Source organism: Rhinichthys klamathensis, unplaced genomic scaffold, assembly GCF_029890125.1.
Source record: "Rhinichthys klamathensis goyatoka isolate OS25496 unplaced genomic scaffold, OSU_Roscu_1.1 h1tg000020l_1, whole genome shotgun sequence".
In the NCBI taxonomy this organism is placed as follows: domain Eukaryota; kingdom Metazoa; phylum Chordata; class Actinopteri; order Cypriniformes; family Leuciscidae; genus Rhinichthys; species Rhinichthys klamathensis.
The window spans coordinates 4,193,210-4,252,354 of record NW_026606571.1 but is presented as its reverse complement, the minus strand read 5'-3'; the positions used below and the strand labels follow the sequence as shown (position 1 = coordinate 4,252,354).

At 37.2% G+C, this 59,145-nt stretch overlaps 1 protein-coding gene across 1 annotated transcript; it reads left to right on the top strand.

Moving 5' to 3' along the window:
• The first annotated feature begins 34,094 nt into the window (after positions 1-34,094).
• cd34 (CD34 molecule) lies at positions 34,095-50,086 on the top strand. The gene is made up of 5 exons (XM_056240538.1): positions 34,095-34,324; positions 46,331-46,534; positions 46,623-46,768; positions 48,677-48,829; positions 49,688-50,086. Exons 1-5 carry the CDS (start codon positions 34,249-34,251, stop codon positions 49,877-49,879), a joined length of 771 nt encoding a protein of 256 aa, XP_056096513.1. The 5' UTR covers positions 34,095-34,248; the 3' UTR covers positions 49,880-50,086.
• The last annotated feature ends 9,059 nt before the right edge of the window (positions 50,087-59,145 follow it).

Here is a 59,145-nt window from a genome sequence, read left to right as displayed (position 1 = left end):
TTTAATAATAACAACACTGATTTAGAATGACACAATGGTAAAGGTGAGGTCACACTACACTTTTCGTTCCATTGACTTCCATACGCATGCGAAATGCATCAGACCGCAAAGGCAATCTCATGCGAAAAGTTTTGAATTTCACTGCGTCCAAAGTTCAAGTTTGGTGAACTCTGACCTGGTGAACGCCAGTAGAAGTTGTATAGGCCTACGTCACGATGTAACATCTTGGCTGAATTAAAATAATTATATTTTTTGCAGTAAAGTTAAGTAAATTGTAGATTTTTACATTTTGAATGTATTACTATTTGTTATATGCTGAATTCATGTTTTTTTTTGTTTTTGTTTTTTTGAAGAAATGTTTTACAGTAGTGCGAATATACATTTCTTAGAAATATAGAACATTTCCAAAAAAGCATCTATTATACATAGTCAAATTTGCACAATCATAGGATACAGAACGAAAAAAAATAAACAAAAGAATAGAAAAAATATTAATCAAAATAAAACGGCATATTCGCCTTCTCTAATGCTTCTGGACTCAAACTTAATTTATCCAAGTGTGAAATTATGTGCTTATTTGCTGAATTCATGTTTATAAAAAAGACGCTGCAGAGTGTGACGTCATATCATGACCTTTGCAGTGTCTGAAGAAATGTTGCATGCTTGAAGTCTAGTGTGACCGCGGCTTAAAGGGATAGTTCACCCCAAAATAAAAAAAGTGCTGTTAATTTACTCACGCTCAGGCCATCCAATATGTAGGTGACTTTTTTTCTTCAGTATAGGCTAACAGTAATACGATTTTTAGCTGAAACAGTGGTCATAAGGGTAAATTTTTTGATATATTTACATAGGAAATTTTCTAAATATCTTCATGGAACATGATCTTTACTTAGGCTAATATCCTAATGATTTTTGACATAAAAGAAATATCGATAATTTTGACCCACACAATGTATTGTTGGCTATTGCCACAAATATACCCGTGCGACTTATGACTGGTTTTGTGGTCCAGGGTCACATATAATGGAAGTCAATGGGTGCTGGCACTTTTGAGATTTGAGAAAACATACTGGCAAAACAAAATTAATACCCGTGACGTAATGATCGATCTGTGCAAGAAACTAAACATTATTTTCAACATTATTACCTGTAATCCACATGATGACGGAACCCAGTGAACTGTCCCTTTAAGAAGCCTGGTGGGGACCTCAGCAGCATAGCAGCCCATGCTAAATAAAATAAAAAACTAGCAACCTCAACACAACATATGCTGGTTAGCTATGCAGTGTTTTTCAGCAGGGACTTCCCACGGGTTGCTGGAGAACATTGGGATATGTGGTTTGGCTCTGTTTCTTACCTGCAGGGCTGCAGCAGCTAACGGTTAGCTAAACGACCTGTGAGAAAATAGCTGCTGGTCGATTTAGTTTTTCGACCGCCATCCATCTGTCATTGATGGTTATGCATCTAGTCAATATTAGCTAGTGTGGTGAGGCCTGTCGCTAATTAGCTGGCCAAATAGATAGAGGTCCGGTGCAGTCCGCGCGGCTCAAAGGGTGCCGTCAACCGCACCCATCAATAATGAAAGAGGCTGCGTGTAATAGCTGGTCATAAATATTTTAGCGTGTGCTTTGCCGAGACCTCTGATCGCCATTGAGGTGCTGCCCAAGGCAGTGGAGCGGGTTTTAGTGCAACTTCATTAGCCCTGATGCTTCACTGTGAATGCTGATGGTTTGTCGATGTGTTTTGATGTGGGAATGTGAGAAGCTTTCAATACCAAGTTAAGAATGTTCATTAAAAGAGGTGCTAGTTTAAGCTTAATTGGCAATGATGTCATTTTGAAATGGCTATTCTATAGCAGACTAATGTACATGTGCATGTGTAATAGTCTCACAAATAATATGGATTTTTGACCAGCGTAGTTATCAAAAAAAAAAAATCCTTTATAAAACACATACATAGTTTAAATCATACAAGTTGTTTTTTCATATACCAATCAGAAGGAAAAAATCCACATTGTATTGGTTGGTTGGTGTATTTATCTACCAAAGGCTATAAGTGTGCTAACTGTACTGACTTAGCACAATTTGTACTTTTATTCACTAAAATGACTTGTCTACGGCGTACATCTCCTTGGGCCCTGACGTGCGCTAAGCACTTTTTCCATGTCAAAGACTGTTTTTATAAATATGAACTGTGGCATGGATATATATATACATTATAAGTTCAAATCTGTGCGTACGCACGTTTTATAAATGAGGACTCTTAACTCTGTAGTCTGAGTTTGAACAAAATGAACAGATCTTTTGCGGCGGACGAGTGTGCTGCAGGAATGATGTACTTTTGTAGGCCAATAAGAAGTTATTACCCTAGTTCCCTTGACAAAAAACAATAGGATTTTCCCATTGGCTTTTAAATTATTGCAGAAAATAAGCTCTGAGACCAAAGAGTCGGAGTACTGCAGGTATTTGGAAATCTAAGCAATTCTTGCCGCGCACCATTCTCAAGTAAAGGATTTGGACGTTGACTGATGCTCTTTAATATGGTGTTTAAATTAAATGACATTAATAAGGCGGCATTTACAAGGCAGAGTAAACTGAGTTAAATCTAAAACTATTCAGCTGCGCACAATTCCAAGATAATTTGCGATTTATAAATTTCACATCTGGAAGAGAGTCTTTTTCGTGCGTAGGCCTATATTCGTTCTCTGAATCACGCACATTTGAGAAATGATCGCAAGATTAAAAGTAGGACGGTTTATACACAACATTTTATAAATGAGGCGCTCTCACGAACGGCATGGCATGAAAAGTTGCAATAGTCTTTTCTATAGACCTTATTCACAGCAGCAACATATTTTTAGCGTGAATGAGAGCGAGGCTGTGAGAGATAGCCATACATCTCTTCAGTGGGTTGTCCTGTTATTTAATGTGTTTTTTGGATTGTTCTGCTCACAAAATACAGCAAAAATGTCTTTCCAAGAAATTTCGGTAAAAAACTCCAGACAACATGAGGTGTTGAAAATTATAAGTGATCTAGGAGCTTCATACAGCTTTTTACAGTGGATGCCATTGAAAACACGGTAAGTCTATCCCTCACAGCCTCGCTTTCATATGGCGCAGGTCTATTGGGATGTATATCTTAGTGTAACGGCTTCTCGAACAAGAAAAAATGTAGGATGGGACTTGATTTTGTCCATTGGGCATTGAAGAAAATAGATGTCGCAGCAAAAGGGAGGGGAAGTTATTTCGATTATAGATTATGAGGGAACATGAATACAAAAAAAATTAAAAGTGCATAGACAATTTATTATAAATATGCAATATTCCCTAAAAAATAGGAATTGTTCATTTTGATTCCACTGTACAACAGAAAATACTTACCAGATAGTAGATTAGCAGATTATTAAATACTATTTAATACATTTTTTTTTTTATAAAATTAATCAATTTTATTTTATTTAAATATTTCTTTTATTTAAAGAAAAAAAACAATTTATAGACCATTTGCAGGTCTTCAATGACCACCAGAAAACCACTGGTATAGAACATGCATTAAAATTATGTTTATATCAAAGTAACCATAATGAATCCGTAACAAGATACAGAAGCTTTGATCAATAATTTGGTTTTATCTGGTGTTCACCTTGATGGTGTTCCTCCAGCGATGCCAATGGTGAAGAGATGGGCACCGCTGTCATCCGCAAGCCTCGAGCAGACGGCCTAATCCTGGATACTCTGACAGCGGCTAGTCACCGCTTCCCCCGAGGCTAGTTACAGAACTAAAGCCTCAAAAAGCTGTCCACACAGGGTACCTGTCAGACGGAGAGAGAGGGGGAGGAAATGATGAGGAGATGTGAGAGTTGAACGTGTGAAGGCTGGAGAGACAAAAGCAGAATGAGCAGCGTGGCTAACACAGAAGAGAACAATAAGGGAGGGAATAATGAATAAAGGATGAAATAATAACTGGAGAAGGGACTTCACATGACACAAGGCCGAACTAAGAGAGCACAAAAGAGCACAATAATCAGACTTTGTGAAAACAGAAGTGAGGTTCTGATCGACAGAGCAAGAGATTAAAGGAGGAATAGAGATGGAGATATAAGTCAGAACAGCTGTGTGTTACTGAGGAGAGAGGTGTGCAGGAAGAGTGGAATTTCTAAAGACCGATTTTAAGGAAAAATGGTGGGGGAGAGAAAACGCCAGGGTGAAATCATCCTCCATGTGTCAAAGTAGAGTTATTTATAGAATGATGGCCTGTTCACCTGATCTATCTGTCACTTTCCTCCCTTTCTATCTCTTTCCCCCTCTTTCTCTTCATGTAAAGGCCAAATTTGCAGGTTTAAAGAGTATGTTTCATTTCAAGGTAAAAGGAAGTGTCATTTCTGCAGTATTAGCATCACCAAAAGTAAGTGCAAATTAAAAAGTGTAATTAAAAGAATTATTTATAAATGATTTTAAAAATGACTGGAATTAAGAATTATTATGGAAAGGCATAGCCAGAAGTTTTAGCTTGAATAGTCAATTTAGACATGTTTGTGATTAAAACTAAAAATATGAGCTGCAGTGCACATTTATCCTTTTAACACTCCAACACATCAAAGCATTATATGGACTAGTGTCTGTGAATATTAAACGCAAAGAAAGAATACTATTTGAAGTCTGCATGCACATACTGACGCTCGAGTGACATTCATGGTGTTTTCAATGTCTGCAGTCTCATTATTTGAGAAGGACATGAACACATGAGCTGTTTCTCAATTCCAAGAACGCAAATAATGGGAAACAGAACAAATCTTTGTGAGAATTGAGGTGCGTTGTGATCTTCTTGCTCAACTATGGAAGCCTGTTTTCACCACTGAATTAAAAATAAAAAAGGTCATTTATCTCGCAATTCTGACATTTATTCTCAGAATTGTATGATATAAACTCGCAATTGCGAGTTTAAAAGTCAGAATTGTGATATATAATCACATAATTCCAATACTCAAGAACGCAAGTACTGTTCTAGATATCAATGCATCCTCAATATCTAGAACACATCCAGTACCTTTTGTGTCCCCTGTACTTGTGTTCTTGAGTATTAGAATTGAACTAGTTGATGATGGCGTAGTACTAGACAACACATTCTCATCCTTTGGCGTCATATAGGTGACGCCATATGACATTTCGGCGAAATCTTACGCACATGGCATCCTTTAGCGTCAATATAACACGCACTGTTATGGGTAGGTTTAGGTCTGAGGTAGGGTTACGGTTATGGCCGCTTGGGATCTGCGTCTCATATTCACGCTAAACGATGCCTTGTGCGTCGGATTTAGACGAGCGTCACCTGTATGACGCCTTGGGTTCTGAGTCTCATATTGACGCTAAAGGATGCCATGTGCGTAAGATTTCGACGAAATGTCAAAAGCGTCACATGTATGACGCCTTGGAATGAGAACGGGCTGTACTAGAACACAAGGACGCAAGATTCCTTAAGAATGCATTCTGAGAAAAAGCCATGAACTCCATGCAACTCAAAAGGTTTTCATTACAACCCACCAAAATAAAAGGTTTAACTTGAAATTATGACAGAAATATATTATACTGTCCAATGTACTTATCAAAGTAATAATAATAATACAACTTGTTATAATTTTATTTTTAAGAAATATAACAACATCACACAATTTTTCGTCAGTGTTTTAATAGTGCAAACCTCTGCTGTGCAGCACTTTGTCAAAAAATAAAAGGAAATTAGGAAATTAATTAAATTGTTAAAGTTTTATGTATTTATTTGATTACAATAGTTTTGTACTAAAACGTTAAATACAGAATTTTACTACAGAATTTCTGAAAAAAAAATATTGTTACCATTTTAATACATTAAATTGTGAAAGATTTACATAGTCATTTGTTTAGACATCCTGATTCTTCTTCTTCTTGGTAGTCCATCGATGTCGATAATGACGATACTTTGCCCAGCTCATCTATTGTGGACTCGTAGGTGGCTGTGGAGTCCAATCCTTGAACATCACAGCCGTTCACAGTAGGGACATGGGAACTGTCCTAGTTCAGCAGGTGCAGATGCAACAATCTTCCTCCTTGCTCGGACCTCAGTGATGTGTGCGCGGCGTCTCACCTCAAAGGTGCCTTGTGCCTGCCTTGAGAGAGTACACCAGCCACTCCTGTCTTGTGCACGGTGCTCTAGCTCTTTTGGGGCAATCTCAGCAAGTGTCATGTTGGACTTTACACAGCCTGTGAACCTTTTGCGTGGTCTGCCTTGCTTGCGTTTGCCTGAGCAAAGCTCACCATATAGGAGCTGTTTTGGCAATCTGCTGTCATCCATGCGGATGACATGCCCTGTCCATCGAAGCTGAGATGTCAAGATCATGCCTTCGATGCTGGTTGTATCGGCTCTGTCCAGTACCTTGAGGTTCGTTTTGCGGTCTTGCCAGCAGATGCAGAGAAGGGGTACCTCAGGCTGTGTATGTGGAACTGTTCCAGCTGTTTCAGATGTCTTCTGTAAAAGGTCCATGTTTCACATCCATACAGGAGGCCGGTGAGAACAATAGCCTTGTACAGTTTTACTTTTGTGGTTAGTCTGATGTTGTGCTGGTTCAATACACGTGTTTTCAGGCGGCCAAGGGCTTGACTTGCTTTGCATTTACGGGCACTGATCTCCTTGTCTATTGTTCCATCGCAGGAGATAACACTACTCAAATACTTGAAGTCTTTGACTGTCTTCAGTTATCCCCATCAATGGTGATAGAAGGAGGAAGGGCATTATAAACGGGGGCTCGTTGTAACAGGACCTCTATCCTGCCCAGGCTGATGGTCAGACCAAAGAGACGGGAGGCTTCCGCAAACTTGTTGACAATGCACTGGAGATCAGGCTCTGTGTGTGCCATGAGAGCACAGTCATCTGCAAAGAGTGCTTCAATTATTTTCCTCTCCACTGTTTTGGTCCAGGCGTTAAAGATTGAAGAGCGATCCATCCAACCTGTACCTCAAAAATACCCCATGTTCAAGGTCTCTGACTGCATGGCTCAGCACACATGTAAAGAAGAGGTTGAAGAGGACAGGAGCCAGGACACAGCCTTGTTTTGCTGAACGGTTCTGATGTTTCACCACCGGAGAGTACCTGGCCAGTCATGTCATCATGGAACAGTCTGATTAAGTTCACGAACCTGTCTGGGCATCCAAGTCTTGCCAGAATCATCCAGAGGGCCTCTCTATTGAGTGTCAAACGCCTTGGTCAAATCTACAAAGACACTGTAGAGGTGTCTGTTCTGCTCAATCCATTTTTCCTGTAACTGCCTGACTGTGAAGATCATGTCAATGGTGCTACGACCTGGGCGGAATCCACACTGAGACTCTGGTAGGTTGACCTCTGCTATGTTGGAGATTAGGCGGTTGAGAATTACCCTAACCAAGATCTTTGAGTGGCAGATGTCATCCTAATGGCTTTCGGCTTGTTGCAGTGTGTGGGGACAATGTAGAGTGACAGGATGGTCCTGACCAAACGGTGGTCCGTCCAGCATTCTGCCCCATGCATAGCCTTTGTGATTTTTACATCACGGATGTCTCTCTTACGACAGATGGCATGGTCTATCATGTGCCATTGCTTGGCTCTTGGGTGAATCCATGTTGTTTTGTATTTGTCCGCTTGCCTGAAGAGAGTGTTGGTGACTGTGAGGTTGTTCTCTGCACACATACTCAGTAGCCTTAATCCATTGGAGTTCATTTTACCAATGCCATGCTGACCAAGTACTCCCTTCCAGTTCATGTGATTCTGGCATTGAAGTCTCCCAGCAGGAGTAACTTGTCATTTGTGGGAGTGGCTTTCACATGACTGTCCAAAAGGCTCTTAAAGCTGTCCTTGGTGTCCTCACAACTTGTCAGGGTAGGTGCATAGGCACAGATGATAGTGATGTTATGGTTGTGGTTGAGAGGAAAACGAAGTTTGATCATTCGCTCACTGATGCAAACAGGAAGGTCCGGGAATTGGCGCAAGAGGTTGGTTCTGATTGCAAAGCCAACTCCGTATATTCGGTCTTCGTCTGCTTCTTTGCCTCTCCAGAAGAAAGTACAGCCACCTTTGAGTTCTGCAACTGATATATATATATACCTTTATTTAACCAGAAGAAAACTCGTTGAGATTAAAAATCTCTTTTCCAAGAGTGTCCTGGCCAAGACAGGCAGCAGCACAAATAACAAAGTTGCAGACATAAAAAACATACATATATATAACATATAATAACATAGATAACATATAGCATAAACATAAAACATAGAAGCAAGGATCATCCAAATAATTAATCATAACAACTACAGCCAGTATGTGTAGCCTCCATTTAAAAGTTATTTAAAAGCAGCCAGTGAAACTGGTTCCTGAAGCTTTAAGACATTTTGCAGTTGATTCCATGCGCTGGGGACCGCATACATAAACGACCCTTTTCCCATTTCAGTCCGGACATGACGGACGGACAACAACAATAAGTCCTCAGAACGAAGACAATATTGTCCTGTGCCTTTCTTTTTAATATAAGATTGAAGGTATGGGGGAAGCAGACCAAGAATACCTTTATAAATAAGAATATGCCAGTGATTATGCCTACGGGTGGACAATGCCGACCAACCAACACGATCATACAGAGAGCAATGATGGGTAAGTGCTCTAAAGTTTGTGATGAACCTAAGGGCTCCATGGTAAACAGTATCCAACAATTTCAAGCATTGAATGGATGCATGCATGTATATAACATCACCGTAGTCCAGCACTGACATGAAAGTGGCAGCAACAAGCCTTCTTTTTGCCTCAAAGGAGAAACATGACTTGTTTCTAAAATAAAAACCCAGTCTTAACTTCAGTTTTTTCACCAACTGCTGGATGTGAGGTTTAAAAGAGAGAGAATCATCAATTAGAATACCAAGGTATTTGTATTGGGATACAGTCTCAATCTCGAAGCCCTGAGAAGTCGTAATGGATGGAAGGTTTTGTAGCTTAGATTTCGCATTGGAAAACAACATAAGTTTAGTTTTGTCGTCATTCAAAACAAGTTTTAAGTCAGACAAGGTAAATTGTATAGTATCAAAAGCAAGTCCTTCTTGATCCTTCTCCTGCAGGTCGATTTTCAGTTAAGGCAGCGATGTCAATGTGGTAGCGTGCCAGTTCTCTTGCAACAAGGGCCGTTCTCCTCTCTGGTCTCATGGTGCTCTCTCTATCCATGAGGGTTCGGACATTCCATGCTCCGAGAATTAATTTTCTTTTTGATGTATTTCGACCGCTAAAGGGGGTAAAACTGCCAGCTGTGGTATGCTGGCCAGTTCAGTTAGGACAAGCAATGTTTGGGACACCTTTTCTAGTCTCCTCCTTCATGCGAAGGTGAGCAGTGCAGATCCTAAAAAGGACTGCTCAGTCGCCCGGGAGGCTGCCGAACATAGCCTGGTCCACCGGAGATGTCTTCGCATGCTAGGGCAGGCATATCCCTGTCTCACCGGGGGTTTGAAACCCGTCGGCTACCCTCACCTAGTTCAGCCGGCCCGTAAAAAAGCCCTTGCCCAGGGGGTGTGTTCTGGCGCATGCAAGCAGCTTCTAGGACCCATAGGTGAGAGCTGGGCGCAGGTGGGGACCATTAGAGGATAAGCCACCCCTCAAGAGGAGTGTGACGAGCCTTTCCTCTAGAGGTACTACCCCTACCGTACAACCCCCATCCTGATTATTAATATTTAACTAAACCAACAGAATAAAAAAAAATATTTAAAAAAGGATTCGGGGGGAAATGGATTTCATAGGGCTGTACACAAGCATTAGTCTTGGCATCTTACTTTGTGTGAGTCACTATTCAGACTGTCAACATAGTATACACTTGTTTTCTGTCAGAACCGTTGAGCATCATAAGAAAGCAGAGGAGTTTTCCTGGTTCTATGTTCTTCTCAATGTTCTTCCTGTCTCATTAGACTTGTAATTCATCCAGTATCACTGAACTACATGATTCACTAGGCTCGACTGCCCTGACGGTCTGTTATGAGTGCCTCTCCTTTTTTCCCCGACAGCAGCAGGAAGAGTGTGGTAAACAAATGCAGAGCACTTTTCTGGCCCTCAGTGGCCCCTCACACTCCCACACCATCTGGGTTGAGCTGTAGAGGCAGTGGTGAAGGCTTCCAGTGTGGGGAGATCATGTGCTTATGTGTCCATTAGTGCTCATTCTCATATATAGTTCATGTCCATGTATTGTTGATGGAAACATCTAGCTCTTGCATTCATTTGAGAGCATACCAAATTCAGTGTCACTCACACCCTGACTTTATGCATAGTTGGACATCTGCATGCCAAGAGTGTTCTGATGGCATGTTTATTAACATTTGCAGATGAATCTCGGAGGGTCAGTCGCTAATAAATACACCTCACACCTCCTTACACTTCCTTAGCTAAATCCGTCAGGAGATGACAGAGTTTACAGAAAATTATGGGCACACACTTGAAAGTTGGATTCCATACAGTCGTAGGATTTCAAACATGTTTAATATATCAGGGCCATTTTTAGAACACGTTGTTTTCATGTGTCATGCGTCTCCTAGCAATGAGTTGTTTTGTTCGGGAATGACGGTAAAGTCTGTTTGTGATTCTTAAATGTTTAGTGTATGATGCCCAGTTTTTGTCTGTAAGCATTGACAAAGTCAGCAAGTGTATGATTCCTAGTTTGTTTTTGTTTGTTTTTAAACCAGTGTTTTAAAATATTTTAAAAGCCATGTATTCCGGCCTTATTTTGCAAGAATACAGTCCAGTCTTGATCAACTAATGTTCAACTATAATTTCAGTGAAAATGAAGCTGCATTACAAAAGCAAATGACTGTTCTGCCTAGACAATAGCAAAAAATCATTACCAATAATAATTCATAATTATTGAGCATATTATCAGCATATTAGAATGATTTCTAAAGGATCATGTGACACTGTAGACTGGAGTAATGATGCTGAAAATTCATCTTTGCCATCACAGAAATAAATTACATTTTACAATATATTGATAATTTCACAGTACTCCTTTTACTGTATTTTTGACTAAATAATTGCAGCCTTGGTGAGCAAGAGACTTAAGTATTCCAATAGGGTATGCATTGAATATGCATTGTGTAACATGCATTGCAAGTTTGAATTTAGATTTGAGATCTATGGGAATTAAACTTTATTTACCCAAGGTGATCATATGGATTTAGAATACTTTGATAATTCGATTATAGTACACGCCTCATATCACTTTTGTGGTGCTTTTTGTTATTTTTTAAGCCTGACAGTCCCTGATTATTATATGCGTTCTCTTTATCTGAAAGAGCAGCGTGAACAATCTGCAAAGTATCTGGTTTTGTGTTCCACAAAACAACAAGGTCAATCCATTAAGCATGAAAGATTTAGAAGTTTATTAACTTTGCCAAAAGCATGTAAGAGAAGTGTTGAACCTAAAGCGTGTGCTACCTGGAGAGTTTAGTTTAGCTATGATGCTAAAGTTTAGCTAAACAATGCGTGTACGTCTCTCAGTTCATGTCAGTTCTGGGTTTTTCCCTAATATTCGTTGTTGTTTTACGTTTTACACTTTTTTTGGTCAGTCTGTCTCTCCTCTGTTCCCTTGAATCCATTGTCCATGTTGAAGCGTGTCTGGGTTTGTAAGGGCTTGCTTTTGCCGCAGTTCTTTGAGAATTATTTAAGGCATCAGAGTTACTGCGGGATAAATATTTGATGCCTTGAACCTGTGAGTCTGTACTCAAGCCCAGAGCAAATACATCAGAGGCAAACAATACACAAACACACACACACACACACACTAAAACAAGACTATAAACTCTTTGTACATTTGTTTTCTAGTAAATTAGACTTTAACATAGAGCTCAGATAGAGATAATTTATGGAGGTTTTAGTGTCCGTTTACCGTCTCAGTCTAGCTCAACACTTTCAAAGGTTCTCATGCATATCTAAAGCACATTTAAAACAGCCACTTATTGTGCACTGTGAGAAACAAAGATCAAGTTGAATACAATATTTTGTATTTTACTGAACGTATCAAATTGGCAGATGCAGCTTAGTGATGCATTTGGAGATGATGAATGTGGGTTTAATGTTTTCTCAGTAGCTTTTGCTTTTTCTAGACTATGCTGTCTTATGAAATATGAGGTGAATTATTAGAACCTTCACAGACTGTACTATGTTTGACCATTAGAGGGCATCGTTGTAACATGGTACAGCTTCACTGTCTCTTGTAACAGTTCAAAGGGTTTAAAGGGTCTTATGTTGCCATCAAGTGGAGAAAGCTGGATTACTAATATAATAGACTTGAACCATACTCAAATCTAGACAAAATTATAACCAGGTTTGCATATCCTGAAAGGACAATTATGGCTTGCAAGGAAGCAAAAGAATATTTTTTAAGTAAGCTTGTAATGAAATGATATCACAGCTTGTAAAGTCAATTTACTGTAGATGGTGGTCACAATTCAGTATGCAAATAATTCCAACAAAGAAGACCTATCTTAAATCATATGTAAATTTAAAATGGTTGAACTGCGAGCATAAGTCTATGGAAGATTTAAAATTGTATTAATTTTTTTTTTACCTTCAGAGACCCAAGCACTGATATTCATGTTGTATTATTTTTCAACTCTTAAAAATGTCTTTAGGAAGATATTTGTTTTGCATCAATGTCTAATTTGAGACATTGTCTCTTGTCAGGTGTTCTCCAAACTCATCAGGCATTATAGGAGAAGACTCTCCTATGTAAGAGCTGTTATCTTGGCAAAAGGAGGTTACAAAAAGTATGTGGTTAGATTTTTGCAATTTTTTTTAATAAAATATCAAAAGCATAAACAATGCAAATTCATTTTTTACAGCCATCTTTGATCATATTTACCAAGGGGGCAAATAATTCTGACCAGCGCTAGATGCAAGATGGCAAAAAAATAGACAATTTAATATACACATAAATGCAAGACGACAAATATTTGCGTACTGAATTTGTGATCAGTGACCTCACTGCTGTTGATGGTGAACACTCTTAAGTCAATGGGAGAATTCAATCTTTATTTCTTTGAACACATAGTTTCGATATGAGATTATGAACTATTTATCAGATCACTGTGTTGAATAACAGTAAAGTATCTATCACAGGCAAAATGCTTACATGAGAAATCCGTCAAATGAAAACATGACAGTCCAACAGTATGACCTCAGTTCAGATATGATTCTGATAGCAAATATAATAAGAAGCATGTGTGTGCCTTCCGTAATGGATCAATCTCACAAGCATTTGCTGGAAATACCGATTTCACTCTGTTCCAGCTTTCTCCAACACACACACACACACACACACACACACACACACACACTTCTAAAGATTTACAATAAAAATAGACCCCATAACCCAGACATGCTTTACAACTGCATGTCATTTCAGGTTTGCACAAAAATGATTGAATTTACAATGCAAAATCCCTGTTTGCTTTCTCTCAGCTCTCTTCCAAGTACTGTCTCGCACTCATTTTGCAGTCAGGCCTCAGTCTGATTTATTGTAAAAGACCATACAGGGAGAGAGAGAATGAGAGAGATCGGAGTGAAAACCACATAGACGGAGAACAACATCCACGGCATTGTGGGAAGTGGGTTTGGGAGAGAAGTAATATGCTATGAAATGACTGCACTTAAAGGGTTAGGAATTATGCTTTATTTTTCTTGATATCTGCCCTAGGTCTCACTTTAAGAGTTACATTAATGTTTGAAGGTTTTGAGAATTTCATAAAGAATTAAACGTCCACAATAAATTACTTATATGAGCTGCCAAGTCGCCCAATCAGCACCAATTAGGACTGGTCATGTGGTGAGTTCTGTCCTCTTCAGTCAGCTAAAGGCAGTGAGACTCAGTTGAACCAGCAGAGAAAGAGAGATGATAAGATGATGAAATGAAGGATGTGGTTAAAGCCACATCAGAGCCAGAACATGACAGATAAAGGAATGCTTTTCTCCCAGAATCGCACCAGTACAGAGAGTACTGGCATCACTGATGAGAGTTGAGCAAACTGTTGTATGACGTGTTTGTCTTTTAATCTGCAGGTTTTTTTTATTCAACTATCAGATTAAGCTCCTCTCTCATGTGTAAATGTATCATGAAAATAGTCCATATGACTATTGCACTGTATTCCAAGACTTCTAATGCCATAGTTATTTACTATGAGCTGTTATTTTGACAACAACTGACGGGATCATTGAGTCAGTGAGTTGAATTTGAGAACCAGATCAGCTGTGAACAAATCATTCTTTTGAACCAGTTCTCTTTTTAACAAATCATTCTTTTCAACCTGTTCTGCTTTGAACAAATCATTATTTTGTACCTGTTTATTTAATATATATATATATATATATATATAATATATATATATATATATATATTATTTTGAACCTGTTCTCTTTTGAATCAGACTTTTTTGTACAAATTGCTATTTTGAATAATTTCTTTTAATAAACTAATTGTTCTTCTGAATTTCTCTCTCTCTCTATCTATCTTTCTCTTTTTTTTTGTTACAAATAGTTTTTCTACAAACCATTATTTGTAACTGTTTTTTAACAAATATTTATTATGAACTGATCAAATTCTTTTTTGTTTTTCTTATTTCTTTTTTGATCAAATCATTCTTTTGAGGGTTTTTTTGTATTTTTTACAAATCATACTTTTGCACCAGTTTATTTCTGAACAAATTGTTCATTTAAATCAGAATTGATTCATTTATTAATGTTACAAATTGCTCCTTTGAATCAGTTCTTATAAAAAAGTTTTTGTTTAACTGTTCTTTTTTTGACTAGATCATTCTTTTGAACAAGTTATTTTCTGATCAAATCTTCTTGTCTATTGTACGAATTGGTCTTTTTTATAATTTTTAACCATTTTTAACTGGGTTGGTGTTTTTTTTACCAGATAAAAAGTTAACAAACTAATTACTTTTTTTAATCAGTTATTAAAAAAAAATCTTTTTCTTTTTTTACAAATTGTTCTTTGACAAATCGTGTTAACGGTCTGTAAAATAAATGCCACTTGGTTTAATATTTGGTTTTAATGCTATAAAGTTCCCCTGCAGATATACAAACACAGTATGTGTGTGGTGTTTTTTTTTTCACATTCTTGTTTCTTTACTCCATTGAATGTCAGTTGTATGTTTTGTTTCCCATATTGTTGAGGTTACGTTTTCTGTTGGGTGTGGTGAGGATGTTTTATTAGCGCATGGAGAGTCCTTCCTCCTGAGAGCTGCTAAAGAACTGCTAAAGTCAAACATCTGCACACGCTCAGCTTAGACAACAACAGGCTATAAAGAAAGAAAAGGAGAGAAGAAATGAGGGAGGAGTTTAAAACAAATGGATGGGATTTTGGACAGAGACCAAGAAACACAGAGCTTTGTGTTCTGAAGTTTTCACTGCATTTCATGAACAATTTAGCCCGATCACTTAAAAATCATTAGAGACAAACCAACCAGCTATTCATTACGTCTGTAAGTGGTCTGTGTTCTCTATTGGTAGCTAGAGACAATTTCAGTTTCAACCACAATAGCTATAAAAATCAGTTTAGGCTGAGTTCTTGTTGTCAAGAGAGATTAATTAAAAAGGCACAAGAGTTGTTACGCATAGCACCATTTCCTCACAGAGCAGCACTGGCCTGAAGTGATTTAATTGGCCCAGACAAAAACTGAACCTCGGTTTCCTTCATATTTGGTATTTTGCACAAATTGTAAGACTTCTCATAAAGTATAGTATATCATCAAATATTTATAGAGCAGGCATGCATGAAAATAATGGTCAGTACAGTAAAAATTTCAGCACATGAATTTTGAATATTACAAAAAGCTTGTAAATGGCCACAACCCTGCCATTTACAAGCTTTTGATTATATAATGATATGTCACAATTTAAAAGAAATTAGTTTTCATATTAAAAGACACTACTGTACGTTTTAAAAAGTTTAGGGTTAATAAAATGTTTCTTAAAATATATTATGCTCACCAAGGCTGCATTTATTTGATCAAAAATACAGTAAAAACAGTAATATTTTGAAATATCTATCTATAAATTACAGGAACGTCTGTCTGTCTGTGTGTCTGTCTGTTAATCGAATATCTCTCGAACCGTTAGTCCGATGGATTTCAAACTCGACAGGTGTCTTGCTTCGGGTACGAGTAAGTGCACTGACGAGTTTGACATTGTTTGGATTAGAAATGCAAAAGATATCGTTAAATATATCTGTAAAAGAAGCACACATTGAGGTTGTGGTTTAAAAATAAACATTCTGACATTAGAGAGAGTTGTGGTTTAAAAATAAACATTCTGTCAGCTAAACATTAAGTCATCTACACTGTTTACTTCTGAAGTAAAAAAGTAGCGATTCTTTTCGAGAAATGTAGCGATTCTTTTCAAGGTTGTTATTATACATTGATTCTTTTAAAAAAAGTAGCGATTTTTTTTTTTAAAGTAGCGATTCTTTTTGAAAAAGTATCGATTCACTTTAGAAAAAGTATCGATTTCGAAAAAGTAGCGATTCTATTTGAAAAAAGTAGCAATTCTTTTTGAAAAAGTATCGATTCTTTTTGAAAAAGTATCGATTCTTTTTTGAAAAAGTAGTGATTCAATTTGAAAAAGTAGCGATTCTTTTTTTGAAAAAGTATCGATTCACTTAAAAAAGTAGCATTTCGTTTTTGAAAAAGTAGCGATTCACTTTCGAAAAACTATCGATTATTTTTTGAAAAAGTAGCGATTCTTTTTGAAAAAGTAGCGATTATTTTTGAAAAAGTAGCAATTCTTTTTGAAAAAGTATCGATACTTTTTCAAAAAAGAATCGATACTTTTTCAAGTGAATCGATTACAGGAACGTCTGTCTGTCTGTCTGTTAATCGAATATCTCTCGAACTGTAAGTCCGATGGATTTCAAACTTGACAGGTGTACGAGTAAGTGCAGTGCCGAGTTTGACATTGTTAGGATTTGAAATGCAAAATATATCGTTAAATATATCTGTAAAAGAAGCAAACATTGAAGTTGTGGTTTAAAGGTTAACATTCTGAGATTAGAGAGGGTTGTGGTTTAAAAATTGTGGTTTAAAAATAAACATTCTGTCAGCTAAACATTAAGTCAGCTACACTGTTTACTTCTGGATTCTTTTCAAGGTTGTTATTATACATTTATTACAATGTAATTGACCGTTCGCAAAAGCCACGCCCCCTAGTTATTGTTACTACGCCCGTCAAACAAATGGTCAAACACGACCAGCGCGACAGATTCCCATGACGGGAAGAGGTATAAGTTAACGTCACCCATGCGTGTCAGTGACCTTTTTTGGAGCAATACCTCAGCGATATCCTCCAGATCGAGGCAAAAGGGGTTACAGTATGCAGTGGAGGGATATAACAGTTATTCAAAATATAAAAATACGCAATGATGGAGACACGACTACTATCGAGGCGAATGCTTATACCGGTCTCAAGCTAAATCTGAGAAACCCCATGACCTGTACCTCAAATGCAACCAGCACAGCCTTGAAGAAGATTTTATAAGCTGGTTCAGTGGCTAATTTGGAGTTAGAAATATATAGCTCGCGCTGCATATTTAGTAATTTTGCCTCAGATACAGGATTATACATTCGCTTTAACAAGCAGGTTGTTAATTACCACGGCTACCGCTTGCGTGTCATGCTGAATGCGATTTTCGTGTTTAAAAAGTAACTATAAATAAGAGACGGAAAGATGCAGATAACCATACATTATTTAAGGTTATTTCTATTCGTTACGATATTGATATATGAACTGATGTTGTCAAGTAAGCTTCATGCTTTCCCCGTTGCAAGCGTGCACTCCTCTAAACTGTAGCAACAGGTGCTGCACTGTTGACTGCTGCTTATTTTCCCAGAGAATATCATGTTAACAACAACCCTTTAGAAAACGTAATTCCTTTGTGGATCCTCTTGATCTGCTTTCTCCATGTTTCTTTGACCAATCTCAGTGTCTCAGTCTCACGCACGCTGCACGCGAGTTAACCATGTTCGACACATTTAACTGGGAGTGGGGCCGTCCGAACTGTTTTATCCATTGTAGGCACCGCTCACGTTGTGTTTTCGGCTTTGGAAACGGAAAGAATACAACTCCTCCAGACAATCTCTTGGGCTACCTAGTGTCCGATTTACAAACGCTGTGGGCGCACCGCTTCACCATCTTGCTTGGAGTCAATGTTTGACGGACCTGCTCACATAGTAACGGTTGCTATGATGTGTGATTGGACAATAGAGCTTCACAGTCCCGCCCACAGCCCGAGAGAGCTTTGGTGCCGGAAGTAAATTTCCCATTCATTTCTCCCATTGACGTTTTGGAAAATCCGTATCTAAAGCGTTTTAGAGCATGTCTGAGGATAATTAGCTACGGCTGAACTCATAAGCATACAACATATCATTTCGAGTGAAAAAACGAAGAGAAAATCCAAAAAAAGTCAAAGGTACAAGACTGTGTACATATTTTCATTTCCGAGCGAAGGAACTACTCATCCCATAAACCACCGCGCCTCACTGAAGTCGACTAAAGCCACAACCGCGAAAGAGCCTTTTGAGCGACTTCCAAATCTGACGACGGCCACATGAATTATATAGTAAATGTGCAGTCGATTTACTGAAGCTTATATGTAAAACGCATTTGCAGCTGCACAGCTAACACATTGAGCATCTGGCTCGCTCATAGGCTGTGCTGCGGCAACTGCACATCCAATGGCGCGGGCGCCTCTGACGTGCGACCAATGACCTAGACCAAAGTCCTTTTAGGCAAGTCATGCCACTCGGCCGCCATCTTGGCAACGCCTCCGGGCAGCTATTTCCGACTAACAAGACCAGGCTCCTATCTAAATGAATGGGCAGAGAGTCAGAACTGCACTTTCACTGGTCATCGGGACATAAAAACTGCATGTATAGAAACAGCAGTAAAATATGATAAAAATCGCTGAAAAAGTTTGATGACTTTGCCCCAAAAGAAGGTTTAAAACACCTTTTTCCCCACAGGTTATACTTTTACTACGCATGCGCAAGGGTTCACGACACCAACTTCATTTACGTCTCTATCCAGAATGCCGGTGTCGTGCTCTTCAGCACATACTTAGAATGTAAGGTAACATATTTGTGGTCGATATAAAATGCTTTAACTACTGTAACAAGGTTCAGATGTTATGGGAAGAAGGAGGCAGGAACCGGCGAACATTCAACCATTTTAATAAATAAACAAATCCAAAAATGGAAGTAGGCCAGCAGCCCCGGACGAGCTGCTGGCCACACAAAACAGAAACAAAACACAACATAAAATCAGGCCTGTTCCTCTCTCGATCTCCATGTCGTCGCTCCACCTTTTATGCCTCCGCTCCTCCGTGAGAGATACGAGACCGATGCGTCGCGCAGGTGCCGCTCATCAGTAATCACGCCACCGGCCTCACGCAGCTCTCTCTCGTCCCTCGTCCTCGGCCTGCTCGCCACAACTACCTTGGTAGTTCTGTGTTTTCGCGTTGTTATCACCCTCTTCCATGTGGATTCCATCTGATCTTGCACACAACACCATGGCACAAAACAACTCGCTGTCGCCAAATCGTCTCCGCTGTCGCAAACCTCAACTGTGCGCATGCGTCAGTGGAACCAGACGATAGGCTTAAATGTTTCCCGGCTTGACTGTTAAAAGCAGACGATTGGCTTTCCAGCGGGAGGGGCGGGACATATGCATACAACCGCCATCTTTGACGTTACGGGTTTTCCCTATATAGTTGTATTGAGGATTGAGGAAGTGGCATGTCTCTATATAAATAGTCTCTGCCTAGACCTACGTCATTACACGATCTTCAGTCTTCCCGAACCTTCGCGGGTTTAACCAGACACGTTACACGACTTCCACCTATCAGATGCATCACTGTGGGATTGTGGGATTGTGGGTAATGAAGTACTTATGCAATACATCGCGAATAAAAGGCATTTATCTTAAAACAAGGTTAGTGCCCCATGAACTTTTGGCGTTTATATGAGCATATACAATTACTTAGTACAGCCGTAGCTGGTTTTAAGTCTTCCATGTATGGTTACGTTTTTATGGCTTATACCCCAACTGTCAATGGAGAAATTGTATTGAATTTTTACTTCCGGCACCGGCGGTGGGCGGGACTGTGATGCTCTATGGCTGTTTTGTGGGAGGGGCCTGCGAACGGTCAATTATACGTTTATTACAATGTAATTATACATAGTTTACAGTGTTATTATACATTTATTACAATGTAATTATACGTTTATTACAATGTAATTATACATTACGGTGTTATTATATGTTTATTACAATGTAATTATACATTTATTACAGTGTTATTATACATTTGTTACATTATTATTATTATAAATTTGTTACATTATTATTTTGTTACATTATTCTTTTTGAAAAATTAGCAATTCTTTTTTTTAAAGTAGCAATTCTTTTTTTTAAAGTAGCGATTCTTTTTGAAAAAGTAGTGATTCTTTTTGAAAAAGTAGCGATTCTTTTTGAAAAAAGTATCGATTCATTTTGAAAAAGTAGCGATTCTTTTTGAAAAAAGTAGTGTACATTTTTTAAATACATTTAGTCTTATTATACATTACAATGTAATTATACGTTTATTACAATGTAATTATATGTTTATTACAATGTAATTATACATTACAGTGTTATTATACATTTAATACAATGTAATTATACGTTTATTACAATGTAATTATACGTTTATTACAATGTTATTATACATTAATTTTAGTGTTATTATACGTTTATTACAATGTCATTATACATTACCATGTTGTTATACATTTATTACAATCAAATTTTAAATTTATTACAGTTATTATATATTTGTTACATTATTATTATTATAAATTTGTTACATTATTATTTTGTTACATTATTCTTTTTGAAAAAAGTAGCGATTCCATTTGAAAAAGTAGCGATTCTTTTTGGGAAAAAGTAGCGATTCATTTTGAAAAAAGTAGCGATTCTTTTTGAAAAAGTAGCGATTCTTTTTGAAAAAAAGTAGTGCAATTTTTTTTAATATACATTTATTAGTCTTATTATAAATTTTATACAATCTAATTATACGTTTATTACAATGTAATTATACATTTATTACAATGTAATTATACATTTATTACAGTGTTATTATACATTTATTACACTGCTATTATACATTTTTTACAGTGTTATTATACATTTATTACAATGTAATTATACGTTTATTACAATGTTATTATACATTTTTTACAATATAATTATACATTACAATGTAAGTATACGTTTATTACAATGTAATTATACGTTTATTACAATGTAAATATACATTTATTACAGTGTTATTATACATTTATTACAGTGTCATTATACATAACAGTGTTATTATACATTTATTACATTAAAATTTACATTTATTACAGTGTTACATTATTATTTTGTTACATTATTCTTTTTGAAAAAGTAGCAATTCCTTTTGAAACAGTAGCGATTCTTTTTGGGAAAAAGTAGCGATTCATTTTGAAAAAAGTAGTGATTTTTTTTTAAGTAGTGTACAAAAATGTTATTACACATTTGTTAGTCTTATTATGCATTTATTACAATGTAATTATATTTATTACAATGTAATTATACAAAGTTTACAATGTAATTATACATTACAGTGTTATACATTTATGACAGTGTTATTATACAGAACAGTGTTATTATACATTTATTACATTAAAATTTACATTTATTACAGTGTTATTATACATTACATTATTATTATTATACATTTGTTATATTATTATTTCGTTACATTATTCTTTTTGGAAAAAGTAGCAATTCCTTTTGAAAAAGTAGCGATTCTTTTTGGGAAAAAGTAGCGATTCTTTTTGGGAAAAAGTAGCGATTCATTTTGAAAAAAGTAGTGATTTTTTTTTTAAAGTAGTGTAAAAAAATGTTATTACACATTTGTTTGTCTTATTATGCATTTATTACAATGTAATTATACGTTTATTACAATGTAATTATGTGTTACAATGTAATTATACGTGTGTTACAATGTAAATATAAATTTATTACAGTGTTATTATACATTTATTAGAATGTAATTATACGTTTATTACAATGTAATTATAAATTAGTGTTATTTTATATTTATTACAATGTAATTATACGTGTTACAATGTAAATATAAATTTATTAGTGTTATTATACATTTATTAGAATGTAATTATACGTTTATTACAATGTAATTATACGTTTATTACAATGTAATTATACGTTTATTACAATGTAATGATACGTTTATTACAATGTAATTATACGTGTATTACAATGTAAATATACATTACAGTGTTATTATACATTTATTAGAATGTAATTACACGTTCATTACAATGTAATTTATACATAAGTGTTATTATATGTTTATTGCAATGTATACATTACAGTGTACATTTGTTACATTATTATTATACATTTGTTACATTATTATTTTGTTACATTATTCTTTTTAAAAAAGTAGTGATTCCTTTCGAAAAAGTAGTTTCTTTTTTTTAAGTAGCGATTCTTTTTGAAAAGTAGCCATTTTTGGGGGGTAGAGTAGCAATTCTTTTTGAAAAAAGTAGCGATTCTTTTTGAAAAAGTAGCGATTCATTTTGAAAAAAGTAGCGATTCTTTTTGAAAAAAGTATGTACAAAAATGTTATTACACATTTGTAAGTCTTATTATGCATTTATTACAATGTAATTATACGTTTATTACAATGTAATTATATGTTTATTACAGTGTTATTATACATTTATTAGAACGTAATTATACATTACAATGTAATTATACGTTTATTACAATGTAATTATACATTACAGTGTTATTTTATATTTATTACAATGTAATTATACGTTTATTACAATGTAATGATACGTGTATTACAATGTAAATATACATTTATTACAGTGTTATACATTTATTAGAATGTAATTATACGTTTATTACAATGTAATTATACATTTTACAGTGCTATTATGCATAACAGTGTTATTATACGTTTATTACAATAAAATTATACATTTATTACAGTGTTATTATACATTTATTAGAATGTAATTATATGTTTATTACAATGTAATTATACATTTTTACAGTATTATTATACATAACAGTGTTATTATACGTTTATTACAATAAAATTATACATTACAGTTTTATTATACATTTATTAGAATGTAATTATACGTTTATTACAATGTAATTATACATTTTTACAGTGTTATACATAACAGTGTTATTATACGTTTATTACAATAAAATTTACATTTATTACAGTGTTATACATTTGTTACATTATTCTTTTGTTACATTATTCTTTTTGAAAAAGTTGCAATTTTTGGGAGGGGGAAGTAACGATTCTTTTTGAAAAAGTAGCTATTCTTTTTGAAAAAAATAGCGATTCTTTTTTGAAAAAGTAGCGATTCTTTTTGGAAAAAATTAGCGATTCTTTTTTTTTCTTTTTTTACTGAATCTGTAAGTCAGCTACACTGTTTAATTCTGAATATTATATTTTATTCTGGTGCGCTTAATGTCATCGTTTTCTCAGAGTTTAGGCTCCTGTGTAATAGTAGCCTATAAGCTATTAAGCAACTCAAACATACCAAACCAACAATTACTAAAAACACACAAAAACTGATTTTCCACTGGCATTACACTAGTTATTACAATTAAAATAACTGTTTCCTATTTGAATATATTTTAAAATTACATTTGTTCCTGATGTCAAAGTTGAATTTTCAGCATCCTTACTCCAGTTTTCAGTGTCACATGATCCTTCAGAAATCATTCTAGTTTGCTGATTTGCTGCTGAAATCTGCTGCTTAATATTTTTGTGGAAACTGTGATTTTTTTTTCAGAATTCTTTGATGAACAAAGTTCAAATGAACAACAAATCTTTTGTAACATTACAAATGTCTTTAATGTTTCTTTTGATCAAATAAATGCATTCTTTCTGAATAAAAAGAACAAAAAGAAAAAAATCTTACTGACCCCCAAACTTTTGAATTGACGTGTAGTTAATGCAACACACATCATAAAGCAATTATTATTAAAATATACAGTATATAAAAACAAACTGATCCCCCATATTGTGGGATCAGAGAGCGAGAAAAAACCAAATCCTTCAAAATTGCAGCATGTAAATCAAAGATGAAATGTGCAACTAGTGGCAACCAACAGAACCACCATTCCACATTGACCATTGGTCAGTCAAACAAATATCCCCACCCCCAATTCACATGATTGGTTAAGCCAATTTGCTGTGCTCAAACAATGTTTGATAGCGCCACATTTTGAGGATCAATGTACGAATAGCTTAGAGACGTCTCTGCACTTTAGACTGGGATAAGGATACACATTTTTTTTTAAAACAACATTTCACCTTTAAGATTTTGTTTGAGCCAGGCTGTCTTGTTTTAAATTATCTATGAATGAAAAGCCCCACTTTCACAAAATATATGATACAATCAATTCAGAGATGGATCTGGCAGATAATAATATATTCCATCTGGATGCCCTCTCACTGGATTCATCTTAAAAGACTCCAGAAATAAAACCAGTATGCATCACAAACGCTGTTCAAACAACCATATCTCAATCTGTCATGGCAATTTTCCACAAAAATCCGTTTTCCTGTGATTCCCCATCGATTTTTCCCCACATGGAAAAGTGCCTGCTGTATGTTGTTTCAGGGTCTGTCTCCTTTTCCGTGTGTCTTGGAGTGAGCCAGAAAACAATTCCACTCTAATAAAACATGGAAATTCAAAGAGGTATGTGGAATTTTCACTTAAAGCTGCAGTAGGGAGTTTTGAGAAAACGTTGACTTAGCCTGAAAATTTGAACAAGCACAACTTACAGGTCCCACCCCCTTGCTCTCTGCTGCGCTACAGCCCTCCCTCCATAGCTCGTCCTCCACAGCGGAGCCTGTCGTGAACGCGCAGGCTAGTAAACAGGGCCACCGATAACAGTGGATAAAAAGTTATATGGCACATTCACTAATAGGGACTAAACGTCAACAATATGCTTTACATTGACTATGGCCTGCCCATACTTTGACTACAAACTTGGTCCTCAAATCATTATGTATTTTGCAATAGCCTACATGTAACTTTATAACGTTGCACTCTTTCTATAAGTTATAAATAGCTAGTAAGATAACGTTAATATAACGGTAACTAACGTTACAGTATGTAAGTAATTATTCTAGCGATATATAATGCTAGATAAGGTGTGCTAGTACATTATTTCAGCAACATGACAAGCCAGTGAATTAGCAGGTTTCAATTGTAGCTTAGCAGAGTGCGTGACATTTTATCTACATGTGATGCGGCTAGAGTTTTGACACCGAGTCAATGGGCTCTTTGTAATTCTTTCTTTTTCGCTTGTTTATCGTCATCGGTCTTTTTCCTTTTACCTCTTTGTTTTATGAGCAGGTGTCACTCGAGAATTGGCGGTTTAGGTTGTTTCTCCGTCATAAGCACAGCTGCAGCACGCCGGCAATCTTGAGTTTGAACGACGGCTCGCGCTGTGGAAGAGAGGGGTGTGATCAGCGCGTACACGAGCGTGATTGACACTGCTAAGACATTCCTCCTGGCTCTGATTGGTTGTTTCTGACCGGGAGCGTGTATTTCTTGCAAATGGCAATAAGACCACTAGGAGGAGCCAGAGGAGCTTGATTTTTACACAGATTATCTGTCTCATATTCTACTGTCAGGACATAATGACAGTTTTAGCAAATACATTTTTTCAAAAGTTACCTACAGGAGCTTTAAAGGGATAGTTCACCTAAAAATAAAATTCTGTCTTCATTATTCATTCTATGTAATTTCAGACCTGTATGACTTACTTTCTTCTGAAAAAAACAAACAAACAAAAAACACAGAAATAGATATTTTGAAAAATGCCCATATATGAGGTCAATGAAGCCTAAAGCCCAATGTTCTAAGTTTCCCTTTTTTGTGTTCCACAGAAGAGAGAAAGTTATTTGGCACGACAAGAGGTTGACTACTAAAAAAAACAACCAATAATACAATTATATATATATATATATATATATATATATGTGTGTGTGTGTGTGTGTGTGTATTCTTCCTAAGAATGTTTCTCTTGTTTTCCGGTATAAATATTTAAATATACCTAATTCAAGATACATTAACTTGAGAATAAAATGGCTTAAGATATCAAGTCTTGTTTTCTGAAAAATGTTTCAAAATGTTTTTTTTTTTTATTAAAACAAGAAAATAAATTCTGACAATGGGGTAAGAAAAAACATAATAGTTTCCTCCTTGAATTAAGTTTATTCTTATGATCCCAATGACAGTTATATTTTCTTGTTTTAAAATCTCTCAATTTTGATACATTTTCAGAAACAAGACACAAGAGTCATGTTTATATATTGGAAAACAATTAAAAAAAATCGGTAACACTTTACTTGAAGGGGTTTTTATAAGACTGACATGACACCTTCATAATCATGACATGACACATGTCATGAATATGACGGAGGTTTCATGCATGTTTATGACAACTGTCATTAAGTGTCATTCACTCAATTATGACATATTTAATGCAAATATGACATTGTTTGAGTGTTTGAGATGTCTTGGTAATGACACCTTGACATAAACCAATACATCATAACCTGTCAGTGTCTTTGTAATGACACCTTGACATAAACCAATACATCATAACCTGCAGTGTCTTTGTCATGATAGCTTGACATAAACCAATACATCATAACCTGCAGTGTCTTTGTCATGACAACTTGACATTACTAAGACACCACAACCTGTCATAAATATGTCATAAACATGACATAGCAGATTAATTATCAATTATCATTACATTAAACTGTCAGGTAGTTGGTTTTGACATTGGTTGTCATGAGGTCATTATAACAATTTAATGACAAATTCAATTTGTACCACTGTAGTTGAGGTCAAGAAAAATATTCATGACACAGTTATAATGGCCTCGTGACAGCCAATGTCAAAACCAACCACATGACAGTTTAATGTAATTTTAACCCATAAAGCTAAGTGGTTTCTTAAAGTCCCCATGAAATCAAAATTGACCATACTTACTTTGTTTGCCTAAATTGATCGTTTTGTGGTGAACAATTCATCCATGCAAGTCAATCCACACAAAAAAAAATTTTGGCTTCGTAATCTTTAATCAAATTTTGAAAATGCCCCTCCCCTCTGCATTGGAGGACCTTGCCTGATGACGTAGGCTTTACGATTTGGGTGTCTGCTTAACATCCATAACCACGCCCAGGGGTGTAGCACAAGATCATGGGCCCTATGCATAGGCAGTCCAGATTTTTTCTGCTTTTTCATTGGGTTGTCTCAGTTCATTTTTAGCACTAACGATCGCGGAGATATTCAAGCAGTTTAGCACTATAAATTTCGTGTTCTGGTTTGTGCTCACCTTTCTTTGAAAAGAAGTCAGTAACCAATTGTTTCCCCTCATTTTGTTTTCTTTCCTTCTCCTGTCTGTCCTTTCTTTTTTGGTGGCCTGAATTAGCTTTCTTTGAGAAAGACATTTCTACAGCGCTCAACGAGATGCAGCTCAACTAACATTTACAAAATGCGTGCAGATGGACTAAACCATTTGGCGCATTAGCAAGGGGTGGGACCATAAGACCGTCAATCAATCAATCAATCAATCAATCAAGTTATTCAGTTAATACACTAACTTTACATTTCATCTGACATTCATTATGAAATTTAATTAGGAAATGAAAATATCAAGGTAAAATAAAATATATTCCAGACTTTTCAAGGGCCCTCTCTCCCCTTGGGGCCCTGGTAATCAGTACTGGTTTTACCCCCAGTCCGACGCCCCTGACCACGCCCCTCCAACTGACAGTAGACAGGCTGAATGAAAACACCTACTTTTCTAGATCCAATCAGGTGCTAGTTGGAAAAAAAGCCACGCCCACTATTTTGCCTCATTTAGTATTCCGTTTCTCTCGGAAATACGTCACAACACTGGAGAAAAGTCGTTTGCAACTTCCGGTTCACGGGGACTTTAAGTTTGATAATTAATCTCATGTTTATGACATATTTATTACAATTTATGTTGTCTTGGTAATGTCAAGTTGTCATTACCAAGACACTGACAGGTTATGATGTATTGGTTTATGTCAAGTTGTCATAAGACATCTCAAACAATGTCATATTTGCATTAAAAATGTCATAATTGAGTGAATGACACTTAATGACAGTTGTCATAAACATGCATAAAATCTCCTTCATATTCATGACAAGTGTCATGTCATGATTATGAATGTGTCATGTCAGTCTTATGCACACCCCTTCAAATAAAGTGTTACCAAAAGGTCTAAAGGTCTTCTTTTTTTTCTTTTTTTTTTTTTTCTTTTTGCAGTAGTCATTCCAGATGACTTTCTTCTGTGAAACACAAAAATATATATTTAGAAAATTGGAGTTCAGACTCCGGCATTTTTCTAAATATCTTCTTTTGTTTCTAAATATCTTCTTTTGTTTGTGTTTGTGTGTGTGTGGTCCGCATCAGGGAAAACGGCTTATAAATCATACAAAGTGATTTTTTTGACAAATCTAAAAAAGGTCTCTGTGGTGAGTAGGGTTAGGGTATAGAATTTACAGTTTGTACAGTATAAAAACCATTATGTCTAAGGAAATCTCCATAAAACATGGAAACCCAATGTGTGTGCGTGCGTGCGTGCGTGTATTTTAACTATCCCTTTAAGTGAAAATACCTACATACCTCTTTAAATTTCCATGTTTTATTAGAGTGGAATAGTTTTCTGGCTGACTCATCTTGAGTGAGTAAATGATGACAGAATTTTCATTTTGGGTGAACTATCCCTTTAAGGGGACAAAAGAATAATGTCATCAGTGCAACAGAATGAGCTTGGGACAGTTTCTCTGACCTGGACTAGGATCCAGAGGGCCATCTCCCAGAGTTATGTCCAAATTTAGTCAGATGACAGGGGGTCAGATGGTGGGGGTCCACAATCTACACACAATCACACTCATAAATACACAAATACCAGAGAGAGACAGGAAGCAGGCAATAGTTGGACAGGAAGAAGGGGGTGTTGGCTATCACACTGTGCAGAACATGTGCTCCCTGTATTGTTTCCTGCGTTTTCTGGCCAAAGTGACTCCAGTCTCATTCGTTCTACAGGAATGCAATCCAGATTCCTGTGAGCTTCTAGGCATTTGCCTAATTTCAGATGGGAACTCGATTTGCACCTCCTGAATGCGCTTGATAGACACATTTAGTGGCTCCAGTAAACTCGCCTTAATTCCATGCGTTACTCAACAGCTGCCTATCACTGTTTCTTTTGGCTTGGCATTTGTTTGTTTGTTTGTTTCTTCTTTTAAGTCCCCATTGATGATATCAATGTCACATTTGGCATCAGACGTGAACACAGCCCTGGTCTTGGTCAGTCTGATCACTGCTTGTTTGAACAGGCCCTTAGTTTCTGTTTGGACAGACAAGGGAGGAATTTTGTGGCCATTACACATGTGTCGTTTTAGCTTATTTATAGATTTCAGAAGCTTTTGTCATGACAGTTGTCGAGGAGAGAAGCCAATGTAAGTTATGTTGCCATTTAAAAACAGTTTGGGGATTTTGGGGCTCAGCTGCGCTCATTTGTTTGCAATTTAGCTTCACAAATTACTATAATAACTCTTTAAAGATTTATACCCTCACATGCACTATTTGTTACTGATGCTTCAATTTTTACAAACCTTTAATTCAAAGTATTAAACTTTAGTATGTAACTCATCCCACAACATGTGTGCTTCTAACATGAATGATACTTTTTTTTCTAGTACAATAAAAAGTGCAAAAAAAACATCATATAAACTTACATTGTAGAAGAAACCTGAGCCATAGAGACCAGAATAACAGTGATTCCTATGGGCCAGAAAGGAACCCACCTAGAAACCATCCAGGACACCCTAGCAACACCATAGCAACGCCCTGGCAACCACCCACTCCACTTACATGTAAATCAGAGACTTGATTGTGCAGTCACAGTTATACGCTGCACCAGATCGCTAACATAATGTCATTGTGAATTATGAACACTGAACAGATGCACAACAGCTTAACCGAAGCGTCACCGCATGCAAACCGCAGTCACACAACCACAGGTTTCTCCACCCCACCTCCTTACTGGAGTCAGGGGAAGCTCAACGCTCTCTTCAACTAGACGTGAAAAACATCCACAAAAATCTAGAAACATGTTCACAGTGCACATGCTATATTAATTGAGTTCATACTTTTTGGCATTTAACAATACGAGAGAAGTTGCTACTATACAGGGCTGAGTGATGTATCAAATGCATATATAATATTAGCCTATAACAATATATTCGCAATCTGGTGAATTTTACGTGAACCAAATGTTCAAAACTGTCCATTTTAATGAATCATATTTTTTACTTCCTGCATAAAACTTTTTGAGTTCATTGTCTGTTTGGTCAATTGATGGATCAGCCTTTCCTAAAATCCTCTGAAATGCTTAAAAGGCTTCTTTTTTCACAAAAGTGGCATTTTTATAACTTTCTATCCATAAAAAAAATCATGGGAAAATGTATCATGGTTTCCACACAAATATTAACTGTTAATAAAATAAAAACTGTTTTATTAACATTGATAATAAGAAATGTTTCTTGATTTCTGAAGGATTATGTGACACAGAAGACTGTAATGAGTAATGATGCTGATTCTGTTTTATCACAGAAATAAAAAATAAAAAAAGCAATCTTGGTAAACATAAGATAACTCTTTTAAAAACATTTTTAAAAAGTCTCATAGACCCCAAACTTTTAAACGGTATGCATACATAGAATATTGTTATATTTAGATAAACTGATTTTATCTATCAGACCCATTTATTGCTTTATGCATGAACTCTTAACAGTTCCATGTGGAAGTCATCCTCCTTTCCAATGGAATGCAAGTAACATTGTGGCAGTTTGTGTAAACCATCCCCCTGCTTACCCCCATGGACTGAAAAATAACAAGGTCACAAAAGGTCAAGTGCCTCTGACCATTTACCCACCACCCCTGCGCCTCATGATGCCTGAACGGTGCCCTCGGCCACAGAGACGGTCTGTTTGTGCTCTCGTGAGGCTGCTGAGTGAAGGAACATTTACATGTTCTTTTCTGTGTTCTCACAGGCGTGGCTGAGGAAGGAGGAGGCAGAACACGCTATGAGGCAATCCCTTCTCAAAACCCCTGAGACTCTGAAAGAAAGAGAGGAGGAGGAAGAAAAAGATGATTAGCCTTCTCGATAATTTAAAACAGGTGTCTGAAAGGGGTTGTGTGTGCCTTTGTGTGGTGCGAATGTGCACGAATCCTGTATGTTTTCGTGTTCCATGTTATGTAAACCAAAACGACAAATTCCACAAACAGGAAATGACAGGAAGCAGGAAATTCCACAAACAGGAAATGACAGGAAGCAGGAAATATCACAAACAGGAAATGAATGATGGAACTTGTGAGGTTTATCTCCCCAACAAGTTCTTTATGCTGGTGTTCCATAGTGGCTAAAGGGCTTTTGAATAGAAGGTTGCTGGTTCAAGCCCCATAAGGAATGAGTCATGAACTATTGTACCCCTGATTAAGATGCGTAACCTGGCAAAGGTGCGTAAAAGGTGACTTGACTTGACCTCAAGTTGCTCCAGGATGAGGGAGAGAACAATCTTAGGTAACACTTTAGTTTAGGGTCCAATTCTCACTATTGACTAGTTGCTTATTAGCATGTATTTTACTAGGATATTGGCTGTTTATTAGTACGTATAAAGCACATGTTAATGCCTTATTCTGATTCACCATATTCTGCATCCCTTATCAGTACCTAAACTTAACAACTACTAACTATTAATAAGCAGTTATTAGGAGTTTATTGAGGCAAAGGTTGTAGTTAATAGTGAGAACTTAGTCTTTTCTCAGATGACAAATAAAAAGAGACAAAACTTAGGCTATTAACTCTTTCCCCCGCCATCGTTTTTTTTTTTAAGGTTACCAGTCAGCGCCAGCATTTTTTTATCCTTTTCATAAAGCTTTCATGGCCCCCAGAATACTCTGTTGTATGAAAATCTGAACATACAATATATCCAAAGAAAAGATCAACAAAATTTAGCTTCATGCATTATTTTTTTTATCAGTACTCAAGTGTTTCATAAAAAAAAGCTACATTGTGAACAAAAAGCTGAGAAAATCAAGTTTCTGTCAAAGACTATGTCTGGATCGGATTCAGAACGATGATCAAAACAGATTGAGTAGATCGAGTACATCAACACCTCCAAAGCTTGCACACGCTATACCGCTTCCTTGGTCGACATTTCATTCGGTAACGTTAGGCAGTTTTGATTTATATGCTGTGTAACGTTTGATAAACATGTTTTTTTTACGCATTGGCCATTTGTAACTGGAGTGCCTTGTACTGTTCGTTGAACAGCTCAGGTTACATGTGGTTCCATATGTGGAGCCTTGGCCGTGCAGTCGGACCCTCCTCACACCGTAGTGCTAGCGGTCCCACTCCACCCATTGCTGGCCAGAAACTGGATAGCCCAGGTGGATGTTGTGTGCTTGAGCCTATCAATCATTTCACTTCCAAACTCCCCACTCCTCAAAAAGGGAGGGAAAATGAAAAACTCAGGCTTGTGGGAGGGGGACACATGTTCTCCGCTCTCTCCCCCATCTGGCCGAAATGTTTGACAAGTAATTTTGCGAGCAGTCCCCAAGAACACACAAAGCTGCTCACACTGCACTGTTTCCAGATGTTCTCCAAGCGGCGCCAACACACAGATACATGTGAACGATTCCCGCCCAGTCGCACCGAGGAGAAATGAAAGTTTGTCTAGGGGAAATGGGATTGCATGAGGGTGTGTGCATGTTTAGATGCATTGGTGCGTGTGCGTGTCGGCTTTTTCAGCTTCCCTTCCGTTTTTTCCTTCCATATGTGTGTGTGTTGGTATTTTTGGGTGATTGAGGGTTAAAGATGACTCACTGTATTACTCATTGGTCCAGGGACACACAAATTCAGCATACATGACGCCATGTGCTTTCACAAGCTGATCAGCAGTGAACACAGTATATAGTCTGCAGAGATGAGAGAAGAAAGGACATTAAAATACCAAAAGGAAAGTAAATCAAACAAGCAAAATTAATTTAATATGTTTTTTTGTTTTTTTACCTTTTCAGACCCATGGACCTTCCATAAAAACTCTCAGACAACCCAGATTTTTCTTTTTTTTATAATGCAAATTATTATAAACTATGACAAAAACTTTGGAAGCATATTTCCACACCAGCCTAAAAAATAAACGTGATTGTGAGTTTAAAATAAGAAATAGTAACATTGTGATATATAAAGTCAAATTTATGAGATATAAAGCCCGCAATTGTAAGATATAAAGTAAAAATCCTTTTTTATGTGTTTCCTCAGTGGCAGAATGCAACTTACAATGATAATGTACAACAACAACTAAATAAATATGGAATATATTCTTTAAAGGAAATCCTTATTGTTTTATATATGAACCCCCTGTGGACCAACAGATGAAAATGTTTAAAATGACATCATTAATCAATCAATCAATAAATAAAATCAATGAAAATTGAATCAGATCCATTTCTCTGAATCTATTTGGAGGTTTAATTGGTGGCAGACTTTGTAGTTTTATGAATTTTTCCAGAGAGACTTGAAGAGACTTTTTCAAAGTACTAAATAGAAAATAAATATAATAAATATACAGCAACATATACATGTTTCAACTCTTCTTATACTATCAACTTCACACAACATGAAGGAGGTGGCCTTGCCTGCAAGACGAGAAGAATGACGGTAGGGAGAGAGAGAGAGAGAGAGAGAGAGAGAGAGAGAGAGAGAGAGAGAGAGAGAGAGAGAGAGAGAGAGAGAGAGAGAGAGAGAGAGAGAGAGAGAGAGAGAGAGAGAGAGAGAGAGAGAGAGAGAGAGAGAGAGAGAGAGAGAGAGAGAGAGGGGGAGTGTAGAGGGGCCATATAAAACCCCTGGAGCACAAGCCATGCTTTATCTTGTGACCCGCTCATTTCTGTCTCAGGCACAGGAAACCCCTAAACTCTTTCAGCCCTGCCCCAGTGCCTGCATACACACTCTCTCACACCTCAGCGTGCTCAGAGACCAGAATGGCTGTACGAAGAATGAATGAACTCTGGAAAACCATGGCACTGGCTTTAATGTTCGGCTTTCTTTTGCTTCACAGTAAGTTTATTTGAAGTCTTTTGTAAGCTATTTTGTGTATTACTGTACATGCAGCGTTTTATCATTGTTTAACCGTTTGCATCCTTTTTACGTTCTTATTTTATATTTTGTATCATTTTTTTTTTGTAGAGATTTATAGGAACATCTTTTTTCCTTATAATTTGTCAGGATTCATCATTTTGTAAGCTGTATGAAAGTATCACTGATTTTGAGATCAAATATAATGTTTCATTAAAAAAAATAGTCTCACCTTGATTGATGTGACACCCAGCAGTTTGTAGTGTTTACTCAGAGGAGACGGTGTTAAAAAGCTAGCGGGAAACTAAAACAAAGGGCTCTGGCTTGGAGTGGAAACATGCCGTTGATCGTAATTGCGGGCTATATCCTGCTCTCTGTCTGGGTGGAGCTGGCCGAAACATGGGCGTATATGTGTGTTTTAGGGACTGAAGAGTTTGGAAAAGCCTGGGAACTGTCTGAGGAGTCTGTTAAGCATCTTTATCCTGATTTCTATGACTGCATGTGGTGAAATTGTCCTTTTGTAAAGCAGACGTATGAGTGGATTCATTGTAGACTGAAATGTGGACCACAGTGTTTGGTTCATGTTCTCCTGAAAATAGATGGATGTTTACATTATTAGCCACAGGGATGAAGACAGTCATATGTAAACGGCACTCTCTTTCCAGGGAGTTCCGTTATTTCAAAAAGGAGCAAAAAGAGCTGGTTTGTAAGTGACGCCCATGTGGGCAGGGCAGAGCTGTACGCCCCTTTTCCCAAGAGGTGAGAGTAATGCCGTTGAGTTGGTTTAACGGTGGGAAGTCTGGTTTAAACACAGTGCAACTTCTCAAAAGCGTGGTGGTTGAATTAAACACCAGGAATTTTTTCAGCCAGAAAACAAATATTAAAAAAGAGAAACTATCACTGTATGTAAGAAACTACAAAATGCACTTCCATAGCAAACAAACACTCACACAGCACATCATCAGTTTTCAAGCTAAATGAAAAATTGAATTAGGCAGCCTTCCCCCCTTGTTAGAGAAGAGACACCAGGGAAGTTTGCCAAAGCTATGTGTAATATGAAATCTGAAGTTAACGTGCCCTATATTCCTATAGTTCTCCTCAAATGTCCTGCTCAGTGGTTTTTATAAAGAGTAATGTGAAACTGTAACCCAGCTGAATTCATTAGGCTGTAACAGTCATGCTCCCGTTAAGACTTTGGAGGTTGCAAGAAGTCATTGTTAAAGTGAAGCCTCTTCCCCTCCCCACCAAGAGACCGCAAAGCACTGTACGTTTCCATTCCCACCAGTCTGTTAAATGCTTGGCACTTTAGTGCAATTGGCACTCCTGTGAGACTTTGCCAATGGATGGTCAGAACATAGCAGCACTTTTCAGCCAACCAGGGAAATATGTGTGTATCTAAAGGGAGCAGGTCCTAATGTTGCAGATGTTGGTACGCCATTAAAGTTCCGAAATTGCATTAAAGTTCATCATATCCAACAGAAAATCTTAAATGCTAGTTATAACGATTCAAACTGCTCTTAGCAGACATTAATCATAATTAAACTCTTAGTAAATCTTAAGTTAGCATTACAGGTTTTAGATCATAAAATATCACTCACTTTAATTTGTTAAGGGAAACTTTCCAAGTCCTGCCTCTTGGACAATGTTTCTTGTTAACTGACTGCAAATTCTTTTATGCAGATTTAAAGACTCTTATAAAGAATTATTTATTTGTTTGTTTGTTTGTTTGTTTGTTTGTTTTTTGCCATACCAGCATCTATGGCTATTTTTAGAGCAAGATTGATGTATTTTAAAAGTAAATAGTGGTAACATACATTATAACGAAAATCATAAACTGACTCATACTTTTGTACTGTATTCATTATAAATTGAGTTAAAATTGAGAAAATTCTGTCATGATTCACTCACCCTCATGACATTTGAAACCTGTGTTGTCTCCCATTTCTCTGTAGACTGAAATTTAAGTCGTTAGTAACTAATAATCTTCCACTGTAGGTTTTACATTTATTTTGTACTCATTCAAACATTGTTTACATTTCTTTATATCGTTGTGCACTGGACAGTGGCAAAACATTTATCCATTTTGGCAGACGCTTTTATCCTAAACAAATTACATTGCTTAAAGGGGTCATATAATGCCATTTTTGTACAAGCTAGTATGATTCTTTAGGGTCTAAATTAAAAGTTTGTAATATACTTTAATTACAAATTCTCATTAGTATTGTAAGAAAACACTTATTTTACTTGGTCAAAAACAGCTCTGTTTTCAGCACGCCGTTTCAGTGCATATGCCTTTAAATGATAATGAGCTTTGCTCACCCCGCCTCTCTGTTCTGTGCATACACCGTTTGTAACACAATAACCATAACGCGTTGTTCAGTATAAACGTGGGATTATGAATTATATTGAGAACATCATACATAGAAAACATGCCGTAATGTAACCTAAGTGTAAACCTTAGACGCATTCATTGTGAAGCGTGCAGCTAGCGATCTGCAAAGATTAATATAAATATTAATATAAAGTTTAATAAAACGTTACACACACTTCAGTTGTTCTAGAGGTTCAGCAGGAACACGAATAGTTGGTACCGATCCTTTTTTCATGAGCAGCTTCTTAGCAAAACCAGCTTTATACTGACACTCGTTTATAAAGCAGTCTGGTGAGAAATGATTCGCGCAAACATGAGAGCATTGACATTGCTCGTGGGGATTATTCCCTTCGAAAACAAACTCAGCCACTGTGTCTTCAGCGGTTCGGATTTAGGAACATTAAAATGACTGCTGTGTTCGTTATTACACCCAAGAACAGAACACCACAATCGCTTAGACGCCATTCTGCTCATAGACAGTGCTCCAGCATATCAACAATGACCGCGCCGGTCTGCGCAGACTATGATTGACAGCTCCCTCACGAGCGAGGGCGGGTCTGTGTTGAAACGTTGCTGTCAATCAACAATCGTGGGAGGGGCTTCCGAGCGTGTGACGTCACAAGGTCGAACGGCTTGATTTGAGACAGGGGAAAACATATAAGGAGATTAAAAAAAAAAACACTGGATGGATTTTTTATCATTTTATGATGGTTGTGTACAGGCACTGCCAACACACATTTCAGTACAATCAACTTGTAAAAGTGCATGTACCATTATATGACCCCTTTAAAAATAATACAGAAATTATATTATAGAATAAAACATCATGGTTGAACCCACTTCAATGTGTGCTATTAAAACACAATATTGGAAGGGCATTGACAGAATCCTGAGGAGTGACCAATTTTGGTTGTGAAAGCAATATTCTGTTCATGTTGTGTTGGCAGAATTTATTATTATAGCTCAAACACCGGAGCAAGCCACTACCAATGCCGAGGTCATGGGTTTGACTCCCAGAGAATGCATAAACTGATAAAACTTATACCTAAAAAGCATCTACTAAATACATAAATGTAAATTTACAAAATGAGAAAGACTGATCTGAAAAACCAGCGGTTTCAGTGTGTGGACACTCATCCACACGCTACAGTTGCTGCAGAATTAAATTAAATGAAGCTAAGTGGCTAAAAAGGGTCAAATTACATGGTATTTGAATAAAGCCTCAGAGGAAAGACTCAGAAGATAGAAGTACTGCATTCCAACCGGCCACCCACTGTTCAACTGTGACAGTGACCTCCCATTGCAAGTATAGCTCTTTTAGAGGCGTAACCTTCCTCCTCTAATGGATGGAAAAGGGCAAGAAAGTATGATTCGCTATGACAGCCTGTTAGAAAATGTGTTTAGCTGAGCTCACATTCACCCCATAGTTACGTTAGCCACCCAAACGACATGCTAAATTTCAGTTACCACCTTTTCCCATGTTGTGAGTTCAGGCATTATACACCCTGGTAGCTATGTGGCATTTCAGTGGACAGGTGCCAAGATAACGGTTGGTGCCGCCCAACCATCATGTAATATCATTAAATCTGGCTGCGTTTTGAGCTCAAAGGCGAGTGAGAAAGGTGAGTGAGAAAACACCTTCACGCGTCTTTAGCACCCTGGCAGACCTAGCATCCCTGAAGCAGGTCTTTTCCCAGTCCTAAAACTGCTACTGTGGTGTATTACAGTTAGATATCTGGAAAAAATCTAAGGCCTAGATCAACTGTACCAACAGAAGCCAATTCATCCACATGGGAACTCCCAAACTACACAATGCAGGATGTTTAAAGGAACTATTATCACACACATTTTTATTGCATTCGCTGGTAGAGCAGATGCACATTTCCATGGGTTTAGTCACACAAAGATCACATAGTCAAGGCACAAAGGAAGAGGAAGTTCATGCATGCCAGTGCATCATGCATGATAAAAAACAAAATGGATGGCAGGGGTCACTACAGGGCAAGGAGTAAAATAATACGCTTATATATGTGTACCTTAGTTCTGGAATATTCTCCTTGGCTGACAATGCGCTGTTTGGCCAACAAAAACATGCAGCTGCCAGTTTCTCATGGCTTTTAGCTATGGCCTGGCATTCCTGCAGTCCTAGGCCACTTAACGTCACATTCGCAAGGGTGGGGAGCCTATACACAAATGCTGTAGAATATCTTACATCACTCCGATTTGGGTGTGCTCGGTCTCACTGGGCTTCTCATTGCATATTGATTGAAACTGAAAGGGTGGAAAAATAAGCAGTTCATTCTCAAATTATGTGAAAAGATCATCTGCGCAAACAGTAATTATGGCAAGTTGTACGTTTACACATTTATGTCCATCACCCCACTTATAATTAAGAAAACGATACAAAACAACTATTACGTATCATATTAAGAACTAATGTAAACCATCAACTAACAGTCATGTTTAATTAGCTGAACGTCATGTTAAATGAGAAAAGACAATCTGGAATCAAATCAGGGTTTGTTGTTGTTGCTCTTGTGAGTCTGTTTTTCTGTAGTTCCCCTGGCACTCCAAAACAGTTTTACAGTTTATTGCGTCTCTCACAGCTGGCATGCAGCTTCCAACCACTCTCACTCTGACACAGCGCTCTGGTAATACGAGTATCCAAAAACCTGAGTCCAAACATTAGTGTGTAATTAGCCTGTGGTACAACAAAATCTGTAACAAGCGGAAACTCCAAGACACTAGCTTGGACCAGTCTGCTGGTTGGATCATCATATTAGTCAAATAGCAACTTATAAAGTGATGGCAAAGTTTCAGCTTCCCAGAAACTCTAGCTGTAACCTTCAGGATAAAATCTGTTCACTTTGATGAGAAACTTGTGCAACATCCTGTAGTCATATATTTGTGCTTTTTCCACAATTAAGGTTAAAAAAAACTATATATATATATATATATATATATATATATAAAATAGTATCTAACATAACTAATAGTTATCTCAAAATATCTAATAGACATCACAACAACCAACACTATTTGTGCTTTTGATGTGTACAAAGATTGAGTTATATCATTGTTTTTTTGTAATACTTGTTACATGCATGTAACTTTATGGAGAAATTTGCAGTTATGTGGTGGTTTTCACCATTTTGCCTGAGGAATAAACAGAGTTAATGTGGCTTGGCTGAGCCTCTTTAACCAGTGGGGTAATTAATGTTCAGTAAGCAGCACAACACTGGGGCAATTCTACCTAATGTTCCCTAATTGAAAACATAAGACTTTATCCTTTGCTTGCCATCAAAAGCACGAGGACTTTCTCACAGCAGTCTTTCCTCCTTAACCACAGTGTTACAGAGCCCAGGGGATTTGTTACGGTTAGCCAGAAAGTGAGAGAGGGGGCAAAACCCAACCCCAGTTTTTCTTTTGTGTGATGAAAAGTAAAAAAAAAAGAGAGAGAGAGAGAGAGAGAGAGACGCTTCAATACCCCCTCATCTTTCTGTTGTGGCCTTTTCTCCAAGCATTGTATAAGCTGAGCATGGCAGTGGATCAAACATTTAGATATCCAATTACATTGTCTGAATCAATCTGCAAGATGATGTCAAAGAACAAGAGCCTGGAAATGGTCCATGGACATCTGCAACCACGCAATGCTTTTGGTGCTGACAGTGAGCTGCAAAAAGTGGAGGCAGCTGGCAGCTGGAGGGGGGTGACAAGATCATGCCTGTTTTGGACAGTAGGGGTGCTATTTAAAAAAAACAAGGTTTGATGTATTAAAAACACCAAAATCTGCAACATTCATTAACTAAACCATTAATTACATTTTTACAGTATCTGTACAGTATGGATCTAGATGGTTCGGAAATGAACACAGCAAAAACAGTGAATGAGACACTATTGTAGAAGAATAGTAGAGGAATCCATTAGTAGGTGGTCTGTGTATTAAATACATATCTCGAATTGGGTCCAAAGGGGTCAGGAATGGGATCATTACTGTGTGCATGTTTAACGCACTTGTCTATAGTTTCTATCTGAGATACCTACATCCTGCCTGGCTTGGGGAACATTCCACACCTGACACTAATTTGATTAATTCCTTCTCCCCGTTTTTGTTTTGTCAGAAAACAACTGGGCTGTGGGCTCATTGCTAAGTAAACTTTCAGGATCAGCATGCTCGCAAATGGAAATAGTTATCCGGTAGTTGGGGTGGATAGAGTGACCACTGGATTTCCTAGTGTGTCCGTTAAAATTGCCCATGAAGTTCTTTGACCTTTTGAGAAATAATATTTTGTGATCGCACCAACAGTGCATCACAGGGGCTTCCACTGTACGATTCTTTAAATAAACCAACGAAAAAGACTCCAAATACTATTTTTTAAAAAGAGTTAAATGCGAAATGAAAAAGACAAGTTTGTCAGAACAAACTTTAAACGTTGGCTTGACAAAGTCTTGTAAGAAAGTTGTATAACTTAAAACCTCTCTCCCAACAGAGAAAATGATCAGAAAATGAATCAGACAGACAGACATCGATAGAGCGAACTATTGATAGATAGAACCATAGATAGAAAAATGGATGGATGGATGGATGAGAAATGTTTACATAACAGGCCTGCTTAAGAGAGGGGATTGGGCTGATTCTGATCACCAAGAGATGCTCTCTCTACGGTCTGGGTGGGGAAGCCATGATTCCCAGGCTGCCGTCCAGCTTAGCAGGCTGCAGACGTCAAAGCCTGATGTTTAAGCACAAAGTACACTGGGAGGAGAGTGGTTCCCTTGAGATCTGTGCATCTGGTGATGGAGAAAGATGGGCTCCACCCTGCTGGACAACACGTTAGGGATTATTAGAGTGATTACTAACCCTTTTGAGTTGCCTACATCCGTCATCACAATCTTTCCTCTTTCGCTGAGCTGTTTATTTAGGTTTCTCCTGTTTCAACCGGACCTAGAGATAGGAGAGATATGAGATCTTGAGATGGCATTCTGTCCTGCAAGATAATCACGTCACAGATCTGAGTGAGGAAGGAAGAACAAGAGGAGGTCTTTCTTAGAAAGCCGTCCCAGAGTTCAACAAGCTTGTGATTTAAGCATTAATGCGGGTATTTTAGAGATTAAAGACACTCCCTTATGAGCCGTGAAAAGGCAGATTGCTTATCGCTGCATTCCCCCTGGGGATTGAGTTGAGGATACAGACCAGAAATCTTCTAGAGTCAGAATGAAAGCAGACATTTCTTTAGATTCCCAGAAATAAATGTCTATGGGAAAATTACAGTGACATCATTTTTAGTCTTATGAGTAGACCCATGGGACCATTTCAAGAGGCAATGATCAAAACATGACTTAAAATGCTTTGAAAGCCACTGAAAAGAAGGTCAGCTCAGCACAACTCCATACACTGCCGATAAAAACAAAATAAAGCACAATTCTTGAAATCTGAACCCTAAAACTATAAGACTTAAAGGAACAGTTGCCTGGAAAATGGAAATTTTGTCCTCTGCATAACTGTCTATTTAATGAGCCACTTACTTTAAAATAACCCAAACATTTTAGGGGCATCTCTCATGTTTCCAAGGAATGTGGAAGAAGGAGGCTTCATCTCAGGTTTATATCAGAGCTGTCAGGACGTGTCTGGCTAAGCTTACTGCCATACGTCCATTCAGACACAGCTGAAAGCACTGGGGATTTTGGGGAGTCTTTGCCTAAGATTGTCTCATTACATCAGACCAGACGTGCCAAAACACCATCGAATGGATTAGAGCGGTTCAGAAATCTGGAAAGCACATTTGGTCCCTGTTGTGTCACTTTCGTTAGGTGGAGCCACTGTTATCACTCTCCCAGATCTCTGTTTATGCTTGCTGTCGGGGCATCCAGAAGTCAGTTTGATTACCAGATCTCACTGCCACACAAATTGTGAAATATCAGATATGTCAAGAGGAATATCTCATTTGGGATGAAAATTGTATGGTATGCCTTTTGAGGTTGAATTATTTTTACCTTTCATCTCATTTCACTTTAGAGTAGACTATGTGCATATTTGAGGGTGTGTGCAAGTGTATGTGTGATGAATGTAGCTACAAGTTGGCATGACTGAAGTTTGTTTAGTAGCTTTGAAGAGAGACATCACACAGATGTAAATGCAACAGGCATTTCATAAAGCATTGTGTAACTTTAAAACTATCAAAATAATTGCCAAGATAATCATCAGCAATTGATGCATTTTCTTGACAATTTATGGATTTTACACATAACTTAATGCATATTACGCAGTAACAAATGTAGAACATTTATTAAAGTCTACATAAAATGTATGGACAAAAGATATGAATTTTATGCATAAATAAATTGATGCATAAAATGTAAGCATACATTCAGACACTTTAAAAACTGGAAAGTACTTTCCCAATCTGGCAAACTCAGATTTGACTGGCTGACTTTATGCAACACAAGGTTTTCATCAGTCCAACTGGAAACAAAGTTGTGTCCACAAGGTTTAATCAGAGATCTGGCTATGAGAAACAATATTTATACGAATTGTCTAGGATGACCTCATTCACCTCAAAGATCAGTGTTCCTTGTTATACGGATGATGATGATGTTGTACCACAACAAAAGCCATGTCTCTGCACAGAACAATAACATGAAAACACACTTTTTGGATACTGTTTGCATTTTAGCATTAACATCTAGCTAAATTACCTTAAAACCCCAAATTACATACATACTGTATATGATTTGGGATGCACTCATTCTAATCTCATAGACATACCATTTAAGACAGAAAGCTTGGAAAACAGTATGTCACTACTGTCATCGTGTGTTGCGTGTAAAGGGGTATTTTGTTACACTTTACACAATTAAAGACATTCGTTATCATACATGTTAAAAAAGAATGTTGTTGTGCTTCTCATTTGTAGAAAATACACAAATACATAAGTGTACAAAGGCGTTCACGTATGCTGGTCTTGTTTATGTGATATTAGGAGAAGAGGGAACATTCTTCCTAACAGTTATTATAATAAACGTGTCAGGTTTTGGCTTGTGTAAGTCAGCGCTTAGTTTTTATTAACATTTTTAAGAGCTGTAGGATGCATGCCCAGTTCAGCCAATTAAACTATATAGCCAGCCACTCACAGTATCAAGCACGATAGACCCGCTCACAAGACACTCAAGAGTGGAGGCCTATCTGTAATGAAGGAGGGGTGCTTCACGGTGTAAGTGCAATCATGGTGGTAATGCACCCTGAAAAATCACAAAATGCTAAGAATCACAAACAGCAAGCGAGGTATCATATCAATGAGATCTGAGCTTGACCAATCACAGATTGTCATTTCTTTTGGTGTTTTAACTAAAAAGATTCATCAAGGTTCATTGTTTCATCATTCAGTGTTCAGTGTTGCAAGCATCGCTGCCTTACAATATAGTGGCCTTGATACAGTCACACCTGTTAAGACAAATGTAGAATTAGTTTATGATCAGGGTGTGGCAGATATCTTTGTATTGCAAGTTAGGAAAACACAAGACCACCCAGCATGAGCTCCAGATAGCATTCTGAAGCCTGCGTGACAACGAGTTTGATGGCAAGACGCGTGGTGTCCTAAATGACACCACAAATTGTTCTAAATTTAAAGCTCAGCTGCTCAAATGCCCAATGGCAAAAAAAAAAAAAGTAATCAACCCTTTGCCGAAAAACACTTAAAAGAGTATTCCGGGATTAACGCAAGTTATGCTCAATCAAAACAAATCAACATTTGTGGCATGTCAATTACCACCACAAAAAAACTATTTCCACTTGTCCCGTTTACTTTAAAAAAAAAAAGAGCCAAATTCTGGGTTACAAATTTAAAATAATGGAAGAGAAAGGGGCTAATCAATAAATGTACAAATATTCACTGTTTCGATAGTTTCGATAGTTTAGTCACAAGTGTAAACCATAAGCATGACTGTAGTTCTAAAAAAAAATGCGCAAAAAAAATGTCCAATATTTACTTTTTACAATTTTTACTACACTTTTACTCAAATACTGTAATGCATTAGTTTTAACAACATAATTAACATGCTAGTTTTACAATTACAATAATTTATGCTTTTAAATCCACCAAAAATTGACTTTCATTGTATTTCACAGTAGCCTCAAATTTGCACTTTGATTGACCTTAACTTTTATTGCACCCAAAATATTCCATTTAGAGTAATCTCTATAGCCAAGATGATTTTCTTGAATGTGTCAGTCAAAAGTGAAAACTCAAATATTTTACTTGAACACAAGTTCAATGACTTTTGGATGTGGTGTAGTTAGTTGAGGATGCAACACCTAAAACAACCAAGAAAATGAATGCACGTTACGCCCAGCCACACGCTTCCTGCATTCCACGCCTCTAGACAAAACTCTTTCTTAAAGAGTGTGGTAATGAACAGCAAAGCCAAAGGTCTTGACTTTTCGAGGGTGATGTTTATTTGCTCAGTCAGTGTCGGCAGCATTACCCTCCTGCTTAAGTTATTAATAATGGAGAGTGGCTGTGCAAACAAGGCACATTTTTGGAGAGGGTGGAGACAGAAGGCCATTAAATAACAGTCAAGGAGGGGCCAGGCCTCTTCTCAACATTAGGGTTCAGCTACCACCCACATGCTAGCAAACACTGTGCGGCAATCTCTGGATGAGGAGCATCTGACACTCAAGTTAAACCCTGCAAGCCCTTTGTGATTGCGTAGTAGCCTAATGAAGGGGTGGCATGGAAACCTTGATTAAAATCCAAACTCTACTGTTTCACAAAACATTTAAAATTTGTAAATTCATTTATTTTATTATTTAATATTAGGATTGCATGTATGAATGCAGAATTTTCAGGACCATGGCAAAATAAATCTGATTTTACCAGAGTTGTGAACGCGAGTTCGCAGTTTGTATTAAATGCAATGCAATAAAACAACATCACGTTCTGCACAGAAAAACAAACACAGAATGCAACTAGTGCAATCTGATTCATGAACAAATTACTTTTATGAACAAATTATTTTTAGTGAATCAAAAACATATCAGCGTAACCAGCATAGCCCCATCACAAACAAATGACTCCTATGAGCCAATTCTTTTTTTGGTGAATCAAAAACATACATATGGCACAACCAGTTGAATGATACCCGAAACAATTGACTCTTATGAGATGGTTATTTTAATGAACATTTGGTAAAGAAGATAGAGAGAGAATTTATTGTGTCAAAATGGAAATATATCTGAAATGGAAACTGGAATCAAATCAGAATAAAATTTAAAAATAAACAAATCAAGAGCTTGTGAATGAGAATCAAATTTGCTGCTCCCTAAAACCATGTTCATGATTAACAGAATCTATTGACTTCCTGTTTCAATAGGAAATAAGTAAACACTGGAAAAAAAGTGATTGAGATGAATGTTCTGTGTCTGAGGTGATCGTAAAGCAAAATGAACAAGATCTCATTGTAATTGCTGTTATGGGCGGCGCATTAATGGCAGCTACAGAAATTTGATCTAGTTTTTAGTTAATTATGTAACATGCAGTCATTCACCAACTTGAGGTGGGAGCCCAACCTAAACCTTCTATTATTTGACATTGACATTGAACATTTTCTGTGTTTCCGTGTAGGTTGTCAGGGACAGGATCCCACTACAGCTGGTGCTACAACAAGCTCGGAACCAGCCTCAACACCAACTCAGGCAGGGATGCCATCAACAGTCTCAGTATCAAACATAGCAACAGATTCGCCAGCATCCTCAACCCCTGAGGTCATAGCTCAAAGCACACCTGAACCAAACAAACCAAGTTCCGGTTACACTACTCATCGCAATGGTATGAGCCATCAAGAATGTTCAAGAAAATAATTTGTAAAGTGTTTTAGTTGGTGAAACTACTATTACATGATTCTTTTTATTTTTAGCTCCATCAGAAACCAACGCCTCTGGCAACAGCAATTCCGCCATCCTGACCATATTCTCAACAGCCCAGCCAGAAACCACAGCCTCCAACAACCATGGTGAAGCGATACAGGGAAAAGTCTCAAATCAAGAATCCAGTCAATTAGAAGTAAGGAATTTTGAGTCCGTTTAATGGATTGGAATTCTGGGTGGAAAAAACAATGGCCTGAAAAGAATATAATTTGACAGATGAATTAAGAACTTTACAAGTTTTCTTTTAGTTGATTATTTATCACTGATTTTCATTGGTCAACAGCTTTCATGAAGAATATGAAAAAAATTCCAAGAATATGCTGACATTTTCCTAAACTCAACGTGTAGTTATTAATCAACAGAAAAGTACCGTTTTTGAATAGAACACCAATGCTGTGTTTTTCTTTACATGTCCCTTACAGAAAACAGGTATGGCAGGGGTACAGTGATGGTTACAGATGGTAATACCATGGCACTGATATTCATTTATGGTACTCCAAAGTACTTCCAATAATACCATACTTCTCCAAAAACCTTTGGTAGTTTTATGGTAACTGTTTTAGTCTTTTTTAATTTACAAAAAAGTACCACGGTACTACCATATTTTTGGACATTTACCAAACAGTATCATGGTCTTTTTGAAAGGAGAGTACGTTAATTTTAGTACCATGGTATATTATACAGTTATTTAAACTCCACTATACAGTATCTCTACAAGAGCTGAAGACTCTTTGCCAACCCAAACCAGTGGACAGAATGACTTCAGATGTTTTCAGTTGCTGTCATCTGCGTCCGTGTACATTAGAAAGGAAGGAAGCTTCGTGTCTGAGAGGATAAAGTTTAGCAAGGCAGTTTGAGCTGTTGATGCCTGTGAGCTCAGATTAGGAAGATCCTGTTTTGTCATTCGCTATAAATAATCCCTGCACACAAAAGATGAATGAGTGGGAGAGAAGAGGAGCTTCCTCTCACTGGTGCCATGCGGTTATGAACCCAGGAAAGAGGTTAGACAGAAGAAGTGGGGGGAGATGATGATCATCTATGTTGGCAAGAACCGATCTCAGACCAGTGAAAGTATTGTTGGTGAGATAATAGTGTTGATAGGCCAGTCTGATGCAGAATCATTCATTTGTTTTCATCATGATAGGCATTGATCGTTCGGGCATGACACCATGGCATGACACATCATAACCTAAATGCTTTGTAAAAGGCAGGGAGATGTGCTAAACTACAAAGACTCCTTCCTGTTCACTTCCTCTTTTTGTTTTCTATATCAAGGGTTCGTATAAGGGACGCATGTCAGGAAGAGTGGAAAATATCTAAATTAGGAAAGCTTAGGAATGCTAAATATCAAAGGCATATCATTTAGTTGGGACGCTGGGGACATGCCCCTACCAATATTCAGCTATACTGAATTGTTCCTGGGTTCAGTTGAATGTTAAAGTTTACCCTCTGTTGTTAAACTGAATGTATTAATCAAACTGTTAGGCCAAATATCCACAAAATTTTAAACAACGCTTAAATAAGAGGGCGCGGTTTATCTGTCAATCAGATGCGCATGAAAGATGCATTCGTTTCTACAGCAACAGTAGACTCCCTGTCACGTGTTCTTTCAGAATCATCATTGGTTCAGTAAAACTTTTTAAATAAGTGATGTGCAAAGTCCTCAAGAGCGCTCTTAACCTCTTAATCAATCTTAACCAATCTTATGTTATAATGAATTTCTTTCTCATGCTGAACACAAAAAAAAAAGATATTTTCAAGAATGTTGGTAAGTAACCAAACTGTTGATGGGCACCATTGACTTCCAAGTAAAAAAAAATAGTAAATGCACAAATAAATATCCCATATCTACCAATATCGGTTGGTAGTATCAATATCGGAGTTATTTCATCAAAACAGACCTACGACAAAAAACGCAACACCCATACTGAATCAACATTCCTTGATCAAATACAAATGATGACTCAAAATGCTGTTGAATCTACACAATGTTTAAATCCCTCTGAATATGTTAATATCTTGGTGTTTATGTGTTTCTCTACAGTCGGAAAAAAAGACAGAAGAAAAAACCGCCTCTGGGTCTTCTCCTGCAGTTTTCGTGTCTGTGCTGGTGACCGGCTTACTGCTTGCTGCCATAATAGTTGGCATATACTACTTCAAGTGCCATCGCCGAACCAACGGCAAAGGCATGAAACTGGTGAGTCCCTAAATGAATGGCCCAAAGAGTCCCCAGAAAAACATCCCTGATCATTAACTGTAATATCCTTACTAATTGTAACATCCTTACTAATATCAACACCAAGCAAATCTTTAAAGCAAATTTACACATTCATTCATTTCCTGCTTTTCCTGACTGATGTCGATGACTACAACAACTGTTTCTCCGCCACCAAGTGTTCCCGATCAAATTCCCATTTTGAATGTGTTATGCAATCATTTTAATTGCAAAGTTTAGCGTATTTGGTAAAGAAGTGTTGCCAAGCTTGTAATTAAGAGGGAAACAATTGGCAGCATATCAGTGCAGCGCAGTTCCTCCAGCACACGCCCAATCTAATGTTCAGAACCACAACACAAACTGTTTCATCTCCTAGCCAATAGTTCTAAGCTGTTTTCCTTCTCTGCTAAATGATGTCAAATTATGAATTTGAAACAAAGCGCACTCCATCGGACCCCAAAAAGAGGAATAATAAAAAAATAAAAAAACATAGCCTACATTCACAGGCTAGGATTTCATAAGCCATATGCTGCTCAACGAATGCTTTAGCTTTGAAGATACATCATGAAATATATTCCATTAAATAAAAATGATTTTATGGCAGTTTTCATATTCTGCTCCAAGAACACACCGACCTTATTTCAAGGGTCTGGCTCATCAAGTGCTGATTTACAAAAGTCCTAAATGAAAATGAAAAATCTGATTTTGTGCCTCTTTCTTTGAGATGGCACCACAAGGCGTTGTTCACTTGCAGAAAGCAAGCTTCTGGAGGGCACGAATAATAATAATAAATAGCAGAAATAATAAAGTCAAATCTGTTTGTATCATGTTTTCCTACAGGCTGAGGAGTCTTACATGGCTGACGAGGAGAACCAGGGCAACACTCTGGTGTCTGTGGCCCCTCTGAACCAACCCGAGCCCCAGGAGAAGCCAAGTCTTAATGGAGAGTCACAAGAAGCAGTGAAGCCCCAAACTCCCCCTGCTGCCACCAATGGCCACTCGACCACCAAGACGGCAGACACAGAGCTGTGAATGAGCCGTTCTGCCAACGAGGGTCTGGGCGAAACGCTCAGTTCCTGCTTCTTAAACCCAACTCAATCTACTGCATATTGACCTTGGCCGTCAGAAGGCACGAGGGAGACAAAGACTCAAATCCCCACATTTACATGTAAATATGATGCAAAATGTTTCATTTAAAGTCATACAGAACAAGTAAACACTTTTGAATCAAAGTATGGCATATAAGATAAAAACAATTGGTCAAGTAATCCTCCTCCTTATCTAGCTAAATAAATGCCAATGCTTGAATGCTATGAAAGATTGTTGTGATGTTATGAAAGTTGTAAAATGCCAGTTATGACAGTGATGATTTATAACAAGAACATCATATAAATTCAATTAAAATATGATGCAACAAAAATCGTTTTAGTCCAAGAGGTGCTACCACTTTTTAACACTACTGTGGGGTGGGGAACCTTTCCCATGAGTCATTGCTGCATGGCTTCCATAAGAGCAGCCAGGGCTGGAACATAACACCGGGAAGATCCGCGCTCCTGTCCCAGCGCTCTAAAGCTTCCAGCTGAGTGTAAATCACATCACAGCATAAAGAAACTCTCTGAATCTAATGGGCACGAGTTGTGTTTTTGTTTGCTTTGGGTTGTGTGTGTGTTTCTAGACTTATGAAATGTTCTATATGTTCTTCTTTGTGTACAGTATGATCTGACTAGCTAATAGTCTTGTATAATTTTGTTAATATCATTGCATGACAAAGTAATGATTTCTGGAGTTGGTGAGCATGAAAAAATCAGTTTAAGTGTACACGTGAACTCCATTTCATTGCTGCGAACAACCCTCAATGTAAAATCCAACAAACTAGGTATGCTGCAAAGCCCGTTAGCACTCAGGGTGACAGCTAAATATTATCTTACATTTCTGGATTGAGTTACACCGTACTTTGTAAACCGGTATTATGCTTTTTTGTAATATTTTTTATTCTAGACATCTAGATGTAGTGTTTATGGACTGAATGACTGACTTAATCATTTGGATGACCTGCCTTAATTTTTAGAACGTTCTTGGGTGGGTGTGTTCTACTTTGTATCTACATTTTCTACTACACTGTACATAAATCATTAGGCATAAACAAGTACGTAATTAGTTGCAGCCATTAAACCCTGGAGTTTACCCATCGCCTTTAGTTTTAGTAGATTCACTCCAATACAATGTGTGTACTTTACAATACAGTGTAGACAAAAATAACATTTCTACACTATTTTTCAACCCATATCTTGTTTAAATACTTCACACTTCTTCACAAGATTTCTGACACAAGACTTGACTAAACCTTTGTGTCAAAATTGAGTGCTAGGGTGACAGTAGTATCTCTTCAAATAAACTGACAAGAAGGTTTTAAGGTTCAATACGAATATAGGAACGTATATACATATGAATATCATGTCCTTTATTTCAACTATGACATTTTGTTTTAACATTCCGGTGTTCAGTCTTATTTTGGATCGGTGTACTAGCATTGTGTTAAACTGATGTATGTTTGTGATAGGAATAAAGTTTTGGAAAATGTATGAGATCACTAATCATTTCTACTTTACCCCATTGAGACCTCGTCTTTGTGTGCCTTGGATCTATATGATGCATTTTTTCATTTATTTGGCTCCTAGGCTGTTTACTCAAGAGTTTCTGTTTGATATGAAATGCACACATATGTTCTCACTCCATCTCTCTCTTTCATTCCTGTACACACGTGCACAAATTTGGCTGGTATCTAAAGGCCATTTAAGCAAACAGCTGGTTTGTATAAGAGACAATGATGACATCATATTGCAGGGATTTGGGTGGGGCTCGGTGGTCCCTAATCAGTTTAAGAGAAAGCAAGTCAGCGTTTATGTGTTACTAATGCTGAGTTCTGCTGTTAATGGGATAATCATGTCACATCACAAATATCTCCTGGAAATTAAGCTATGAATTGCAAAACTTTCTAAACCAGCACAAATATCAATAAAAATGGCAACATTCCAAAGATGAGTTCAGACCACAGAAAAGCCTTATGAGCCCAATTAAAAAACAAATTATATTTTAAAAGCAATTAAAGTCACCATGAAATCAAAAGTGACGGTTCTTTTTTTTTGGGGGGGGGGGGGGATATAGCAGTATTTATTATGAATAATTTATGTGCCCTCATCGATGCAAAATCTCTTCTATTCTCTGATGACGCGTTTACAGGTGCACTACATTTTTTCTTGTTCGAGAAGCTGTTTCACTTGGATAAACGTCAAAATAGGGAAGAAAAGACTATTGCGACTTCCATTTCATGCCTGTGGGGTCCTCAAAAGATACACACAGACTAGGTCATTAAAACCTTCACTATGCTGGAAGTCCGACTGCCTTCTTGTAAGCCAGGCCCAGATCCAGGCCAAATATTTATGCGGTCTTATATGATGAAGACCAACCGCATAAAATATGTTTTGAGTAATATTTAGCAAATATTGCTAAAAACATCTGAAAGGAAACGAAAAAGACTGTCCTGACATTTTCCTGCCTGGAGCACATTTATATAATTTCACATATTTTGACTCTATTGTGAGTCTTCTACTTGTATGTAATTCATAATCTCCTCTGATAATCACAGGACGCTCTTGTTCCCCACAATTCCATTCCCATTTCCCTAATGCCGCTCACTTTCATGATAAATAGCTACAATTCATGAATGAACGACAATAACCTCACAGTCCAACCCACCAAAAAAAAAAAAAAAAAACAAGTACAAACAAACAACAGACTGAGGAACAACCTTCCTTTATGACAGAAATAAATTTCATATCATGACTTAACTGAAAAGAACGACTAGGACAGTTGACCTCAAAATAACCGTTCATTGATGAGCCTACCCTGGGGTATCAGATTCTAACACACATGTACCATATTTTTATAGGCCTATATTATGCTACTGAATGATTTGCGTGTACAGTAGGCATAGTAACGACATGATCCTCCAAGCATAGACTACACCATATCTAAAAATCCATGATATGCCATGGTACGTTTTTGTTATTTTGTAACATAGGCTATATTTTTACCTACAGTACACAGTTGATCTTCACAAAGACCCTCCTCGTCTTTCACGATTGGATGGATTTGAAGGTTTAGTCCAGTTTTCTGTAGGTAAAGTTTTAAGTTCACTGTGTTCTAAACGGTTTGTTGTTCTACAGTTCAAAAAACGTTCTAAACGATTCCGTGTCCGAGTGAGTTAATTAAGACCGAATCGCGAAATGATTCATTAAAAATGATTAATGTTTTGCAAACCCATCCATTTGACAGATTCATTGCAAAGAATCGATTGAAAGAGCCATTCTTGAACAGCAGACAGAAAATACGGACATTGATTCTGACAGTGTTTTTTCAGTTAATCTCAGTCGTCAGAGGATTTATCAGTAAAATTGTACTAATGCTCGTGGCATGACCAAATGGTTATATGGCTCATCCAGAAAATATTTGGCGCCGCCAAGACTATGAGATGGTGCCCTTCCTTGGCTGTCGCCATGTCACTAATAATATTTTTACAGGCCATGAGCAAGGAAAAGTTTTAATCATCATTGCTGTGTTTTTCATGCGTGTTAAAATGCAAGTGTGATACAAAATAAAGTGTTTCCACCAGGCAGGAATAAAGTCTAATTGTCACTAGACTTTAATAAAGCAATATTTATGTCAGTGACAGGGCTTGAAAAATTTGACCACTACGCTACAACTTGCAGTATTTAGCATGTACAGCTATGTATGATCAATAGAAAAAAAAAACATATTTTGTTATTCAATGGTACTAAATGGTCATGTATCCATATTCATATACCATTGTAGGCTATTTCTTCCAAGAACTCCATGTCCAAAATCTTTTTTTGTTGACCAGACTTGTTCTCATTGATCATCAAAACATGTGTTTGACCAAGAGAAATCTGGAGCTTATCTGTTTATCTTTTAGAAAATACAGTTTTTTTCTGCGCGTGTGAGAGTGTGTGACACGAGGAGTCAGAGATTAAACTCACACACATATATCCACACTCCCACCCAAGCCAAGGCAGCAGGGTGTTTTCTCTTGTCGTCCCAGTGAAGGTGTGTGTTGTCGCAGCTGTGAGCTTTGTCGAGTTTTCCTCCGCCTCACTCTGATGGTTAGATAGCCTTGCTGAGGGATAGAGTAAGAGAAGTCCAAGAATGTTATGTGTCAGGGGGGTTCAGGCCACACCAGCCAAGGGAGGGGAGGTCGGAGAATCCCTGGAGAGTCTGTTGTCGTCACAGAGAGAGAAAGGCGGATGAAGGGAGAGGAAGATAGAGGACAGATGAAGGGTGCAAAGTGTACTTCTACCTCATGTATTAAGCTAGAACACTTGAAATGAACATAAATACCAGAAAGAAAATCTTTGGTTCATGTTATCTTTGGTACAGCTTTCTGTTCTGATTGAAGACCACTTCACATTTTAATTCTAACTATTTAATAGTTTTGGAATAGGCATGATTTAATTCGAGTTATGATAATAATTTAATCAATGTTTGCTGATAAAAGCTCCCTAATGGATATAATTGCATGGAAATCCTGTTCTCCAAACCACATGCTGGAGCCGATCTATTTGAATTATTTATATATTATTATTTAAAAATTAAATGTAGCCTATTTATTATTTTAATAAATAATTATATTATATAAATAATATAATATTTAATTATAATATATTATATATTATATAGATGATTTTATTTTGTTCTTTGATTTGGTTTAAAACTTGCATTTCTACACCTGATATTATATTTTGAGACGTCTGTTTCAAATATCACTCATCTTTCTGACAGAGGTGTTTGCAGGTGAATTGTAAGTCAATGCATTCTAATCAAATTAAACATTGGGTAAATGTCCTGGGTGATCACATGCTCTTATATAGCCTATAAAGCCATTTCATGTGACCATTATGTCCCCATTATAGAAGCTGAACCCTCAGGAGGTTTCTATCAGGAATAAGTGAGCTTAAAGGACAAGTTCGGTATTTTACACTTAAAGCCCTGTTTTAAGATCGTTTCTGATGAAATAGAACGGTTAAGATTGAAATTTGGACACATGCTGCTGGCCCGAGAATTTTCGGTTTCTCAGAATAGGTGCACTGGAACAATCCTTCCTAAAACGCATTAAACTTTAGTTTACAAAGACGTGAAACTCACCGAGTGGTCAGGGGTGTTCACTGATAAGCTCACACAAAAATCGCTGCAAAAGATGCTTTCCAACAGGTTTTATCGTAGTTTTTGTCCAACTCCATTGACTTGTATTGGATGTGCTGTGAGGTACGGTATTACTCCGCCGCCGGAAACAGAAATGGGGTTATTTGTATTCTTCTGCTTCTTCTGTGTATTAAATGAAATTTCAGTGGTTTGCTTGCAATTGGCAAAGGTGCATTATCGCCACCAACTGGGCTGGAGTGTGTTTTATTCAAGCTCTCAACGGAAGAATGTACAGGTGTGAGGCGTTTGGAAAAATAGGTCCACAGTTATACAACGAATGGTAAAACCCCTGTTGGAAAGCATCTTTTGCTGCGATTTTTGTGTGAGCACGTCAGTGAACACCCCTGACCACTCGGTGAGTTTTACGTCTTTGTAAACTAAAGTGTAGTTTTAGGAAGGATTGGGGTGCTACCACAGAAACCGAAAATTCTCGGGACAGCATGGTGTGTCCAAATTTCAATCTTAACCCGTTCTATTTCATCAGAAACTATCTTAAAACAGGGCTTTAAGTGTAAAATACCGAACTTGTCCTTTAATAAGAATGTTTACCCACTTCCTGCTTTATGTGAGCATTTTGACTGCTTCATGTTGACATGGTCTTTATCTCTCGGGGTTGGAAAACATCTGTCCCTTACAGATCTCTGCAGGAAATGTATTAACTTGACAGCTTCCCCCTTTCTAAAGGGAACCACTGCTAATGTATCTTTGGCTTTGTTTCTACTACACATAAAATCACACACGCTTATGCACAAGAAATAGTCTCTGCTTGCCATTCAGACAATAAAGCTGAACAGAATTTCACTCAGATTGGTCACTCTATCAGCCGAAGAAAAGGGAAGTCATAAAAGAAGGGCGTGGGCACTCAAATCCTCCTAAAACACACATTTCACACTCTCGATGGTTTTATTTGTCGACTAACAATGTCCAACATATATAAATGCATCACAAGAGAATTCTGTCATTTCACTAGTTCACATTTACAAATAAGTTAATAAATGGTATGCGTATTTGGCGTGCTGTCCGGGGAGAGGGCTCCGAGCTCGGATATTGTGCCCGAACCCAGAGTACTCTCCCCGTATTGCTGGTTAGGAAGTAACCAGGCGAGTGTGAGGAGACGGGGTGGTGGAGGGATGCTGAAAAACTGTCGAGGAACATTGGTGAGTCAAATGAGTATATATAGGTCTCCACTGATGCTGATTGGATAGACATGTTGATTACTGATTGTCGACAGCTTGGAATGATGTGATAATTGGATCAATTATTTGAACATGCTCCTCCCGAACTTTGTTAACAAAACATCATTTTTCTTGAAGTCATGGACATTTCCACCATAGCATCATTTACAACTCAGATTATTTATTTTTTGATAGCTTTCTGTAGTGGAATGCGCATTAAACCATTATTTCTGGAGGTTTTTTTTATGTATCATGCACATAATTAAATAATATCTGCACAATTTTTTTCATAATTTAACCAAATTACTCAGTGATTGGTATAATGACACACATAATTGATGAAGTAAATGTTGCATTTTTAACATTTTCCAATATAGTTTCATATTATAAAAATGGAAAAAAGTTGATAATCTGTACAAAATCAACCCTTTAGTCCATATTGTTCATGCATGATTTATGGATCACACTCTGCTTTCTGCAACCCTTTAGCTGTCAAAAAGCTTGACACAACATGAAAATTATAGCTTCTCAAAGAATTGTTTAACCAAAACATTTTTATGTTAGTCATGCTCTTTAAAGGTGGAAAGATGTTTGTTTGTCCAAGAAGAGCAACTGAATTTTCAGCACTGATTGGTAAAGGAAAAAAAATCAGGATCATGTCACCCAATTTGAACAACAGAATATACTATTGTGCATTTTATTAATGCCGGGCCTTTATTTTGCCTGGAACTTGATGACTGTTTAGCATTTCAGAGTAATCCATCTTTCCAGCTCAAAGTCCTCAATTCATTCCATCCCTCCCTACACCTCCAGTCACAAACCAGGCGGTTATTAATACACACAGACTGTCATCGATGTCCTATGGCAAGAGGGTGTGCTCAGATACTATATTTGACACATAATCCACCTCTATACGTGACTGTTCTTACAGGAGGGTCCGAGGAGGCTGCTGGACGAGGGCTGACCTCCAGATTTCACTGTAAGCATTTGGATGGAGGATAGAGAATAAGACAAATATTATAGCAGTGAAACAGAGATCTGCAGAGATTTGCTGATTTCTCTGCAATATAAATTGTTTCTCAAAGACAGGGATGTAGAGCAAATGGAGACAATCTGCTTCTCAGATTTTTCTCTTGAGAACATTACTCCAACGATCTCATATGTGTCTCAGTTTCAAAAGAGATCTGAACAAAGTCTCAAAATGTGCTCAAATATGCCAAAATAAGTCTGCAGAAAAATAAATATTACAATGACGCTTTAAATCTTTGGAGGATTTAAAAGCAGAAGTGTGAAGATTATAATTTTGTAAAAGCACTTACATTAATTCTTAAGTTAAAACTTGTGTATTGTTTGAGCTGTAAAGCTGTTTAAAGTAAATTATTATGTTTTTTACTGTCATTTCATGGCATTGCATTGTCATGACGAACTTTACACAGAAAGAGTTAGCATACTTTTTTCTTCACAAAGTCATATTAATGCAAATATTGTTTAAGTATAGTGACTATTGAGTATTTTAGCTTTTACAAATTTGGCCTATTCACTTCCAATGTACGTGCAACTGCAACCAATATATTTACTTTCTAAGAAAAGGAAGGAACAAAGTGAAAATGAATTTTTTACTGTAATCAACATTACGTCACAATTGCCGTCAATTGAGCTTAACTTGTTCTCAACTCTGTATATTCCTTTAAGCTATGTAATAAACCATTAAAATGTTCCTTTGGGTGAGTACATGACATACATACACAAGGGAAAAGTGGCGCGAAGGATATCGCTGCTTACGCATGTGAGGTGTGTGCACATTTCCATCCATCTTTGTGTGAGAGTTTGACATAGTCATGTGCTGCTCCTAAGTCTGACCTAAAGGGTGTGTCCATAAAAAAAATTTAAACTACACACATACCAAGCCGTCCAAGCCAGAGTGACCTCTCAACAGACACACACTCTCAGCCACGCATGGGGGGTTTAGTTTCATCATGTGTAAAATATGATACTGCTAAGTTTTATTAGCGATGCTAACACATGCACACATATACAAAAACTACACATACACACTGTGGACACCCACAGTGTCAAGTTGCCAATACTGCAGTCCATGGAAGCCACACTTTCACAAGCATTCATTTATTTCTATGCAATCAGCAGCATACAGTAAGTGCCTGATTGAGGTCATTTGAAGGAGCCTGAGGGGGGGGTTGTGTGTGAGCAGCCCTGTATAACCCAGCCATATGACAGGATAATAGTCCTCTGGTTTAAGAATATTACTGTATCATAACATTTTACTGCAGCTCGGAGGTTCAAGTACGCTATCACATTTTTCCACATGTGCAAAGTTTGCACCTGTTGTTTGGAACATGCATGATGGATCAACATGGCATATTTACATTAGCATTTCAGAAGAACTAAATGAGAATTCTTCTGTATATGCTTAGAATTGATGAACTTATTAAAGCTGATGTTGGTCATATATAAATAGATGAAGGTCTTCCAGGTTTGTGGAATTGCATACACGCAGCCACTAGTCACGAGTCTCTCAATGAACTGAGACCCACATGAATTTGATCACTGGATTTACAGAAATCATTTTATTTTTTTAAATCGAGTGTTTTCTCAGCATTGCAACATTGCACCAGCTCCTTGACAGACACATTGATTATTATTTGAATTATTATTTAGTGAGTCATTTAAATATATTACTGTCTTTGAAAGGCTTTTGTCTTTCAAACACATTAAAATATACAAATGCACATCATTTCATATTTACATCCAATGCAGGGATTCCTCAACTTTTTTTGTCAGCTGAAGCTCTTTGACCTATACAGTATACACTCACCGGCCACTTTATTA

What these genes read in the sequence shown, in the direction of transcription:
- cd34 (XM_056240538.1), top strand. Translation starts at nt 34,249, where the DNA reads ATGGCTGTACGAAGAATGAATGAACTCTGGAAAACCATGGCACTGGCT. An exon ending in CGGCTTTCTTTTGCTTCACA is followed by an intron (nt 34,325 to 46,330) that starts GTAAGTTTATTT and finishes GTTTCCGTGTAG; the next exon opens with GTTGTCAGGGACAGGATCCC. An exon ending in ACGGCAAAGGCATGAAACTG is followed by an intron (nt 48,830 to 49,687) that starts GTGAGTCCCTAA and finishes GTTTTCCTACAG; the next exon opens with GCTGAGGAGTCTTACATGGC.